This window comes from Juglans regia, chromosome 12, assembly GCF_001411555.2.
Source record: "Juglans regia cultivar Chandler chromosome 12, Walnut 2.0, whole genome shotgun sequence".
Lineage (NCBI taxonomy): Eukaryota > Viridiplantae > Streptophyta > Magnoliopsida > Fagales > Juglandaceae > Juglans > Juglans regia.
This window is the reverse complement of record NC_049912.1, coordinates 8199838-8271926: the sequence shown is the minus strand read 5'-3', so window position 1 is coordinate 8271926 and position 72089 is coordinate 8199838. Positions and strand designations below refer to the sequence as shown.

Here is a 72089-nt window from a genome sequence, read left to right as displayed (position 1 = left end):
TCTTCTTGCAAAAAATTGCCCCATTCCTCTTCGAAGAGGGAAACGGTGTCTCCCCCAAAGGATGGGGTACATAGGGGAGGAAAAGAGAGGCCTTCGCCACTGCCAACCAAGAAGGGATACTTCCCCCCAGAGACTATGACTGGCGGGGGGCTCTGGGGCTGATTGTTTTGCCCCTACCTTGACACGGACTACAGCAAGAGGATGTACACCCAATGGCGCCGCCCTAATTAGTAGCCATAACGCTCAAGTTTTCACGAACATCCCTAGCCGGGGAAGGAATGAGACCGCCTGCCATGGGTGGGCGAACCCCTATGCCTGTGACAACATCCAAGTTAAGAGCAGTCACGAACACAGCATCCAGCTCACCCTCCCACACCTAACCTTCAACATCTGGAAATTCAAATGTAAGGTTGGTTGCTAGTGGGTGTGCCGGCCGAGGGGCTCAACCTGGAAAGTGGCAGCCAAATCGAAAAGAGACATGCTAGCCAAACTTTCAACATCTCATAGGCCAGAAGAACGTGGTTGCGCAGAGGAACCGCAAGGTACTGGAAGTGCGGCAGTAATAGATGGGGTGGGTAGATGAGCCTGATAGCCCTCCGAGGGTGCAACAGTTTCCTCTAACTGTGGCATAGGGAGCACATCGGTGGCTAGCTACATAGGCGTCTGAGTCTGGGCACCTTCCAAGGGCGCCAAAGCTTTCAGAGTGACCTCTTTTTCTTTGACTTTTACCATCATTCTTTTTCTTGCTTCTTACTTCCCTATTCTCTTTACTTTCTTTCTTCTCAGATCTTTTCTTCTCCTTCTTTCCTTGCTCGGACTGGCCATCCTCCTTGTTTTTCTCGGAGGGTTTTCGTAAAGGAGTAGGAATTATATTTGAAATCATTAACGAACGCCCCTGAACATGGGAATGATTGGGGGACATCAGAAACCGGTCAATGTAATTAGGCATCAACAAAAAATCAATCCAAAGATCTTCAGGGTGGGCAGCAGCTCAAGAACGGACAATCTCAATTCGGGCCAGCTCCCTACGTGACAAAGGCGACATGGTTGCCCACAAACACTTATCATTAGGAAGAGGGCACCATATCGCCTTAACTGGAAAATCTCGAAATAGGGCTTCTTGGGCGGGAAAGTCCCAGCCCTAGCCAGTGATAAAGACAAACTTGGTTGTCCAAGCTTTGGCGTTAGAATACCAAGTTTCAAATCGGGCCAAAGTCTGCCCTTTATCTTTCTTGCGAAAGCTGGCAACATTGCCCTTGGTGGTTGGCCTCACGTTGTAGAAAGCCAAAAACTCTTGGGCAGTTAGGTTAGGGTAAAGATTCCCAAGAGGCTCCAAGACCATGTGGAAAACAATGCAGGCACAAAGATAAGCCCTCAATGCAAAAGGATGGAGCTGAGCGAACGCTATATCGAGTAAGTCCAAGATGTCGCGTAGGGGCGACAGAAGGGAAGTCTCAACCCATGGGACATCAGGGACGTGGTCAAAGTAACCTTGCCTGCAAAACCCTCATCATCACAGCACCCCGATGGGGGAACCTCCATCACTGCCTCCTCAGGGATGTGATATTCCTCTTAATCTCGAGAAGATGCTTCTTTTGAAGGGCTGAATGCCACCCATGCTAGTCAAAGGTCGTGCCCTCCGAGACTTGAAAAGGTTGTATAGAGCTGTCACCATGTTCAGCCATGAAAACTGGAAGGGAAAAGAAGCAAGACGACAGAATGGGTAAGAAACAAGAACAAGAAAGGAAGCACGGGCAAGAAAGGCACAAGGAGGAAAAATGAGCAGAGAGAAGGATGAAGAAGACATAGAAGAGGTATTTAAATAAGGGCGAATATGGAATGCCAGCAACCGTAGATATCATGGCCTAACACTGAAGCTAAAGAGTAACCGTCACACGAAAGCCCCCTCCTCTTTCGCCACATTAGTAGGAAATCATGGGAGCTCCTCGATTTTTGAAAAAGTGAAACGGCGCAGGAAGAGGAATATCAAAGACTGGTGGATACTCAATAGTTCATAGATGGGATGGGCTTGTCTCAACAATCATTTGCTTTCCTATGCGCCTTGCGCATACACAAGCCAGTGGTAAGCCATTAAAAGATTTAGGGCTGGAAACAAATAAGGGACCCATAACGAGGTTCACGACACTTATGAGGCAGCAAGATTTATCAACATGACTTCCCTATGCCATGGGGCGAAGAGAATTAGCGGGGTAGCTGGAGGGCCTATTTTAGTTAAGAGCCCATTTTGTGTTAAAAACCCAAATGAAAGAAGCCCAGTATAAAATGTTCTTTGTTAACCGAAGGGAATTAGAGAGTCCAAAGCCCAGCAAAGTCATGCACACACCACACGCCACCTTTCACGGGAAGATAAAGATTTCATGCAGATATGTGATCAGTTCGACTACTGGGTAATGATCCACACCAATAAACTCTGCGACAGATAGGCATCATGTTGGAATCTATATATACCAGGTAACCCTTGATAGTAAAGGATCGATCTCTCTCTTTTGAATTCTGAATTGTTTGTTACACTTACTAACTTAAGCATCAGAGTTTTCCCAGGCGTATCACGCCGAAACTTCTTGTCATCACACAGGTGAACGGTTGTAGCTGGAAATGAGACACGTCCTTTACAGGTAGAGTTCAAACTAATCACCGAAGTATGTTTTATGTTCATACACAACTTATTTGTTATTCTACAAGTTTACTGAGCTATTTCATTTAGACAAAATAGATTATCTATATTGTATCTTTGTAAGTTTAGTTTCATATTTTAACAAACATACATTGCCTATTTGTTAATATTTTGAAAAAAATTGTATGTACATATATCATAAGAGTGTAAGTACCATGTTTAGGAGAAACCAGAAATTTTTTTAGGACAAACTGCTATAAGCTGAATGGTTAGTTTCTCAAGCTATCTCAATGAAACAGATGTGCAAGATTATCAAATCAGATGCAATAACCAGGAAAAATAGAATTACAAAGTGGTCTCGGCCTGCAAATAATATTTTCAAATTGAATGTAGATGGAGCAATTTTTCATGAACAATGTGCAACAGGTGTGGGTTTAGTACTAAGAGATAGGAAGGGAGAGGTTCTTATGGCAGTGTCAAAGAAAGAATTGGTTGTGACAGATTCATATGAAGTAGAATTGTTTGCAGTCCTGAGAGGTATGCAATTTTGTCTTCCTATGGATATTCATGAATTCAGATTGAATGTGACTCAATATTGGTGGTTCAAGATATCCAAGCTCCAACTGATTCTTCATCTTTGATAGGGCATATACTTCAGGATGTTAAACAATTGATGCAAAGAATGTCTAAGTATTATATTCAACATGTATTTCGAGATGCCAATGTGGTGGCTCACAAGTTAACTAAACTAGCTTTGAATGTCCAGGATGTCAATGTTTGATGTGATAATATTCCTATTTCTATTAAACAACCTGTTTGGGTTGATAAATAGTTGTAATGTTTGCTGTTTAAAATGAAAAGTTTGTAATGTTTTCAATAATAAAAAAAAAGAATTAAGTACATAATTTCCACTAATTTCTTAAATAAATACTAGCCATTAACCCATGCAATCCGCAAGCATAATTAAAGTAATTAAAATAATAATAAGATGAGAAAACTAAAAGGGCAAGTAACGATAAATCAATAGCTATAATAAGATTAGGTATGGATAGTGAGTTGAGATGATAGTTGAAAGTTAAATAAAATATTGTTATAATATTATTTTTTAATATTATTATTATTTTAAGATTTAAAAAAGTTGAATTGTTTATTGTATTTTACATAAAAATTTAAAAAAATTATAATGGTGAGATAAAATGAAATAGATTGAGAGTGTTTCTCAATTCAAATTGAGCTTAAGATTAATAATCTTTTTTCTTTATTGAAAAAGTAAGATCAAAATGACTAGTAATGGAAAACTATTGCCCCTATAAGATGCCTACAAAATAGAGACTACTATAGGAAGAAAAAGTTTGTTTTCCCCTCTATTGAATTAGTAATTATAAATAGAAGGAAATCTTTTCGTCTTTAAACCGTTTTCCATCTTAAATTAAAAAAATGAAGCGGATATATTATAATAGTAGGAAAGACAACATAATAAATAAATAAATAAGTAGTGAAAGACTAACAACCCATTCACAACTTGTAAACAATTTTAAATATGATAATATTTTTTTATTAAATTTAAACACATCAAATCAAAAGTAAAAATAAAATAAAATTTAAAATTATTTTATTTTATTTTATTATATAATTGTATACAAATTATTATTTAGTGATAAGTTTATCATTTCTCAAAAAAGAATTTAACTTGGGAAGGATTGAGATAAGTCAATAAAGTAAAATAAAAAATAAAATAAAATGATAAAGTAACTTGATAAAATAGAGGATGCTTAAAAAATTATATAGGTAACAAACTCTTATTATAGATATAAAAATAATAATATAACCGAAATTATTCAAGTTTTTTTTTTGTTGAAGTTATTCGAGTTTATATGAGCCGGACCTAATTTTATAGGCGTTCTATTTTTAATATTCAATTATAATAATGTGTTCATGACCACTTCATCTAGTAAATGAATCGAGTCGAGTCGAATTTGAGTTTGACCAAGCAGATCTCGTGCAATTTGTTGAGTAGTTTTGTTTACTTTCAATCCTAGTTCCCATGGCTTGAGATTCTTTGCCTTTGGTATTGCTTTGCAAGAACCCATTCAGACTGAAAGTAGCGGACACATGCTGCTAGTTTCTCCAAAAGTGGATATCCGTCTGCTACTTTGTCCACAAATGCAATTTCAACACTCGACTCAAAGGCACAGTAGACTATGACCTGCTTGGACAATTAATCAGTGGAGTCAATGAAATAGTGTCCACACATGACAACACGCAGAGAGAGGGAGAGAAAGAGAGAGATTACTACTTCAGGCCATCAGTATATTCTTCACTGGTCCACATTATGTCTTTTAATCCAGACGAGAAACTTTTGTAGAACTGCCATATGACCAGAGCATTGATAACCAAATCAATAAATAGCAAAAACTTAGCTATTCAAATACTTTTTGCAACATTCTTCAATTTAGTTCAGACAGAAGAGAGGAAAAAGGTAATTATAGAAAACTCTTTCACATGCTTGTTTACTATAATTTTCACTTCTTAAAAGTTTAAAAACTCGAGAAAAATTAAGGCAATATCGTATTAGAAAAGTCCGTTTGGATAGTGAGATGAGATGAAATGAGATTAGTTGAGATAGTTTGTGAATAGTAGTGAGATTATTAGTTAAAATCAGATGAGATGAGATGAGGTGTTTCATCTCACCTCTGTATCCAAACGAGCCCGTGCAGCATTTACCATATATTTTTATATGATGAAACTTATCGATTCAAAAATTATTTTTGCTTCCACTGTTTTCCTAACCAAACTAAGCAAAGCTAAAAATATAGAAGTAGAAGAAAAGCTGGCATGCCTTGTGAAACTCCAATGTGTCGCCGCCAGTTTTTCGAAGCTCTACCATGTGCAAGGAAGGAGCTACCTCAAACACCTGAAGTTGAGAATACATCAATTGCACACAGTATTCTGATGTGGTACCATAAAACTTTTAAGCCGAAGAATAACTGCATACCTCAGTTGCAACAGCGAGGTGCCCATCTGGAATTGTTGGAAATTAAGAAACATGTGCATATAGGAATTTCTACAAAAAAAAAAAAGTGCATATAGGAATTTCTAAACAGAACTTACAGTTCAGAATGAAATAACTTGGACACAATACCACCTCAAACAAAGCAAATCCAATCAATATGAGCTTACCCAAAAGAAATTCAATCAATATGTCTAATGTGAGAATTATTACCTTGTAGTTTCTCTTGTGAACATTAAAGCCAAGAGGCTTTGCAGCTTCCTCAATTTTAGACATGATTTCATTTGCAGGATGCTGGGAAGTGAAACGGGTTTCTCGCTTCACAAGACCCTGTAGAGTTAAAATTTATAGAAACATAGTGAGGATCATTAAACATTGATAACAGATATCCATAATACATATAACATGAATCTGTACAGAAAGTGCCATCCACCTGGAAAAATTAAACTACCATGGTTCTGAGTTTCAGGATGATTTTGCCTGTGGTGAGATAAAATAGATTTCCACAATAGGTTTCCAAAAAGACAATGAAAAATCCCAAAGCACCAATATGATGCACCATTGATAATTCACTCTCCCGAAATTTTGAAGGGTGACACATCAATTCCAATGGTAATATGCATGACCAGAAAACAGAGAAATTTTACATACATACATACTGTCTGCTTCTCAAACAAATTTTCAAGACTAAAACCCCAGGACATAGATATAAGCTCAAAGGCATTCATGGATACAGGTCTCTCCTTTCTTTCTGTAACAAGATGTTCCTGCAGAATAAGCATACATAGAACAAAATTCAGGAGGAACTTGGCCTCATATTTATGTTTGCAGATGGACTACTTTGTTAGTTTATAATGCCATGGGAAGAAACCAAAAAACTTCAGTACTGAGATCCGAGCAATGGAACTAGGAAGGTGAACTAATTTTTATTAAAAGCCAGTAACTAGCACATTAACCGGACATCTTCACTTAGATAAATAAATGGAAAACAGGACCAAGAAGTCTTACCTCTGAGTCATTGAATACAGCATCTACATCATCAAGATTTACATTCTGCTGCTCCTCAGAGTATGCTGCCTTGTACCCTTTCTTAAACCATTCATCTTCCAAGATTTCAGGAATTGTTATCCGCTGACATATAGCACCACAATTTTAACAAAAATAATGAATGCTATGAATGCCGTATCTTAAACATTTCATATACCCTTATAAAAAAAAAAAAAACCATTTCATATACCCTTTGCTCACCTAACCTATCTACAATGTAATAAAATTTAAGTTGTGCTACACATAAGCCCCACACCCCTACACACTACTTAAATTCATATAATTTTACTTTTTTATCTTTATATTTCATATTTCAATTCAATATAAATTATGAGGGTAAAAAAGTAAAATTATATATTTTTAAGTGGTGTGCATAGTGTGAGGCTTATGTCTAGAATTTTTCATATAAAATTTAGGAAATGAGGGGATAGAAAGACGGTAAATAAATTTCTCATAAGAAAAGCTGTGGAGCTCACTGTAAGAGGGTTTGGATCAAGAATACGCTTTATCAGTTTCTTTGCACCAGTTGAAAAATATGATGGGAATGTGAAGTCAGCCTTGCAAATCTGAAGTTCAAAAGAATGTGACGATCAGACAAATGAGATTCTCACTGTTCAAACAGGGATACAAAATCTGGAAAGACTTACTTTTCTATACAAAACAGCGAGATTTGGTTCATCAAAAGGCAAGTACCCAGCCATAAGAACAAAGAGAATGACCCCACAAGACCAAATATCAAACGATGTACCATCATAACCTTTATCATTTAGCACCTAATACAACAGCATCACATGTCAGAAATCAAATACAGAGTTTCACTAATTCATTCTATTAGATTCATAAACTTGTAGGTAGATACCTCGGGAGCAACATAATTGGGGGTACCGCAGGTAGTATGAAGCAGCCCATCCTCCTGCAATAAGAGAAATTTAACTAGGGTCTTCATGATGTATAATGCTTATGCCCCCCATAAATCACCCATTCACCTTGGAAAAGTAACACGGTTTTCACTAACAAAAACAAATAAGTGAGCCCTATGTAATCTATACTGAAACATGTATGACTAAAGATAAAACAAATTCAAATTATCCTATATGAAAATATACAGGCTCATGAGAGCTTTCCACATTTTTTTCCACAAAATAACTAAGGAGTGGTCACAATATCGTAAAGAACTCAATACCACCATCCAAAACTCTAAAACTCAACTTGCTCACAGCTCTGGATGCGGCGACGAAATAAGTGATCAATTGACTCGGTAAAAGTAGGAAATATCTGAGCTAATTATGAGCTAATTATGAAAACTCTAAAATCTGTTTTAAAACTTAGCCTCATCACTAGTTTGAATGAGCTAATGAGGATTGAGTTAAAGCAATCCAATCCTTTGACAATGCAATTAAAGGAATATCAAAACCAAGTTGTTAAAGCAGTGCTACTAACATTAAACAGAATTTATCCAAAAGAATTCAAAGAGATCCACAGGTCTTCTTTGCTCTCCTCTGTAATCGAGAAGGCAATGACAGAAGCATATACAGGAAGACTGGCTCTGGAATTTCCTTATAAGCTTGAATTTCAATGCAAGTTCTAGTAAAGACAACGACAAATATTGACAACAGGGGACAACTCTTTTTAAATAAGTAACCAAGTAATTTGATCAAAGAAAGAGAGAGAAGGGTTCAAGAGCATGTATACAAGAAAGAAGGATCACATTTGAGTTCCTTCTATAGGCAAGAATGCAATGGGAGAAGCATATGAATTCAGAGCATAGTAATAGAGTGTGACCTTTAGGGGCACTATCAAGAGTTAAGTTTTTTCTATTCCTTTTCCCATATTTGCTAGCTTCACTAAAAGCAGCTATACAACATCAAAATATGTATCTTTTTCTGGTATTCGCATCCACAAATATTTATGAACTCAACCACACTCCACTTCTCAATCAAACCCAACCAACCCATCAAACGATTCCTCTCTTTTATGAGGAAAATTATTAGGTATTCCTAGAGTATGGATGGCGTGGTACTTATATCATATTACAACATGCCATGTAATTAAAGTTTCGTATGCAAGCATACTCATAAAAAAGAGAATCTTATGCAAGCATCAATTTTAGTTGGCATGCCATCCTATAATAGGATGGAAGTACCACGTGTTGGTACTCCGGGAGTTACTTGCTCCTTTTGCAACATGTTAATGTGACATATTCAAATAGGATCTGGTCCTTTATGATAAAGTTCCTGGTATTCATGAGATGTTCTTCTGTTAGATATCAGAGAACAAGGCTTTGACATGATTCGCCTAAAAGAGTTGGCAATTGCAGCTAAAGTGGAAACCCCCCAAAAGAGGCTAATGCAATGTATACTGCATTATGTCCACTTCTTTCAAAGGAAAAAGGAATGATGTATTAGAGGTTTCACAAAGTACAATGGGAAGAAGGATAGAAATTTTCACTCCAACCATAAGACACCCCTTCTTCCCCAAAAATTGAACCTGTGTTTGCGGGCATTTGTAACCACTTATAGATTAGAAGTGACTTCAAATATCTCAGCAGCTTTACTACAGGAAATAAAGCCTAACCCAAACAGTGAAAGCCAATGGAAAAGAAGTACACCTGTAGAATCTAGGGAATAGTGGAACACCACTTACCCGTACTTGCTGTGAGATCGCACTCAATCCAAAATCTGAAACTTTAAGGACACCATATGAGTCTAGAAGAAGATTTTCAGGCTGCAAATGATGCAGAACACTACATTAATGATCATTCACAACCTACTGAATCAATTACCTAAAAAAGATGAGATCATTTCTGAAAACACCCAGTAAGCATTATGTCGAAGCAGAAAGGTTAGGAAGTTTGTTAAACCTTCAAATCTCTGTGGTACACGCCTCTACTGTGGCAGTAATCCACAGCATTAATGAGCTGTTGGAAATATCTGCTGGCCTCATCCTTTTTAAGTCTCCTATGCTTGGCCTGAATGAGAGAACAAATAAGGGAATCTGTTGCGTAAATAGAAGGATACTAACCACTGGTTGGAACCAGTGATTACACATACACGAACCCAACATGAAACTTGTCAATATGACACCAATGCTAAAATCACGTGGGAGTTTTTCGTGAGCACACTCACATGAACAGTGACCGTGAACTGTGATTTTCCTCCCGTGATTTTAGCGGCTCTCGACCACAAAATATAAATACCATGGGATGCACATATAACATCATTCAATTATATAGTTCAATTTCTTACTATTTGGTCAAAGAGCTCGCCACCACCAACAAATTCAAGAACGATGTAGATCTTTGATTTGCTTGCCATAACCTATGCATGAGAACAGACGACATGAGTTCAAAAATATATGTTGAAACCATCTTCACCACCGTGCAACTCGGAGTGCATTGCACATTGACAACTCTTAGCTTATGATGCCCACAATAGAGTAGATGCATGTGTCTGAGCAATTTGTGTGCATGTGATTTTATATGCAAAAAGGGAAAATTGTGTTCTCCTTCCCAAATTCCCAATGCCTGATCTGTATGTTTAATGACAATGCAGAGAGAGTGTTTAAGCGCATTCTCCATTAATGGGTCAAGCATTAATGGAGAATGTGCTTAAACACTTTCTTAGAACATTCTTAGAACATCTGACCTAAATGCAATCCACATTGATGAAACCCACAACAAAAGTTTTCAGTTAGCCTCAGGTGGTTTTGGGGTGTGGGGGGGTGTTAAATTAAGCTAAAAGTTCCACCCAAGAAACTGCACTTTGCCACTTGATTGACATTTTACTTATAATTCTCCATTGCAAAAAAAAAAAAAAAAGAGAATTTGAGCCCAAGCCACTACATGATGGCTACACCTTAAAGTAAAGGTTAAACCTCAAAGTTCGAATTTCAGAAGTAAACCCATTTAAGAAAATTCTATCTACCAAATACGAACCCATTTATTTAATTAACAAATTCTTATTAAATCAGCAACTGTCCCAAAAAATCAAACTTAAATGAAGATGTGAATTTATTTAGTTAATTAGTACCCCAGCACTCCCTCTCACATGAGTTAGATTTTCTTTTAAGACACTGGCCCAACTTATAGAATATTTTCTTTTAAGGAGTTGAACACTTATTTTTCATCCATATCTTAACAAATGATACACTGCAACTTGTTGTTGGGGAAATCAACACAGCAAAATAAATAAAAGCGAAAATAAAAGAGCACATCCACGCACATAACACCAAGAATTTAACGTGGTTTGGCAACTGCCTATATCCACAGAAAAAAGTTTCACTAATAAATAGTGGAATATAAGAAAATATTACAGAGGAGGAGGATCACACTCCATTCAACTCAACTATCTTATTTTCTCTCAGAGCTCTCCTAGCTCTCTCTCTTTTCTCTTCTTCCTTGGTGTATCTGAGGCTCTCACTGGGAGCCTCAACTTATAGGCGAACATACTATCTCATCACTTGTATGAATGCATTCAACTTGCATTCAATTTGTAACTGCAAATGCAGTTACCTGCTGAGTAGCCATTGTGGACTGCTTGGCATGGACTTCAACAATTCTCCCTCTCCATGCCCATTTACCTAGATGCTATCCATTTCAGCTATGTCTCTGCATAGCTTAAATTTCTCACTTGTAACCACATTCATCAGCATGTCCGCTAGATTCTCTTTTGTATGGATCTTCACAAGGTTCAACAGTTGTTGCTTTGCGTCTCCAATGATAGCGGATATCAATATGCTTGGTGTGGGAATGGTACATTGAATTCTTGCTCAAGTCTAGAGCACTTTGACTATCACAATGTACCTTATAATCTTCTTGACTAACCCCTAGTTTTGGAGAAAACACTTCATCCACAACATCTATTTCCCAACTTCCGCTGTGGCAATGTACTATGCCTCTGTTGTAGATAAAGTAACACTTCTGCAATTTGGACTGCCAAGAGACAGCTCCTCTTGCAAAGGTGAAGATCGAAGTACATTTCCTACTATCCAGATCTCCTGTCAGATCTGAATCAGTATAGCCTTCCAAAACAGGTTTAGCTCCCCCAAAACACAAGCACATCTTCGATGTACATTTTAGGTACCTAAGAATCCACTTGACTGCTTTCCAATGATCATTTCCTGGATTTGAAAGGAATCTGCTCACCATGCCTACATCATGAGCAATATCTGGTCTGGTACAAACCATTGCATACATCAGGCTTCCTACTGCTGAAGAGTAGGGGACTGCTTCCATCTCTTCAATCTCTTTCTTTGAAGAGGGACATGAGCTCTTGCTCAACTTGAAGTGGTTAACTAGTGGAGTATTGACTGGCTTTGCATCTCCTATGTTGAAACGTTTGATTATTCGTTCAACATATTTTTGTTGTGATAGCCACAACCTTTTGGCTTTCCTATCACAAACAATCTTCATGCCCAAAATTTGTTGTGCTAGGTCTAAGTCCTTCATGTCAAAGACTTGGATAGTTCTTTCTTTAGTTTGTTAATCATAGACTTATTCTCACCAATGATTAACATATTATCAATGTAAAGGAGTATGACAAACTTGTCATTTTGGAATCTTCGAACATAGACACACTGATCTGCAACAAGTCTCTTGTAACTATGACTCATCATGAATGAGTCAAACTTCTTGTACCATTGTCTCGGCACTTGCTTGAGGCCATAGAGACTCTTCTTTAGCTTGCAGACTAAGTGATCTTTCCATGGAGCTTCAAACCCTTATAGTTGCTCCATATAGATTTCCTCCAAATCTCCATGGAGAAAGGCTGTCTTCACATCCATCTGTTCGAGTTCCAAATTCAAGCTGGCTACCAATCTGAGTATGACTCAGATTGACATCATCTTCACCATCGAAGAAAATATCTCGTCAAAGTCGTTTCCCTTCTTCTGCTGGAATCCGTTGATAACTAATTTGGCCTTGCGCTTCATTAGCTTTCCTTGGCCATCTTTCTTTAACTTGAACACCTATTTGTTATTTAGGGCTTTCTTTCCTTCAGGAAGTTTCACCAACTCATAGGTATGATTTTTCTACAAATAACTCATTTCTTCTTGCATTGCCTACACCCATAGGCTTCTATCAGCATGAGTTTGAACTTCTTGGAAGCTCTCCGGCTCCTCCTCATCAATAAGCAGAATATAGTCTGATTCTGGATATCTCATTGACGGAATCAGTAGGCGGCCTCTTGCCGATCTTCTTGGTTGAGCTTCATCAACCAAAGGAGGTTCATCACCATCTAACCCTTGTGGTGGTACACCAACTTCTGGTGGAGAGGGTTCTTGCTCCCCCTGCTCTACACCCTGAGCTTCTTCTTCTACTTCTGGATCTTGATCCTGTATATCCTCAAAATCTGTGGCGAATTGTAATGGTGTAGGATCTGGAGTATAGGAACTAGGCTCTACTGACATTGAGGAATCTTCAATTCCTATATTCTGGTTTTCATGGAACACAATGTCCTTACTTCTGACAATTGTCTTTGTCACTGGATCCCATAACTTGTATCCGAATTCTTCATCTCCATATCTAACAAAGATACATGGAGTTGACTTGACATCGAGCTTTTGTCTCAACTCTTTGGATACGTGTGAAAAGGCTTTACACCCAAACACTCTCAGTGAGAGTAAGAGACATCTTTTCCAGACTAAACTTTCTTAGGAACTTCAAATTTCAATGGTGCAGAAGGTGACCTGTTGATCAGATAACAGGCAGCACGAACAGCTTCACCCCAGAATGGCTTTGGCAACTTGGTCATACTGAGCATGCATCTTGTTCTTTCCATGACGGTCCGATTCATTCTTTCGGTTATACCATTGTGCTAAGGGGTATATGAGACTGTCTTCTCATGTCGAATACCGCGATCAGCGCAGTATGCAGCGAACCTTTTGAAAATATATTCTCCTTCATTGTCCGTTTGCAGACACTTCAACTTCTTCCCTGTCTCTCTTTCCACTAGGGTGTGGAAACTCTTGAAGTGCTCAAATGCCTGATCCTTTGATTTCAAAACATATACCCATACCTTTCGTGAAGCATCATCAATGAATGTTACGAAATATCTGTTACCTCTCAATAACTCTTCTTCCATTGGACCACATATATTAGAGTGTACCAGACTCAACAACTCTGATCTTCTCTCTGTAAAGGAATTAAACGAGACTCTATGTTGTTTGCCAAACAAACAGCACTCACAAGAGTTTAACGTTGTTCCTTTGGCAACTTTGATGAGTGTCTTCTTCACAAGCATATCCAACCCTTTCTCACCCATGTGTCCGAGTCTCTTGTGCCACAGATTCAGTGATGCCTCGTCTTCCACTGCATTGAGACTATCAGAACTGATCTTCACATAGGTCTTGTACAACGTACCTCAAATATGTCCTCGGACGACACAACCATGGCACATTGTGACAGATTCCAAGTGTCTTTGCTGAAGTAGCTGTCGTAGCCCTATTGATCAAGGGCTATTTTAGAAATTAGGTTGAGTCGAAGGTCAGGAATGTGTCGAACATTCTTCAATACCATGGTGCAACCAATGTTGGTTTATCTACACTTCGCCAACTCCAACGATCTTTGAGGAACTGGCTTTCCCCATCCTTACCGTACCAAAGTCTCATACTTTGTACGTAGTGAAAAATTCATTATGGGAAGTGGCGTGGTATGATGCTGTTGTGTCTACCACCCACTCAACATCGTGGCTTGCAACATGCAGACACGTCTCGTCATTGGTGGAGAGTATTGCCACATCTCCCTAAAGAGTGACGAGTTTCACCATCTTCTTTCTTCAGCTTACTGTTTTGACCTTGCTCCCTTAAAAACTTGTAGCAGTTTTTCCTCGTGTGGCCTTCTTTGCCACAATGGTAACACTTCATGTTATCTATCTGCTAGTTCCTGCTACTGCTAGACTTTCCATGTGGTTGAGACTTCCCTCTGTTTCTGCCTCCACTTCTCCCTCTATCATTATCTTGAGGCCTTTCTCTACTCTCGATGACAAGGGCATAAGATTGATTCATGTTCATCTCCTTTCGTCTAGCCTCCTCATTGAACAAGGCATCATTAACCATCGTCATGATAAGTTTACCATTTGGAGTAGAGTTACATAGGTAGACCACCAGTGTCTCCCAATTGTCTGGTAATGAACTGAGAATTAGCAGGGCTTGTTCTTCATCACTAAGATTCAACTTGATGGATCCGAGCTGGTTAACTAGGTTTTAAAACTCGATTGTGTACTCGGCAACAGAGGTCGCTCTTCAACTTCAAGTTAACAAGCCGTCTCAACAAGAGGGCCTTGTTTTGAGCAGTCTTAGCTTGATACATATCCTCCAAATTTTTCCAGAGGTTATATGCATCTGTCTCTTGGGCCACGTGGTGAAAGACACTATGGTTGATCCATTGCCTGATCTGACTGATAGTCTTCTTATGAATCTTTTTCCACACTTGATCCGTAAATTCATTTGGCTTCTTCCCTTCATTTTCCAAAGGGTCAGACAGATCTTTACAATTCAAGAGATCCTCCATCCGAGATCTCCAAAGACTGTAGTTTGAGGCAATCAGCTTTATCTTGACGCCTGATGCTAAATCCTCCATGGATTTAGACTGATTCTAAGTACAAAATGCAAGTATAGGATTTTTGAGGTGGAATATCACAAAACGGACAGCACCGTTGTGTCTGGAACGCCTGATTTTGTTGGAAACGAGTCTTGTTTCGTAAAAAAAAGACTCATATAGCACAAGGATGAGCAAAAGAACAAAACAGGAACTATGTCACTCGTGCAGCACGTGGGCGCGAAAAACGCGTAGGCACATGTGTGTCACGTGCTGAAACCTCTCTGGAGCGCGTGGGGCATGTGTATCTCACACAGTCGACTCTCCTTGGGTGCGTGTAGCGCATGCCGAGAGTGGCTCACTCTCCAATCTTCAGGCTGCGTGTGGGGCCAATCTCTGGTTTTCACCGCTTTTCTTGTCTCACTAGGACAAAGATAGTGGTATGCTCAAAATTGCAAACTGAGCAACACATTAAAAACAAGTTTTCCATAAAAACTCATTTTAACAATCACTCTAATACCACTTGTTGGGAAAATCAATACAGCAATACAGCAAAATGAATAAAAGCGAAAATAAAAGAGCACACTCATGCACACAGTGACACCAAGAACTTAACATGGTTCGACAATTGCCGTCCACAGAAAAGAGATTCACTAATAAATAGTAAAACACAAGAAAATATTACAGAGGAGGAGGATCACACTCCACTCAACTCAACTCTCTTATTTTATCTCAGAGCTCTCCTGGCTCTCTCTCTTTTCTCTTCTTCCTTGGTGTATCTAAGGCTCTCGCTGGGAGCCTCAATTTATAGGTGAACACATTATCTTCTCACCTGTATGAATGTATTCAATTTGCATTCAATTTGTAACTACAAATGCTTACCTGCTAAGCAACCATTGTGGACTGCTTGGCATGGACTTTAACACTTATATCTAGCAACAATTTTATTAACACGGTGGCAATATTGCAAAAGGAGTGGTAGTTTGAGGGGGTGAAGTGTAATTTTCCGCATATTTAACATTCTCATAATTATTACACCACAATATAGAATAGGAAAAAAATCAAAATAAGGGAAGAAATACAAGTAACTGCAGGTACCTCAAAAAGTTTAACAACATTTGGATGCTTGATCAGCTTCATTGTCGAAATTTCTCTTTTTAGCTGTGAAAATATGCATCAATGTTAAGATATAAAAATAAATAATAAAATCTACATTTTTCCATCAGATTAAACTTTTACGAGAAGTGGTGATTTCGCATGGTATCAGAGCAGATATCCTAAATTCGAACCCTAACTCTACACTCTACCCTATTTGATTAAATAAAAATGTTATTTGTACTTAAGAAAAACTTACAAAAAACTTATTTTTCCACATGTCAGTTATTGATATGCTGGAAATTATGAAATTTGAAAACAAAACTGACAAGATGAGTCTTGTAAGTAAAAGTGTAAATAAAAATTATAAGTATATATAACATTATTCTTGATTAAATATCCCACGTGTTGGGCTACCTATTGTGGGAGAGTTTAGCCCACATGTGGGGGGAGTGTTAAGATATAAAAATAAATAATAAAATCTATCTTTTTTCATTAATTTAAGTTTTTGGGACAAGTGTTGTTCAACAGTTAAAAATAACATCCTTTGTTCTGGGTTTAACAGTAATTAATCATATATACAATACAAGATTATTTTAACCTTGCGAAGCACGTAGAACATGAAAATAATAAATATTAAACAGGAAATGCCATTTTGCACCACCTTTTACAAGTGGATAATCAGTTGTAGGCTTCAAAAAAAAAAAAAAAAAGATAATCAGTTGTAGACCTTTCAAGAGCAACTATTGCCATCACGCATGCGCAATGTTGGGTTCCATGAGTGAGACGTGGCACTCAGCCGTAGACGCACATTGGCAAGCATGCGTGGTCCCACCATTACAAGACTGGCACGCGGATCACATTTACAACACCCAAATATGTAGTGTAAAGGTGTAAATCTTAACGTCTTGACTAATCATAATTCAATGGAAAATAGATAGAAAACGAACAATAAATTGTAGAAGTTTTTAGAGTAAGATAAAAGCTGTTACATGGTCAACCATCTTGTGACGGAGGACTTGGTTGCAGTCGAGGATTTTGATGGCAACGCAGTCACCAGTGTTGACGCGTGTCCTCGTCGCTGGTTTCTTCTTCAAGCTCATCTTCTCCCCCGCTACTCGATAAAAAAAAATCAACAAAAAACCGAATCTCCAGTGGATATCAAGGGGGAAGCTCCCGCTGGATATAGTTTCAGAACGCAATGCCCGAGGGAGATGTGCGCGTTTTTTAATATGATAAAAATGACACATGGAGAAGCCAGACTGGGACCCGCTGATTAATATGGCATGGCCCCCTGGTGCGGCTCCCCTCCCCACTCGCCTCTCAAAATTTATGCATCTTCCGTGGTCGGGAAATTCTATATTTAGAGTCTGTTTAGATATTAAACTGAATTGAATTGAGATGATAAAATATTATTAGAATATTATTTTATTATTATTATTATTATTTTAAAATTTTAAAAAGTTAAATTATTTATTATATTTTGTATTGAAATTTAAAAAATTTATAATGATAAGTTGATATGAATTTACTTTCCAAACAAAACATAATGTTATAAACAACTTGTTTGAAATATATATCAACGAATATAATTAAATATTACAAAAGCTAAAATAAAAATTAGTATTTTTCAAAATCAAATATTTTTCTTCATCTTATATTTTATTAATTTTAATTAGATTTGTTAATGAAACCACATTTTTAATGATTTATGTATAAAATAACTTAAACTGCATCATATCAAAAAGTGTTATGTTATGTTGCATTTCAAATAACACTACCCAAGTTTAGTATTGTTTTTATCTACTTAATATTATTTTAGATTATTTTTTTAGGAAAATTATACTTTGACACTTAAATTTGACATCTCATTTTGACACTTCCTTTATTTTAATTTTTTTTACTTAATGGTTAAGGAAGTAACTATTAGTGTATTGATATTTTTTTTATATTTTTTAAAAATATTTTAAAATGAAAAAAATATATAAATAAAAAAAATAAAAATGTCAATTTGGCCTAGTGGTCACTACTGCTCATTTTTTTAACTCTACAATTGAGTGCACATAAACTAATGACTTGGATTCAAGATACAAATAATGATAGATACATCATACAAACTCATTTTCACATTCATGTTATAAATGTGGGCAATTTTATAAAATGGTAATACTTTTATAACTATTCTAAAAGTTATTTTATAAAAAAAAATTCTTGATTTAAAATAATATTGTGAAAAGAGACATTCCAATTATGGCCATGATACTACCATAGAAAGTCTCCAACCAAAAAAGAGAAATGAGATTTTAAAGGCCCAAACTCGAATCGCCCTTCTTCAATTCAACCATCCAATGCAACATAAATGAAATAATGTTTGGATAAGAAATGATTCAAATATCAACAATTAAGTAAAGAGTCACACTAATTGTAGGGGTGGGCAAAAATTCTGACCACTCTGACTCCATTCGAGCTCCGACGTCACTCCACATAGCTCCGAGCTCCGACACAATTTAAAAAAAATTTGGTCTAACTAAAAGACGTCGTTCAGTTTGAACAGAACAACGTCGTTTTATTCACAAGGGGGTCCAAAACACAGGACCCCCTTCGTTTCGTTCTCACTTCTTCTCGCATAGGAACTCTCTCTCTCCTCTCAAGTTCTCATTATCCAACTCTTCTCTCCTTGTCTCCCTTCTCTCCCCATCGCCTGTACCGCTGCCAGCCATCTTAGAGGGAACTCCATTCGCCATTCTTTCTCGTAAGCCTTACATCTTATATTTTGTTAAAAGGGTTTAAATTGTTTGTTAATTGAATGATTTGGCTCGGTTTGGATACACATCTAATCTCATCTCATCATTACAATTTTCTCAAACTCCCACACAAAATATAATAAACAATTCAAAATTTTCAAATCTCAAAATATAAATAATATTAAAAATTTATATTTTAACAATATTTTATTCAATTTTCAACAAAACATCTCATCTCATCTAAACTGCATAACCAAACGAGGTTAGAGTTCGAAAATTGTTGAAGTTATTTGTGAAAATTGTTGTTTTTGTTGTTGATTTATTGTTTGAATGGGGGGATTTCTATTTTTAGGATTTTAGTCTTGAGATTTGTGGGGTTTTGTTTGAAAAAAATCGAGTGATGCCGTTCAAACAACGTCCGCTCATTGTTCGATCGAGTGTGGCTTGAACAATCTTCATACAGATTATTCGCTCAAGCGGACGTTCAGTTTTTGTGTTTTATTTCTTTTTAAAACCACAAACATGACTAGACACATATTTTTTTTCCTTTTCAATGTGTTTTCAATGTGTAGATAATTTTCATAACATGTTAAATGACGGTTGTTTGTTAATTATTTTAGATTATTTTCTTAGCAAATTATGGATATTTCACCATCTCGACGCGATTCTCTACAAAAGGATGAAGTACAACCGTTGGCATTATCGACAAGTACTTTGGGCCGTAGACCCCCATCTAGAGCCGTCAAGTGCCAATAGATCTAGAAGATGTTGATATGCTTAATGAGGAGGAGTTGATGAATGTTGAGACCGATCGACCAGCTCGACCTAGTAAAAAAAGGTCGTGGATATGAGAACATTTCACCAAAGTTTTTGGTGATCATGAGAACCTGCAGGCTCGTTGTCATTCCAAGAAGCGAGGCACATCGATATTAATAACACAACTTATGGGCTGCCAACGCTATAAGATACATAAAGGGTTGGAGGCAACTGATCAGGCGAAACTGACTTACAAGACTTCTACGGTCACTGATGTCACGAAGATTAAGAAGCTTTCAATCCTTCAATACAGTGAGAAGATGTTGAGGGATGTTCTTGTAGAGATGATCATCACTGATGAGATGTTTTTTACCACGGTTGACAAGGCAAGCTTCCATAAATTTATGCACACTTTAGACTCACGATTTCTCATACCTTCACGGTATACAGTGATGCGTGATTGTTTGAAGAGGTATGCCAAGAAGAATGCAATGATGAAGGAAATGTTTGTTGTCACTGGCCAGAGAGTGTCATTTATAACTGATACGTGGACCTCCATATAGAATGTGAGCTACATGATTATCACAACTCACTTTATTGACAGTGAGTGGACATCGCAGAAGTGGATTATCGACTTCAAATAAATTGTTAATCAGAAAAGTGCTTTGTATCACAGTTGACAATGCTAGTGTGACTGACACTGTCATTGATTGGTTCAGGCATAATACGACGATTAATGAGGATATCATTCGTGACCATCAGTTTATCCATGTTCTATGTTGTGCTCAAATCATCAATCTCATAGTTTCTAAGTGAAGGAGATTGATGATTCCATTACTAAAGTTCGGAACCTTGTGAGATATATAAGGGCTTCCCCCCAGCGGCTCCGCCAATTTAAAGCAATAGCCAAATAGCTTGAGATCCTATCTTCCAGTATGTTGCAAATGGATGTTTCAACTTAGAGTTAGTTGGGGTGAGAAGGGAGCTTGGTGCGTTGGACATAGTTGATTGGGCCAATGTCAGGTATTTTATTCAAATTTTGAAGTTATTTTATGACATAACTATGAGGATATCTGGGACAAAATATCCTACTGGGAACATGTACTTTGAGGAGCTCTCAGGACTTTTTGACCACTTGCAACAAAGTTGTGCTGACGGTGTGAGTTTGTTTAATTCCATTGCTATGAGGATGAAATATAAATATAATCTATATTGGAGGGATATTGAGAAGATAAATAGATTATTATTTATGGTTGCGATCCTTGACCCCCTGATATAGTTGGTGATTCCAGAATTTTGGATTAGAGACGTCCTCAATGACGAGGATGCTGATCAGTTGATATGAACCAACCCGTGGGAATGAAATCCCTTGAACCCACAATCAATTAAAAAACTCTCCAAGAAAGCCAAAATCAAGTCAATGGATGAAAAATCTAGACCCGATAAGAACTCGTTTCAGGAACTTAGATTATATTAAAATCTAGACACGTTGAAGAACCTATCTTAAGAACCCAGATTACAAAGGAGGAACGCTACGAATGTTGTAATTTACCTTTGATAAGTTCAAAATTTCAATTAAGAATGAGAGGAGTAAAACTCAACTCACAATGAATAAATTCATCAAAATTTCATAAACTATTTAACATGAGGCAACAAAGTGTATTTAAACTAAAACCTAATTAAAACCCTAGTCAAAATAATGCCCCATCTTCCAAAAATACCCCTGAGTGAACAGTGTTGCGGCTACAGTAACTTGGCTATAGTAACCTTTTGAAACCCTAGTTCCTAAAAAGTAACTTTCCAAATAAGCCCTTATCCAAAATACAAGACTTTCCCAAAAAATCCTAATTCATAAGAAATAAGACATAATTTCTGTTGCACTTTTCCATAGCTTGTATCATGTGGATGATTACTGGATCTCCTTCTTTCAAGCTCATCTTGAATATTTGGCTCTTGCTAGACTCGTCCCAATTGGATTGAACCAATCATTGCATTGCTTCCTTGATTTTCTTAGCTCTTAATCTTATAATTAGCCCATATGGAACTTGCAAAAGATCTTTAAGACTAGGCCCACTTTGGTTCTTATCATTCCATCTCTCCTCAAAAGGATTCGACCTTGAATCTCAACCTGGATCAAAGGAAAAAATGTTAGTAATATTGAAAATAGCATAAACATGATATTTACCTAAAAGATCCACTTTATATGCATTTTCATTAATTTTCTCAAGAATTTGAAAATGTTCATCCAAGCTACTCCTATCATCAACAAGCAAAAGCATCAAAGGTGCAGGATTAAGTGGATTAAAACCATAAACAATTTCAAACAGAGAATAAGATATAGTAGTATGCAAGGTTTTATATTCACACTCTAATAAGGGCAAATGATACTCCCGCAAACGTCATGTAATAATTCAATGAATGGCAAATGATACTCCCACAAATGTTCATGAAACACACTTAAATATTTCCTTACACCAAAATGACCACTCCAATTATATGCAAACTCAATGAATGACAAGTAATACTTCCACAAATGTTCATGCAACACATTAATGAATAACAAATTATGCTTCCACAAACGTTCATGCAATACGTCAATGAATGGCAAATGGTACTCCCACAAACGTTCATCCAACACATTGAAAGTCTTCCTTACACCAAAGGTATCCAACAAACCACCATGTCTATCACACACAAGCAACTTATGCATAAAGCTAGTAGGCATACAAAATCTATTACAAGTACCAATCTAGTTTATAGAACTTACCAAACTATGCTTTCTCACTTGTTCCATACACACTAGAAAAGTCATCATCGTTAGCATGCAATTATTTATCATATTCAAGTCTTAACAATTTTACATTTAAAATAAAGACAAAAACATACATTCCTGCTAAAGCATCAACCACAAAATTTTCCATACCTTGTGTGTATTTGAATACATGAGGAAATGTCTCAATGAATTGCACCCACTTGGCGTGCATTCTATTCAACTTACCTTATCCATTTAAGTGCGTTAATGACTCATGTTTTTCAAAGAAATATCGATTAGGAATTGTCGCACCTGATACAAAATCAAAGTAGTGCTCTATCTCCCTAATAGGTGGCAATCTACTAAACACACTGCTAGGAATCTTGACTTCATATCCCTACAACAAATAAACAACAACACTAGGAAAAGAGTCGTTAAATTCATTAATATAAAAGCTTGCCTTAGCATAAAGTCTCACTTTTGTTTTTCTGTTTCTCTTTGCAATCTCTCTTTCTTTTTCCTCTTGTGGCTCAACACTTTTTTCTTGACTCTCAGCCACTTCTCTATTTTCTTTTTCACTCTCCCTTTTTCTTAATGTTTCGGTCTCATTCTCTTTTTTTCTCTCACTCTTTTTTTCTTCATCTTTTTTTTTTGTATTCTCGATCTCACAATTAGTTTTCAACTCATTCTCTCTTTTTCTTGAGGTCTCAGTCTCAGTCTCTTCTTTTTTTTCTCTCATTTTTCTCTCTTTCTTCATTTCGGTCTCACTATTTTTTTTCCTCAATCTCACATTTACTCTTGTTTTTCAGCTCAATCTCACATTCACTCTTGCTTTTCAGCTCAATCTCACTTTTACTCTTGCTTTTTAGCTCAATCTCATTTTCACTTTTTCTTTTTTGATTACTCTCACTTTTACTCTTTATTTTTTTATCACTCTCATTTTCACTATTTATTTTTTGAGCAACTTCACTTTTCAGTTTCAATTGGTCCCCATGGACCAATGTTGGAGTTAAATGAGCAAGTTTGATTATTTTTCCATCATTTTCAAAACTATACATGTTCCTTAGCCCATCATGGATCACCTTCCTATCAATCTGCCACAGTTTTCCCAACAAAATATAGTCAGCATGCATAGGCACTACATCACAAAGGACCATATCCTGATATTTCCTAATTGAAAACGAAACTAGCACTTGCTTATTTACCCTTATCTCCCTACAATCACTCAACCACTGCAACATGTATGGTCTAGGGTGTTTCAAGCTAGGTAACTTCAATTTCTTAACTAAAGTGGTGCTAGCCAAATTAATACAACTCCTCAAATCAATGATCATACTACATACATTGTTGTTGATGTGGCATCTAGTATGAAAAATGTTCTCGCTCTATTGCTCTATATCATCCATCTTAACTTGTGTATTGAGTGCACGCTAACAAGAGAATTATTATACTTTTCTTTCTCATACCCATTTTCAACACTAGACTCATGTCGCCTCCAATCTCTCTTACCCTGTAGATTTCTAATTTCCGCATCTTGATGATCCATCATATCCCTTACTTCACCCAACACCAAGTTCAACCTCTCAAACTATTGTTGCATGGATTGCAATACAAATGAGGACTTATCTACCATTCCCTTAGGTGAATAGCCCCTCCGATGAGACATTGTAAAGAGTTGCACAAAAGAATGTTAATGGAAAACCTCACACACTCCCTTACATGTTTACACTCGAATAATGGCACTTTACTCGTGTTTCACTCTTAATTGACTTTTTTTCGATATTAGTCTCACACTCTCTTGTCTTTTACCTTAATAGTTTCCTCGCTCAAGTTCTTTAACAACTAGTTGAACTAAAATCAAGACAATACAACCTTGTATTATTCCAACTAGTAATAAAGATCTAAGAAACAAGAAACAAGGAATAAAATGACACGAGACTCAATAAATTTATACGAGAGAAAGAGTAATTATAAAACAAGATACCAACTAGAAAGATGTATTCAACCCATTTGATGATAAAGCTCAATCAATAAATGTATTTCTTTCTCTTTGTTGTAACTATGTAGCAACCTTTGAGTATGCTACATTTTCTTATCTTCCTCTTCTTTTTTTTTTTTTTGAATTTTCTTTTCTTTTTTCTTTTCTTCTCTCTAATTAAATCACAAACAACAATACTTAATTGTGAAAATCATGCAATTGAGTTCAAGCACACAAGAACTGACAATTAAATAGAAGAGAATCAATGGAACGACACTCCAAATAATTGACAAACTTAGAGATGCAGGAAACCCTAGAATTTTGAAACCCTAGGTGATGGAAACCCTAGGTGATGCCAATTTCAACAAAAGCCAAAAACCCTAATAATTTAAGCAGCCTACTTTTTATTTTTGTTTTTTGCAACCCTAGAACAAAGAAGCCCTAGAATTAAATTTAAAGATATAAGAATTAAAAGATAGAATTATACCTGATTGGAAACCTTATTTTGAATACCAAATGATATGAACTCGTGAGAATGAAATCCCTTAAATCCACAATCAATTTGAAAACTCCCCAAGAAAGCCAAAATCAAGTCAATGGATGGAGAATCTAGACCCGATGAGAACTCGTTTCAAGAACCTAGATTATATTAAAATCTAAACCCATTGAATAACTTGTCTCAAGAACCCAGATTACAAATGAGGAACGCCACGAAGGTTGTGATTTACCTTTGATAAGTTCAAAAGTTCAATTAAAAACAATAAGAGTAAAACTCAACTCACAATGAATAAATTCATCAAAATTTCATCAACTTCTTAACATGAGGCAACAAAATGTATTTAAACTAAAACCTAATTAAAACCCTAGCCAAAATAATGCCCCATCTTCCAAAAATACCCCTAAGTGAACAGTGCCGCGACTACAGTACGACGTTACAGTAACTCAGCTACAGTACCCTCTTGAAACCCTAGTTCCTAAAAAGTAACTTTCCAAATAAGCTATTGGCCAAAATACAAGGTCTTCCCAAAAACCCTAGTTCATAAGAAATAAGTCATAATTTCTGTTGCACTTTTTATAGCTTGTATAATGTGGATGATCACTGTATCTCCTTCTTTCAACCTCATCTTGAATATTTGGCTCTTGCTAGACTCGTCCCAATTGGATTGAACCAATCATTGCATTGCTTCCTTGATCTTCTTAGCTCTTGATCTTATAATTAGCTCATATGGAAGATGTCAAGGTACCTAGTGAAACATTTATGATATTAACTTGGTGAAATGTGAATTTTAGCAAGTTTCCAGTCCTTTCATAAATAGCCAGGAATATACTAGTCATTACTATCACTACGGTTGCCTTTGGTCGGCATTTAGCACCGGTGGTCGTGTCTTGGATGCTTATCAGAGTTCATGGTGTCTAGGGGTGTAAATTTAAACCGGGAAACCGGAAAACCGGTCCGGACCGGACCGAACCGGACCGGTTGGTCCGGTTTTGAACCGGTTCGGTCCGGAACCGGTTCCTATTTTATGAAAACCGGCCGGTTCCGGTCCGGTTCCGGTTCCGTAGTTTTTGGGACCGGACCGGACCGAACCGGACCGGTTGGAAAAAAAAAATATAAAAATTAATTTATATATTATACAAAATATTTATATATATAATATATAATTATATGTTAAATTTTTATATATAATATATATAATTATATATCATATATGAAAAAATTTTATATTATAATTTATAAATAATAACATAAAATGTTAATCTTAAATATGAACATTTGTAATTTATTTGATCATATGTTATTAATATAATTATATATAAGATAATGTTGTTATAATTTATAAAATAAAAGTTTAATCTTAAAGATAAAAATTTAATTGATCATATGCTTTAAGCATAATATATATATTAAATTTTTAATAACATTTTATAATAAGAATTAACACTTTATTATATGTTTTTTACATTTAAAAAAAACCGGAAAACCGGACCGGACCGGACCGGAAACCGGTAAAACCGGAAGTACCGGTTTAGGAGGGTAATCGGGGCGTAATCGGTTTTGAAAAATACAAAACCGGTACATACCGGTTCGGTCCTAGATTTTGTCCAAAACCGGACCGGACCGGACCGGTTACACCCCTAATGGTGTCCAACCACGGTAGAGGCCCTCGTTTGCACACAAAACTTGTTAAGTTCAATGCTCATTGGAGTAGATACTGTTAATGCCGAGAGCTATAGGCTTGAATGTGGTAACTTTATAGTTTTAAATAATTATTTATATAATTTTAATGTTTTCATTATTTAATTTATAATTTATATGATTTTGTAGACCTAGCTATGAACTCCAGACTAATTATGGATGACTGAGACAGATGCAATGTGGGATGGAGAATTGTCGCCCCTTTATTGTGAGAAATTCAATATCATGATTACCATAATGCAAAACTCGTCAAAGTTACATTATTTTATCTTTTTGTTTTTAATATTTTTTAACATGGATATTTGGGAACACAGAGAAAAAACACATCTAGAAAGTGATTATCTTATTAGCAAAGCAGAGTTGGATATTTGGGAACACAGAGAAGAAATACATCTGTCCCAATTGGCCAAGAAAAAGTGGTTGAAGGCAGGTGATCAAAATACTAGTTTTTTCCATGCTAGTGTTAATCAAAAGAGGAAAAAAGTTCTTTCCCAGATGATACTAGAAGATGGCAGTGTCTTGGGGACGCTGGAGCTTATACATGAGGGTGCGACCAATTATTTCTGGAATTTCCTCTCGATGCCGAATGTGGTGGAGTAGGGGAATTTATCATCGTTGATTGCAACAGAGATTTCCCAAGAGGAAAATATGGATCTTGTTCGGGCACCTTCTTGTGAGGAGTTGGCAACAACTTTAGCAACAATTCCAAAGGAAACTACACCTGGGCCAGACGGTTTTGGCTCTGCCTTTTACACTCATAGTTGGGAATTTGTCAAGGAGGACATTGTAGAGGCTGCGGAAGAATTTTTCTCAGGTAATCCTTTACCTCATTTTTATACTGCTTCTTATATTGTGCTGATTCCCAAGGTTGAGGAGTCGAAAAGTTTTGATAAATTCAGACCAATAAGCATTTGCTCGGTGGCTTACAAAATTTTCTCCAAAATTTTGGTCAAATGGTTGACTCGTTTTCTTCCTTGCTTGATTTCATTCAAACAAGGGGCCTTTATTTCAAGTATGAGTATTTTTGAGAATATCACTTCGGCACAGGAACTAGTGCACTCTTTGAACAAGAAAGTGAAAGGTGGGAATGTTATGCTAAAGATTGATATGACCAAGGTATATGACCGAGTTGATTGGTCCTTTTTAGAGAGTGTTCTAGACAGCTTTGTCTTTTCCTCTTCCGTTTGTAGGTTGGTGATGAATTGTGTGAGGTCACCCTAGTTCTCCATAGTGATGAATGAGACTTACAAGTGATTCTTCCAATCTGTTCGGGGCTTAAGGCAAGGGGATCCCCTGTTGTCGTATTTATTTATTATATAATGGAAGAGGTCCTATCTCAATTGTTACAAAAGGATTTTGTGGATGGAAGGATACGTTGTTTCTCTCTCTCATCTTGTGGGTTTACCATTGGTGTCACACCTTCTTTATGCAAATGATTTATTGATTTTTACAAATGGTGAGAGGAGATCAATGTGTCGTTTGGTCCAAACTTTGGAAATATATGCAAAGTGGTCAGGTCAGCTTATTAATAAAGAAAAGTCAGCTTTTTTCTTTTCGAAGCATATTATAATGTTAAGGCAAAGGAGTTTGATAAGGCTTACTGGTTTTGTTGAGGGGAATTTCCCCGTTACATATTTAGGCATTCCCCTTGTATCTGGTCAGTTAACCTCGAGAGATTTAGAGCCTCTTGTTCGGAAAATAAAAAATAAAATGGCAGGTTGAAAGATGAGATTACTCTCTCAAGGTGCTCGGCTTGTACTACTCATGCATGTTCTCACTTGCATGGCAACACATTTCTTAGCAGCTCTTCAGGTGCCAATGGTGGTTCTAAAAAAATTAAATTCTCACTTATCTACATTTCTTTGAGAAGAATTTAATGGTAAACCAAAAAAGAAATGGTGTGCTTGGGATCAGTTATGCAAACCTGTCTAGGAAGGTGGATTGGGCCTAAGAAATTTTTCAGAGGTACAGAGATCTCTACATATGAAATTTGTCTGGCGTCTATTAATTGCAGACACAATTTGGACAAAGTTCTTCCGAGCGAAATACTTAAGAATCAAACATGTGATGCCAGCCTAAGCGCGTCCCATAGCCTCCCATTTTTTGGAGGTCCATTGTCAGTGTAATTCCTGAAGTGGTTGAGAATATGGAAGTGAAAGTGAGGAATGAAGGTTCTTCCTTCTGGTTTGATAAATGGCTGGTTGATGGTCCTCTGTGTAGTAGGTATGAGGTTATCACTGAGGGGATTAAAATCCAGGATGTATGGATTAATGGATTGTGGGATGAAGATAATCTAGTGGAACTCATTGGTTTAGAATGTTCTGGCGAGATTACAAGAAAAATTATGGCTGGGCGAGAGAGGTCGGACGTCATGATCTGGAAACCTGTGGTAGATGGTTGTTTTTTGACGAGAAGTGCGTGGGATTTAATTCGGGTAAGGGGTGTCGAACGTCCAGAATTGGACTGGGTTTGGCATCCATTGCTGTCGAAAAAAATCTCGATGTGTATGTGGAAAGCAAGGTTTGGAGCATTACCGGTTGATGTTTGAATTCAAGCTCTAGCTATTCCCATGGTTTCACGTTGCGACAGTTGTGAGTTGGGTGAGGTGGAAACAATTGATCACGTGTTGCGATCGGGTAGTATTTCCAATCAAGTTTGGAACAAGACATCTATAGCTCGGGCATCAATTGTATGGAGGGTCACTCTTGGTGGGAAACAGTTCAGGGGTGGTTTGGTTATGCCAAAAAATCTAGCCATAGAGGCACACTCCTTGGCCTGTTACTGTCTATCATCACTTGGAGACTATGGTTTAGGAGGTGTAAAGTAAGGATGGAGGTGGTGCAGGGGTCGGACGTCTTAATCTAGAAACCTGTGGTAGATGGATGTTTCTCGACGAGAAGTGCATGGGATTTACTTCAGGTGAGGGGTGTCGAACGTCCGGAATTGGACTGGGTTTGGCATTAATTGTTGCCGGAAAAAATCTCGATGTGTATGTGGAAAGCAAGGTTTGGAGCATTACCGGTTGATGTTTGAATTCAGGATCTAGTCATTCCCATGGTTTCACGTTGCGACTGTTGTGAGTTGGGTGAGGTGGAAACAATTGATCACGTGTTGCGATCGGGTAGTATTGCCAATCAAGTTTGGAACAGGTCATCTGTAGCTCTGAACATCAGTTGTATGGAGGGTCGCTCTTGGTGGGAAACGGTTCCGGGGTGGTTTGGTTTTGCCAAAAAATCTAGCCATAGAGGCACACTCCTTGGTCTGTTACCATCTATCATCACTTGGAGACTATGGTTTAGGAGGTGTAAAGCAAGGATGGAGGTGGTGCAGGAGTCGACACAAGAGGTGTGGATTGCTATAAAGGTATTGCTTCGGAATTTATCTTCACTTTTGGTTCAACAATGGGAGATTTTCGTCACTAACCATGCCATTCTAATGGCTCTCGAGGTGCCTTTTATTAATTCACCAAGAAGGCCTCCGCGGTTAATTAGCTGGAAGAAACTGGCAAATGGATGGGTAAAATTGAACATTGATGGTAGTTGTTGTGAAAACTTGGGAAATTGTGGTGGAGGGGGTCTCATACGGGACCCGAATGAGAATTTTATATCGGCCTTCTCTTCTCATTTCGGTCATGGGACCAACAATGAAGCAGAACTACGTACCTTAATTGTGGGCATGGTTGTTTGTAAGGAAATGGGCTTTATGCATGTAGCGTTAGAATGCGATTCCAATTTGGTGGTTAATTGGTTAAAATGTCAAAGGTGTTTAGTTTGGTATTTATGAGACTTTTGGGAAGAGTTGTTAAATATTTTACGAGGACTACAAGTTACTATCGAGCATCAATCCAGAGAAGGTAATTCTCCGGCAGACGCCCTGGCCCATTTAGGCAAGTAGGGCCTTAACATGAGATTTAATTCTTTTGGATCTCTACCTAGGCAATTAAAAGGCATGATTCTGGTAGACAAGGTAGGTCTACCAAACATCCCTATCTAGTTCTTTTTTGGTTTTTTTTCTTAGGCCTGTTTAGTTTCGTTATGTTTACTTCTCTAGGCATGTTTAGATTTTGGTTCTTTTGGCATTTTTGTTAGTTTGATGCTTAAGTCGGGTAAAGCCCTGATGTCCTGGTTGTTATCACGATATTCTTTTGCCATAAGTGAGAGTTTATTAATAAATTTCGGACGGGACCGCTCGGCTTTTCAAGAAAAAAAAAAAAAGATGAGATGAAGACTTGGTTTGGAAAGTCCTCCCAACTAATCTCATCTCAATATCTAGATACTACAAATACAAATACTTTTCAATTTCAAATTATTAACTTTTTCATTTAATTATTACTTAATTATTATAATTTTTTCTAAGTTCTAAATAAAATATAAAAAACAAATCAATTTCTTCAATTTTAAAACAAAAATAATATTATAATAATATTTAATTTTATAATATTTTTATTCAATTTTTTTCCCTCAAAATCTATAAAACATATTAATTTAAAGTATTTTATTACTATTTACAAATTATTTTATTACTATTTACAGATTATTTGGCCTAGTTTAGAGTCATCTTATTTTATCTAATCAATACAACTTATCTAAACTTTAAAATAAAATATAATAAATAATTTAATTTTTTAAATCTCAAAATAAAAATAATATTAAAAAATAATATTATAATAATATTTTATTAACTTTCAACTCTTATCTTATCTTATCTAATCTCAACTCAATTTACTATCCAAATCTTTTTTAATTTTATCTTGTTATCTAAATGAGGTTAAAATGGGATGAGATGATTTAAAAAGGTTTGTCAAACCAAACATGATCTACAATAAAAATTAAGGTGCGATATGGATAATAAGATAAGATTAAATAATTTTAGATGAAAGTTAAAATTTAAATAAAATATTATTTTAAAATTTATAAAATTAAAATAATTATTATATTTTATTTAAAAATTTAAAAAAATTAAAAATATTATAACAATGAAATGAAATAAAAAAATACATTGTCCAATGAAGACCTAAGAGCATTCACATTGGCTTCTTCAAATAACATTTCATCTCTAAATTTAAATAACTTTATCAATAGTTGGCCCACATTGAATTAGCCAAACACTTTTCATCCTAAATATCAGCTACAGTAAATTCATCTTTTTTTCAAATATGAAAAGTACTATTTCACCTCCAAATACATTGTTTATTAATATTGGCTCTCTCTCCCGCATCTCATTTCTCTTTCTTATTCACTCTTCCTCTCCCGAGTATTGAAGATCGTTGGAATTGTTTTGATAATATTGATATCAATTTTGTTTATTGGATTGTGAAAATGAAAATGAATATAATTGTTAAAAATTATAGATGATTATAAGAGGTTATGAAAATATAATTAATTAAAAAATATATAAATAATAAATAATAATATTTTATTTATATAAAGTGTGTGATGACTAATTTAATGTAGATTTTAAATTTTGAATGATTAACTAAAAATGAAAAAATTACATATTAATTAAAATTTGAAGAGTAAAATAGCCAATCTAATGCCAATGCTATAAGAATAAGAATAGAGACAAAATGGAAAGAGACAAAATGGAGCGACCCTGTCGAGAAAAACTGAAAAACCCTCGTCCGACTCCAAAACATCTGCCTTTTCCTAATGCAAACACCTTACAGACACTGACCTGCTGACAAAAGGTACTCTTATGAATCTCTCTTTGGCTCCGATTTTTGAATATGGTAGTTCTGGGCGTCATTGATTTGGGTTTTTTATTTTTTTGGGTGGATTTACGATTGGGTTTGGGTTTTAGTTTCAAGATAAGAAAAAGGAACATAAAGATGCAGCAGCCACAGCAGATGATTCCTATGATGCCTTCATTCCCACCCACAAACATCACCACCGAGCAGATTCAAAAGGTGCTCTTGTCTACTTGCTTTGCTCTTTCGCTTGCGCCCTTTACGCTTAGAGACCTATTCGTGGTTTTTTTTTCTTTTTTTTTTTTTGGGTGGTTTGCATTTGATAGTTTTTATTTTCTCCCAATAGTGGGTTTTATGTGTTTTATTTTGAAAGGTTTTATGCTTTAGGTAGATGAGGTTTTGTCGCATTCTTAAGCTTAATTTTGTAGGAAAAGAATTTTATAGAGACAATAAATGTCAAAAGGATAGGTTTTTCTTTTGAATTAACCGGTTGATTGTAGCGTGCCATTTGTACCCTTTTTAATAGCTAAGATCTTCTGTGCATAACATATTTCGAGATTGAGTGCCTGATTCACATTAAGGAATTTAACTTTTAAGCTTACACTTCACTACATTTTTGGCAAATTCATTTCAATCGGAGGACACATAAGACTGGCAGGTTAGTATTAGTTTTTATCTTTGATAAGGAGAAGGGCACAAAAAGCCAGTACTTCTGAAGGGAAGGTACCTAGGGAATGAGTTATTTGTGTGGTTAGTCGCCAAAGGTTGTAATTGTTAATTTAATCTATCATTGTCAAACACTTATGATTCTTGGGACATATTTGTAGCAATCATCCCATTGCATTTAGTTTTATTGCCATGCCCCCTGTCATATGGTAAATGCAGCGTATTTTGTATCATGTGAATATAGTTTGGAAATTAAGCTTTTAATTTGAAAATGCTGAATATAGTTTTATTTATTTCTTAAAAGCTTTTTGTTTTAATGGTTTTATTTGATCACTTAGAACCCAATTGGTGCGCTTTTGCATTCTTTTTCCTATATCCTGTATGTTTAGGAGGCTTAGCGTTTCTTCTACTCTTGAAACTTCAATATATTGCTGTCTATTTTATTCAAATTCTATTTTTCACTACTTGTTCTCATCCAAATTGGAGTCGTATGTTGTAGTTTCTATGACTTCTAGATAAGTCTTTGTTAGATGGCTATCATAGGTCTTTCTTCTGTCCTTTTGTCAATATAAATCATGGATATATATATTTTTTTGATAAGTAATAATATTATATATATATATCAATAGGAGTAACCAAGTATACTAGACGTATACAAGAAAAACACCTAGCCCATACAAAAAAGCCCCTAATGACCCAAAAGCCCAAGAAAACCTACCCAAAATACACCAAGCCTGAATTGGAAAACTATTGATACACCTCCTCGACCCCATCCCCTACATCCCACTACGAGAACGTCTTCACAAAGCCCTCCCTTTAACTTTCCCTCGTCTTGAGCTAGCTCCCTTAGTATCGTAGTTGATTGCCCAATAAAGATTCTTTAACTCCCTGCTTTTCTTAAACTTAGATTTAGTTTCAAGCATGTGGCTCGCCTCGATTGCAGTGAGTAGTGCTTTAAATTAGTCTTCATATTCTCCCTGCTCTCCATATGAAAGTCCCAGGGTTTGTAGAAGCCCATTATCTTTATTCAAAATCCAATTCGCTGTTGAACCCGCTATATTGTTAATCGGAGGAAGAGAAACCAGGGGAACGACATTATCCCCAGCCAGAGTACTCGACTGCACTCCCGACTCTAAATCTTCTCCCACACGAGGCACCAATGACAAATCGATAATTTCCTTCTTGCCAAATGGTTGCTCGACAGGTATATGGTTGTTTTCCCCTCCTGTTACCATTATAGGTTCCTCCCCTCCATCAACATTTTGTGTATATGCTCCACCCCTCGACGATCCTTGCCGTGCCACTTTGTCTGACCCTACTGCTTCCTCAAGAGGGGAAGCACTACCTTTTGTTACCTCGTTTGCATCTTCTAAAAGAGGCTTGACTGTTTCTTCCAAAATACTCGAGAACTTGGAAGGACCTCCATCTTTAACTACAAATGAAACCCTGGACAGAAGGACCAACTACATCTATAACTGGTGCATGAGACCCTATAGCTCCCCCAGAAGGCATGGTGACACTGGCATGAACAAAGATGCCAGCGTCCAACGACCCTATTGTTGACACACCCTTTGCCTGCACACTTTTCGGCACACTTGCTGGCACACTTGTACCCACAACTAGGTCCAACCCCTTATCCACTTTAATCATTATATCTCTTAAATAATCCATAACTCCCTTCAATTGAGATTTGACATCCCACAAGACCCTTTCCAACTCTCCCAAAGTCACTTGAGGTCTTTTGTCTCCTACAAGTGCCTTGCCCTTTCTTTCTACCGTTGAGCTGGTCTCTGCCTGACTACCCGCCAGTGACTTCAACACTGCTGCGTACAAAGCACCTTTGATTGAGGAAGACCTTCCCACTATTTTCCCATCAACAAACTCTCCACTTCGAGAAGTGGCTTTGGATTCTGTGACACTTAGAATGGACTGCAGAAAGCCTTTCCATCCAATGCCATTTGTGCCCTCTGAAATTACCAACAAACCTTTCCTCCTTCCATTACGGAATTCGGATAGTTGCAAAAAACTGCCCCTTGCATTAACATGATGTCGAATGCTAAAAACTCCATTACCCATCCTTAGCTCTTTGAAGAAGAAACCTTCATGGTAGTTAAGGTCTAACCAATCCCCAATCCCCAAGCCCCTTAGCCAACCACGAAGCTGTCGTCCACCCTAGACACATGAACTTAGCTATCCTTTTGCTACGTTCTGAAATACGAAAGATATTTCCTCCCTTTTTTGTAAAAACAAAAGTTTTTGATTCCACTTTCAACCACCTCTCACCTTCCAACTAGGACAAAACCGCATCATGCTTTGTCGTCATTGTCAAATCCCACTGCAAATCTGTTCCTAGTGCTCCATACTGCTCCCACTTCATCCTAAGGTAAAACACATATCTGTTGGAGGCCCTGAGTTCACGGATTTTCTTGCAAAAAATCATTGAGATAATGGAGAACTTCCAATCACCGTAGGATGACGTCGGATGCCCACAATGTGGTTGCTAGAGTCCGTCGAAACAGTCGGAGGCCCCACAACGGAGACGACTGGGTCTGTCGATCAGTTCTATGATGGATTCAAAGTGCATAGCGACCGACGCCGACAAAAAAAAAAAAAAAAGTGTCCTTCGGCGAGGAACCAGTGCTGACGGCCCTCATTGAGGACGTCGAGGGCCGTCGGCCTCGTCTGTGACTATGGTGCCCCTCTCCAATCGATGGTGGGTGGGGGTGGCGGCGGGATAGGAAGGTTAGGGTTTCTCATGAATCACATCATGGATATTGTTTGTACATGACTTCTGATAGCTGGTTTTGGAACTGGGAGAATAGAAAGGTACAAGTGATTTGATGTGTTAGAAGTGACAAGAAATAAAATACACGTATTTGGTAGTGGATTGTTAACTAGAAAGTTGAAACCCAGTTAGGATATAGAAAGCCCAATTTGTTATGAATAGTCTTTATTTCTTGAATCTATTTCATCTAGCACCTAGTATTTTGTTAGGGTTGGTCTATACTTTTGAAGCTTGACTTATTGTGTTGCTTATTGCTTTTGAAGCAAGCCACTCTTGTTAGGGTTGGTCTATACTTTCAATTAAGGTGTCAAAGTGAATACCTAAATTGCCTTCTTGGAATGCCAGAGGTTTGAACGATGTTAACAAGCATCTCACAATTAAAAATCTCATTAAAGAAATTTAGGAAAATATCATTTCTTTTCAAGAGACTAAGCTGGATTTTATTTCTAGAAGTGTGCTCAAAAGTGGATTACTGTCGACATCTAGTGGGGCTTCTAGTGGAGTCTTGCTCATGGGACAAAAGGGTGGTGGAGTGTGTGGGGTAATATACAATGGCATGTTTTCGAGAATGTTGAAAATGGTTTTATTGGTCCTCTATGGTGTTTATGGGCATTATTGTGATCGCAAAGAAGTTTTTTGTGGGAGGAATTGGTTGGTTTGAGTGGTTTGTGGGAAGAATCATGGTGTATTTAGATGTCATTTCGGCATTATCTGTTTCCCTAATGAAAGATCAGGTGAAGCTCATTCCTATCTCGTATGGAGGCTTCCTCTAACTTTATTTTTGATCAAGCCTTTTGGATATTCCCTCAGGCGGAGGCATGGTCTAACAATTGGGATTCACCTTCTTGGTCTAGATCAATAGATTTTGTCTCCTCGGAGTGGGAAGCACATTTTCCAGATCCAAGTCAAAATAGGCTGCTCCTCTGACTTTTCTCTAATCATTTTCCAATTCTTTTTCTTGATTGTGGTGGTAATAGTACTTTAAGTTCGAGAATATGTGGTCAAAGGTTGGAGGCTTTGTTGATAGGGTTAATTAGTTTGGTCTTCCTACCATTTTCACTGTCCTCAAAGCGTCATTTTGGCTGGTAAACTTGAAGGTGGATGCCTTACTAGGTTCTTTAACCTATTGTATTCACCTAGTTTGAGACAAAGAGGTTAAAACAAGCTTCTTTGGGCCCATGTTCAACGTTTGTTCTTTCTACATGGCCCTATTCCTCATGATAAGAACCCCTTTGAGAGCTGCCTTTTTTGCTTGGACGGCTTCTTTCGGAAATATTCTCACCATGGATAATCCAAAGAAAAAAAAAGACATTGTTGTGATTGATTAGTGCATGTGTAAGATTGGGGAATCTGTTGATCATCTTTTACTCATTCCGAGATTTTTAGTGCTTTGTGTAGTGAGTTTTTGGTAGAGTTGGTTTGGCTTGGGCCATGCCCAAAAGAATAGCAGACCTTTTTGACTCTTGGAGTAGGTTAGGTGGCAGCACATAAGTTGCAACGGTGTAAAAGATGGTTCGTACTTACCTCATATGGTGTATTCGGAGAGAAAAGAATGATTTCTATATCTATTTCTCCTTTTAAATGACTGTTTCTCTTGTATATCCAATATACTTGGATTGGGCATTTTGTGTTGTTTAAGGAGGTTTTATTACTTATCAAAAGTTAACATTGATGGTGTAGATAACTGTTTACTGTGAAGATTTTAACATATTACCAGTTTTGAGTCATTACTAAAAGTAGCAGATGTGGTACTTGTAATTATATAGTATAGATAATTTGCTGGCAACATTGATAGATATCTTAAGGCTCTCTCAATTGTTCTTTTTTATTTATTTATTTATTTTTATTTTTTATTTTTAATTTTATAATTAAAATGAAAATTTTATTGATACGAATGAAGTAGGCTAAGCCCGTGTACACCGGAAGTATACGAAAGAACACCTAAATAAATTCTGCGAACCAGAAATTATAGATAGAAAATCATGAACACTAGTTCCATTAAGCATAGTGAAAGGTGATGTTTTGCAGGTCTTTAGTGAATTTTGCTCTTTTCAAAAGTTTGAAAATTCCCTTAAAGTGACGTTCATTGCTCTCATTCCCAAGAAGCATGGGGCTTCGATTATTGAGGATTTACGCCCTATAAGTCTGGTTAGTAGTGTGTACAAGATTATTTCGAAGGTGCTTGCTAACTGGTTAAGCCTTGTGTTGGAACATATCATTTCCAAGCCTTAGAACGCTTTTATTTGTGGGAGGCAAATTCTTGACTCGGTGCTTATTGCAAATGAGTATTTGGACCATAGATTGAGGGAGAGAGGTTTAGGTATTTTTGGCAAGCTTGACATGGAGAAGGCCTATGACCACGTAAACTGAGAATTTCTCTTATACCTGCTTGGGAGGTGTGGCTTTGGTGATAGATGGATTTCCTTGATACGTCATTGTATTTCTACTGCCCAGTTCTCAGTTCTAGTTAACGGTATACCTGCTAGTTTTTTTTATAGTTCTCGGGGCTTGTGGCAAAGAGATCCTTTTATCTCTTTTTTTGTCTGTTATAGTTATGGAGGCTCTTAGCCAAATGGTACAGGCCGCTGTTGGTGAAGGTTTCTTATTTGGTTTTTAGGTGGGTAATGGCATTGGTGGTTCTATTATCATCTCACACCTTTTATTTGCAGATGATACTCTACTCTTTTGTGAAGCGGATAGTAGCCAGATCCAAACTCTACGAGCACTGTTACTTTGCTTTGAAGTAGTGTCAGGGCTCAAGGTGAATCTTGGTAAGTCCGAGATCGTTCCAGTGGGTGCAGTCTCAAATATTCTCAAGCTAGCAAGCCTTTTGGATTGTAAGGTGTCTTCTTTGCCAATGAAATGCCTGGGCTTTCCATTGGGGGCAACCATTAAGGCTAGAGTCATATGGGGTGGTGGAGAAGATAGAGACAAGGTTGGCTGGTTGGAAACGAATGTATTTATCGAAAGGGGGTCACCTCACTCTTATTAAGTGCACCCTTACTAACCTTCCCACATATTTGTTATCTCTGTTTCCTATGCCTGCAGGGGTAGTGAACAAGATTGAGAAACTCTTTAGGGCGTTCTTATGGGGGGGCATGCGGAGGAGAAGAAATTCCATCTGGTTAGATGGAAGATAGTTTGTGCTCCAGTTGTGTATGGGGGGTTGGAAGTGTGTAACTTGAGAACTTTTAATAAAGCTTTACTGGGGAGCATGGGGACCGAATTTAAATTCCACTTTGTCAATTGGAGTAAGGTATGTTCCCCACTTCCCATGGGAGGGTTGGGTATTAGAAACCTAAAGATTTTCAATAGGGCATTACTTGGAAAATGGTTGTGGCGCTATAACACGGAATTGGAAGCCCTATGGAAATCAGTTAATTGACCACAAATATGGAAGCGTGTTGGGGGGGGGGGGGGGGGTTGGTGTAGTAGAGAGGTAAATGGGCCCCACAGATTGGGGACTTGGAAGTACATCAGTAGGGGACGGGAGGTGTTTGTTCGTCACACTAGAGTAGTGCTAGGAGATGGTTCTAGAATAAAATTCTGGAGTGATATATGGTGTGGAAACAATAGACTAAAAGATTTATTCCCCTCAGTTTTCAGGATTGCATGTTTGAAAGAAGCTCTAGTGGCGGACTTTATGGTGTTAACTGGAGATCTAGTACAATGGAACATTGTTCTTAGTAGGGCGGTTCAAGACTGGGAAGTTGGTAGCATTGAAGAGTTCTTTCAATTGTTGTATTCCGTGAAACCGAGCATCCAAAGAAATGACAAGTTGTGGTGGGTATCGACTGGTAAAGGCATATTTTCAGTTCGCTCATTCTTTAAGTCTCACATAGGCCCATAACATTCAGTTTCCATGGAAAATGATTTGGTGGAATAAGGCGCCTCCCAAAGCAACCTTTTTTGCATGGACAACTTAATTGGGAAAAATCTTGACAACGGATAATTTGCGAAGACGTGGGGTGATCATACTAGATTGGTGCTGCATGTGTAAGAAGAGTGGTGAAATGGTGGATCATCTTCTATTGCATTGTGATGTTGCTAGAGTGTTATGGGCTGGGGTGTTCAACATGGTAGAGATAGCTTGGGTTATGCCCACCACAGTGGAGGCACTCCTGGTTTGCTGGACCACTATAGGAGGTTTATCACAAATCAAAGCAGTGTGGAAAATGGTACCTATTTGTATTCCATGGTGCTTATGGCAAGAACGAAATAACAGGACGTTCAAAGACAATGAGAGATCTTTTGAGGATCTTAGATCTTTTTTTGTTAGAATGTTATTTGTATGGTCCATAGCTATAGACTTTAATGGCTTAAAGTTGGCTGAATTTCTTGTTTCCTCTTCTTCTTCTTCCTAGATAGGTGTTTTATCTTTGTATACCATCTTGTCTACTTTGGGCTATGCCTATTCTTTAATACAATCATTTATAAAAATAAATAAATAAATAAATAAATAAAGCTTTACTGGGGAAATGGCTATGGAGATATCATTTGGAGGGGGGATCATTATGGAAAGAAATTATTGACGCTAGATATGGAGTTGCTTGGGGTGGTTGGTGCTCCAACGAAGTGAGAGGGGGGGGGTATGGGGTGGAAGTTTATAAGGAGGGGGTGGCCTTGTTTTGAAAAATACATTCGATTTGTAGCCGGAGAGGGCAATCGAATCAATTTTTGGTGGGACGTGTGGTGTGGAGAACATCATTGGAAATGGCTTTTCCAGCGCTCTATCATATTGCAGCTGATAGGGAGGCTTCAGTGGCGGATATGCGGCTATTTTCTGATGGCGCTCATAAGTGGAATATACTTTTTAATAAGGATTTTCATGATTGGGAGTTATGTAGCGTATCAGATTTTTTCAGCCTACTATACTCCATAGGGACTCCTATGGCATAGTGTTATAGATTGAAGTGGAGGTCTAATAACCACAAGAAATGTACAGTTAAAGCGTTCTATAAAATTTTGTCAACACAGGATCATACTCCGTTCCCTTGGAAGAATATTTGGAGGTCTCGTGTGCCTTTTAAAATAGCCTTTTTTTTGTGTGGAATGCTGCTCTTGGGAAGATCTTGACCACGGACAATCTGAGGAAGAGGGGATGTATCGTGATGGATTGGTGTTATATGTATAAAAATAATGGAGAATCTGTGGATTATCTCTTACTGCATTGTAAGGTAACAAGGGTGTTGTGGGATGAGATCTTTCAAAGGGTTGATTTTGCTTGGGTTATGCCTTTGAGGGTGGTGGATTTGTTGGGTTGTTGGAGGAAGATGCAAGGTTGTCATCAAGTGGCAGCCGTGTGGAAGATGATCCCATTTTGTATCATGTGGTGTATTAGGTTGGAAAGGAATGCATGTTGCTTTGAAGACAAGGAACACACAATGGCGGAGCTGAAGAATTTTTTCTTCCACACTTTACTGCTTTGGTTTTCCGCCATTGTACTAAATGGGGACAATGTCCATGATTTCGTTTTTAATTTATCGCTCTTAGAATGTATTTAGGTGTTTTTCTGTATACTTCCTATGTATACGGGCTATGCCTACTTCATTCATATCAATAATATTTATCTCTTATAAAAAAAAAAAAAAAACTTTAGGATGGTTTCATCAAATAGGCATTAGAATGTTTGTTCTCATATGGGAACTTGTGTTTAACTTGTGTGTTGATTGAACTGCAATGTTAATTTGAGTACATTTTAAATTCCTACTTTGGGAAATCATATCATGGACACATGCTGATATACACAACAAGATTTTTATTTATCCAATAAAATTCTTTTAATGCTTTGTGCAGTACCTTGATGAGAACAAAAAATTGATTCTGGCAATATTGGACTATCAAAACCTTGGAAAACTTGCTGAATGTGCACAGTAAGTGACCCCCCTCTCTCTGTCTGATTGTGTGTTTATGCTATTACTAGGGATTCAATTGTTTTGTATTTCAGATTAAACTCCAGTTTTGGATTGTTTGAATTACCATTTTATCTAGTCTTCAGTTTCTTAGTTTTGAGCATTTTTCCATTGCTTTGTTGACAACTTAATTCTGACACTGTCAAGGGCTTCATGGAAGGCTTTTCTCCCATTTTATGTAATTATAAGATGGTCATACCTACTGCGGTAAAGTCTGGAAATAGAATCTGCTTTCGCATAGCAAAGTTATAAGGGTAAAAAATCTATTCTTCCCTTGGACGTGATAATTAGTTATATACTGTTTATACTGATGTTGATTGCATCAGGTGTTTTCACTCCAGGTGGAATATAATATTTATTGGAGCCTGAGCCCTTGAGTCATAAGAATGGTTTCACCTTAGCCACCAGTTGCTAAGGCCTTGTTTGGATACCAAAAATGTTTGTAATTGAGAATTTTGGGAATTTGTTTGAGATTAGGTTTTGAATAAAAGCATTTTTAAAAATAATCGTTGCATTGGAGTTTGTGGAATTCGATAAATAAAGTTGAAAAGTTGTTTGAATATTATTTTTCAAGATTATTTTTGTTTTGGACTTTGTAAAAGTTGTATTGATTTTTGTGTTTGAGTATTGATTAGGTAATATGATTAGATGAAAAGTTGAAAATTTGAAATAGAAAAGTTTTTGTGTTTGAGTAATGTTTGGGAATGCAGTCATAAAAAAAGTAGAGAAATCTTGAAATTTTTTTGAGAATTCTAAGGTTGCCAAACATGGATCTCCACCACACCACCAAATCCAGATAGACCTGCCAATCTCACTTCCATCTCAAGCTGAATCCGTTCAATTTCAGCCACTGCCACTACAAAAGTACTTTCAGCACCACTGTTACCACCCTGTGTCGAGGCATTCTTCAAAATGTTATACCTTTTTTTTTTTTCTCTGATGTATAAAATCTATTGAAAATCAGTTGTTTCCACTTGAAGTACAAAAAGTTTAGGTTGATTTGAAATGGAGTAGAGTTCTCTACATGAAAGGACAAGTTATCCTCTATTTAATGTGCTTTCTGTACTAAAACCTGTGATGGTTTTTGAGTTGTGGTTCTAATGCTGCTTACACTTATATGGAGCATGATTTGAAATGGTTGGCACCGATGCTACATATATTTTCTGATTATCAAAATCAAGTGCATGTGTTTCTGGATTGAGACTGAGGATCTGAATCCTTGAAGTCGGAGAAGAGGTTTTTTGCCTAGAGCCATAGCCCGACCAAAAGAAAAGCTACATGCCAAAGAAGAGGTCTTTTACCTGTCAATCCTGCATAAATGCTGGATTATAGCTGCCACAGCTCATGGCTTTTTGTTCATAAATTTGGGGAAAAAAATTGTTGGAATGTGGCAATTCTTTTACATTGTATGTGGAGGGGGGGTGCGATATACATTAAAATTTTGATGATTTAGGTACCAAGCTCAGCTTCAAAAGAATTTGATGTATTTAGCTGCAATTGCTGATGCACAACCACAAGCACCAGCAATGCCTCCCCAGGTGACTGTAGGCATGATTTTTATTTTATCAGTTCACCTAGCTGTGTCTTGCTCATAAGTATAGTAAACAATTGCAGATGTCCCCACACCCTGCAATGCAACAAGGGTATTACATGCAACACTCTCAAGCAGCCGCAATGGCTCAGCAGCCAGGTATTTTCCCCCCAAAGCTGCCATTACAATTTAATAACCCACATCAGATCCAGGATCCACAGCAGCAGCTACACCAGCAGCACCAACAGGCCATCCAAGGAATGGGTCTCAGAGCTGGAGGGGCCAACAATGGCTTGCATGCCATGCACAATGAGACTACCCATGGAGGTGGCAGCAGTGGTGGTCCACCTGTTGCAGGCCCAAATGACGTAAGGGGAGGAAGCAAGCAAGATGGCTCTGAGGCTGGGACAGCTGGAGCTGATGGCCATGGAAGCTCAACGGCTGGGCATGGCAGTGGTAATGGAGAATCTTCTTACTTAAAGGGGTTGGAGGAAGGGAAGTAACGTGTTCTTATTGGCCATCCCACATGAATACATGTGGCTGTTGATAGTAGGTCTCTTAGAGTAGAAGTGGTATGCTCTGATAATCTTTGTTAGGTAGAGTGAAGTGCAGGAAGTTTCACTTGTTCTAGTTTTGAATAGATTAGGTTGGTGAAATTGTAGGGTAAGAGCCCTGTCATGGATGAATTCTGCCCACAAATGAAACATGTGGTTAGACAAGACAATCTTAGTCAGAAACGGAAGATAGGTTGAAGCATGTAGCCTCGCATACCTATCTCCTTGTAATAACTTACAATATATGCAGGATTTTCCAGACTTCTGATCTCATACAAGTTTTATTTCTACTATTTTTCTCGTTATATTGGATCTGTAGAAAACACACAAGGTACTGACTTACAGATGCGCGGGGATTGTTTCGGAAGTACGATTGCATCATATTTAATGTTCTTGCTCGGTTGCTCTCTGGTTTTATTTATGATTGGGGTTGGCTCAAGTGGTAAGGGTCTTGGTTTTGGTGGTTTGCTACTTCTAGGTTAAGACTCAAATCCTTGGGTGCAAACAATTATTGGTGAAAAGCTAATAGTTAATTGATTTGTGTGATGGAACTCATTGCACGGGTTTGGACTTTAACTTGGTAAAAGATATATTGTGCTTGCAGTCTTTGGGATTACTCATAAAAATTTGACAACTAGGGCGTAGAATCTTCAAATTCCATGAGGTGTAGTATTAAAGTTGGCGATTAACTGGTTAGGGATGTGTTTGCTCAAGGCCGGGAATTGACATAGGAGGCAAATGGGGGAGAATCTTAGAGACAAAGTGTGACGTCTCCAACCTCCGCTTGGGATTGAATGAAGACGCGTCGGGATATGTAATACAAAGTTACATACTCCCGTACATGACAATTAGTATGCAACACAGTCTATAGGTGCAACTAGCATAATGCAATATTCGCAGCGGATTAAGAGTGAAAATATATGCCAAAATAATTAAAAACATCCCAATTCATTAATGATCATCATAAGTTTAAACCAAATAGCAGCATAATCTTAGTACAACTTATCATCATAAAAGGTCTCCATAGCTAGATCAACTGCTTCATGTGCTCTAGAGCATGAAGGATTAGTGCTATAAATATAAGGATAATGTCTAGTCTTTTCTTGTGGTCTGTCTCCTCCTCATTAGTTGGATCTATGCTTCCATACAGTCCGTCCTCCTCGAGTCCTGACACAATTTTTATAATTCTGAGTGGAATGATAGTGGGTCCACAAGGGATGAGATTTACTTGAAATCTCAATAAGTTAAACAACCAATGTGCACAAAGATAAATTATGAATGAAGAATGATAAATATAAAATGCATGAAATGCGAAAAATTAGTGTTTGTCACTCATCATCCAGATTCCTCAATATTTTCAGAAAAACTAAGACATTTTCGTACAGAGAACATTTTTCACTTTACTGGCAAAAATAATCATAACGTTTCATCATTATTAGCAATTTATATTTAATTATAATATCACAACGTGTGGTATCATTATAGTTCTCCATATGCACTGTGAGTACTTGTTGGTGACCGTAATACAATTCACATTGAAACTGTGTTGTCTGCAGACTCGTTCTCAACGCATTGATAATATAACATAACATTATAACATGTATACCCACCAGCCTTAGGTGTCATAACATTTGACTTCGCTCCGGCGTTTTTTAAAAAGAACTCATTCGAAATCCGTTGACTGTTATTCGTCAACCTAGGGGTTACTATATTCTTAAACAAACCAGAGTGGACAGAAGAGTTCCACTAAGATAATTCTTCATCTTAGTCTTGGGGGTTGTGATAAAAATTATTTTTATGCAATGCTTGAACAAAATGTATTTCATGACGTGCATATGTAGTAAGCTTCAGGAAAAAATGACATTTATATATAATATGCTAAAAATGGTAAAAATTTCACATGTTATGTAAATATGTACTCAATGACCAATGTATCATATAACATGATATTTTATGCTCAAAATGACAATTATAACATGAATGTGATATTTATCAATAAATCATAAATAACTTATCAAGGTGCAAGTTAGGCCAACTTATGAACTTGCTGAGTTTGAAAGGTCGTAGCGGCTGAAATCAAATTCATATTAAGTTAGGATTTATTCCACTATGGAAGATGTTCATATCAAAGGCTTAAAAAATGAATATTTACAAAAATACCCCTAAACTCTAAAAAATTGTCCCTAAGGCTCAAAATTTTTCACTATTTGCAAATAAACCTCAAATTTAACGAAAATTCATGGACCTCATATTTTTTTTATATTTTAAAACCATCTGTACTCTTAGAATTGTAAAATTCAAAATGGAACTAGCTCAAACATTCCCAACGCGTGGCATGCACTCTAGTTGATGCCTTAGTATGATTTCAACTATTGATTCCTATGAATACATGCTTATGCAAATTTTCTTTAGTCACAAACAATCACTATAGTCCTTAATGATATGATAAAGGCCAATTCTTGGATGAGCAAGTTCATCCCAACACTTAATCATGGCTAAAAACCTTAATCTTCATTAATTCTCCATTAATCAAGTTAGATATTCCTAGTGTAAATCACCAAGGCAAGCTTTCAAAACTCACACAAAACATGTATTTTCATTCTTATCCCAATCAAAAGGTTTTCTAAATGCTTAATCACCAAGCCTTGGTGGAATAAATCAAATTTCATGCCTTAATCACAAACTTACTTAAAACCCATGCATGTTTTGATGATCAACACATGATAGAATTAAAACCTATCATTTCATGCTTTTAATCGGAAATCAAACCTTCCATTATCATTCTAAGACAATAATAAATCATATCAAAATATGCTAAGACATGCCATAGCTAAGATTTTCACTTAAAACAATTTAAACACTTAAACCATTCTTTATGAACCTAGTTTTGAATTAAGCATGGTACCCTCTTCTAAATTCATTCAAAAATCACTCCAACACTTAAAATCACAACTTGACATGTAAACTAAGATCTAGGGCAAGATGAATTACAAGTTTCGTAGCCCACTCAAGCTCCTAGCACAAGAACTCACAAGAACTTCAACAACACTCAAGCGCGCGCGCGCGCACACACACACACACACACACACACCTTTCAGTTTCTCTCAAAACTAAGGGGTAAGATGGCTCTCAATGTTCAAGGGGAGCTAGAGATGAGGTGTGGAGGAAGAGAGGGGGTGGAGGGGCTTTTTATAGGTGGCCAATGGGGTGGAGATGTTGGCCTAAGTCCATGGGGATTGGGTGATATGGGCGGTGGTGTAAGGAGCTGAATTTTCAACTTGCATTTCATCATCTTGTGTCACTTATTGTAGAGTGAATAGTGCCCTAAATCACCATGACTTCATCACTTCAGGTGTTACATTGATCCTAAGGGCGCTGGTCAGGTCGTGGTGCAGAAGGAAGAGAAGAAAAACCAACAAAAACCAAACATGAGGATGATGGGTTTAAGGTGGTTTTCTTGGGCAGTTTTGATCATAGCCTTGACTCAGCCTCTTGTCTGATCTTCATGGCTACTTTGTGCAGGTCATAAGCCATTCTTGGAAGGCTTTGCAGGTGAGGGAATGTTTTTGGTTGGCTGCCAAGTGATCATGAAGTGGTAACTCAAATGAAAGGGGTGAAGGGAAATGGTTGCCAAAATGGAGGTGGCTTGGATGCCTTCGGTTTGGTACCTTCTTTGGGTGGGAAAAATTCGTCAAAAGCTCATGATGACCATGAGGGCCTCTTGGGGATTGGGTGGTGATGGAGGTGGCATGGGGTGGGGTGGTGGCTCAGCCATGGGCAAAAGGGGAGTTGAAACTCAACCAACTCGGTTCCCATCCAACTAGTGTCCAAGGTGAATTCGGTTTTGGTGTTTTGAAACCAATTTCGTCCAAGGCTTGGTTTGGGTCTAAAGAGATCATATGAGGTGTTTAAAGAACATAGTGCCCTCGAAAAAAAGGCACAAAAAGATTGGGCTTAAGGGCAAAACAATCCATTGCACACAAAGGACACACACGTGTGTCGATTGGTGTAGTTTGGGATTTTGATGTCTTTTCTTTTAATGAAATTTGTGAGGGTTTACCTAGGGTCCTAATATAATCTAAGAATGATGTGATTGAATAATGAAACAAGAAAGTTTCGGATCAAAAAGGCTAAAAAGATTAAGAAAGAAAATTAAGCTCCAAAACGTGGTTTAAAGATCACTAATCATGGGTATGTTGATTAATGGTCTTAACCCAATTTCAAAACATAATTTGGGTACTTAGGGTATGTCATGGGCTTGAGGAAACTCATGGTATGGTGTATTGAGCTTCAAATTGAAGAGTGAATAGAGGCAAAACAAGGGTTTGGGCCTTGTGGGGCTTAAAAGGGCCATGAGTGTGGGTTCATGGGCTTTGGGTTTGAGTGGATTGGAGACCTTGTTTCCAGATTTTGCGGGATTAAGAGAGGCCTCAAGATCCACAAAAATGGGGCTTGAAAGGCTTATCTTGACATAATTGGGCCATGGGTTAAACCTATACAATGCTGGGCCCAAAAGGCCTTATGTCTTCCTCATACTTGGGCCAAGGCTATCCTACCAAGACTTGTACTCTTATGAGGCTTGGTTTTGCTTGGCCCATAAATGTCCTAAAGTTCTAAAGGCCCTAATAGGATTACCAATGAGCTTGCTTTTCTAATCCTTCATGCTTAATAATTAATGACACTAAGTACCATGGTCTAAATAAATCTAACTATCTCCATTGAAATAAATAAATAAAATAAACAAACAAAATAATATAATAATAATAGCAATAAAAATAAAATATATTTGAAGTCCCAAATCATAAACTTAATCTAAAGGCGTTTAAAGATTAATCTTAATGGTTAATTAGACGGGGCGTTACATCAATCCCCCTTAAAAAAAGATTTGGTCCTCAAAATATGGGTCAAAGTAAGACATGCATTAAAGAAAGGTTAAGTGTGACTCACCAACTATGCTATAGCTCAGGGCTTGATGGGGGTCTCTCATCACCATCCTCTAACATCTCATCCTGAGTGTGGTAATAAAACTCATCCTCCTCTGAATCATAGAATGTATTGACTCTCTCCTCATGAAGTCTACACTGCCTAAATTCCTCGTCCTCAAGTTAGGGGTCTCCCTCCTCATGGACACGAACGCGACTCAAGGAAGAGTCAGAAAGATCTGATGTGTCGAAGGGAGTGGGGTCAGGAATAAGAACTCCCGCTCGACCTGATGCTGCTTGGTTGCCTAGCTCGACTCTGGTTGAGCTGGCGTAACTGAGAGAGTCGATCTCATATAGCGTCTAAGCCATCTAATCCTAGTCTCTCACATCCATTGGACGGGGAAATAAGGTTGATGCTCCTCATGTGGCAGTGCTCTCCTTAAACGGATGTTCCCTCTCCTATCATGGTCGAGGATGTGAGTCCTATGGTATTCCAGCCTCTCTTGCTAAGTCCAAAATGTGTCGACCATAAGGTCTAGCCGTCTCCGTCGCTGCTCAGCTCTCAGTCTCCGAAGCCAACTGGAGGTCATATAAGTCTGACTGGCAATCCTACCATTACCGACCATGGTGCAACTGGAAATGACAGGAAAGAATGCGGGTCACATGGCGAAATAAAAATGGATGACATGCATGTACGAATGAAAGTGAATGCCATGGTGTGATGTCAAGCAATTCACAAGCCAAACCAATAGGGGTATTTGTTTCTCATATCGGTTTCCTTTTCCCACGTAGCTTCCTCAATATCATGATTCTGCCACAGAATCTTAACCAGAGGAATTTTTCGATTTCGAAGTTCCTTATCCTTCCAATCTGTGATCTAAATAGGAACTTCTTCATAAGTTAAGGTCGAGTTGGAGCGAAATATCCCTCGTATCTATAAACTGTTGGTATCTTCTTCTCGAAGCTCTTCTTAAGGGAAGATACATGGAAGACATTGTGAATTCCTTGGAAGTCAGTGGGAAGATCCAGCCTATAAGTGACTGCTCCTACTCTTTCCAGTATCTCATAGGGTCCTACATATCTTGGACTTAATTTTCCCTTCTTTCTAAACCGAAAGACTCTTTTCATGGGCGATACTTTAAGGTAAACCCAATTACCAACTTCAAACTCGAGGTTCCTTCTTCGACATTCGTCATAACTCTTTTGTCTATCTTGGGCAGCCTCCATCCTTTCCTTTATTAATTGAATTTGATCCTTCATTTCTTGAAGAATCTCAGTATAAAAGAGACCTGCATTTCCTTCCGTACAAAGCTTCGTATGATGCCATCTAAATGGTGGCCTGAAGCTATTATTGTAAGCAAACTCAATTAATGGCAAGGGTCTCTCCCAATCGTCCTTTTCTTGCAAAACACATGCCCTCAGCATGTCTTCCAAAGTCTGAATTATCTGCTTAGTTTGCCCATCAGTTTGAGGGTGATTGACACTACTGAATTTCAACTTGGTGCCTAGAGTGTCCTGAAGGCCTTGCCAGAAACGAGAGGTGAAACGCGTATCCCTATTTGATACAATCATTTTTGGAACTCTATGTAGTCGCACTATTTTTGATACAAATGGCTGAGTTAACTAGTCCATATGGTCAGTATTTTTCATTGACAAAAAGTGAGCACTTTTCGTTATGTGATTGACCACGACCCAAATAGACTTATTTCCTTTCGAAGTTCTTGCTAGTCCAATTACAAAGTCCATGGATATATCCTCCCATTTCCATTCTAGGATTGGAAGTGGCTGTAATTCACCAGCGGGTCTTTGATGCTCTGCCTTGATTGTTATACATCCTTGTGCTTCCTGGGTGAACCGTGTATGGAGTCTGATGTGCTTCTCTTAATATCTTATCCCTGATCTCCTGATCAGCTGGAATAACCTTTCGGTTTTGGTAGTGCAAAAATCCATCATCTCTGAGGGTGAATCCTTCTGGTCCTTCTTTCTTTTCTACCTTCTGCCTGATTTATGCCCATTTGGGATTCTCTATCTACTGCCTTTTCACCTCTTTCCATTCCATAGGCACAATTTCTTGTACTGTGGTTAGGGATGCCTTAGCAGGAGGATCCTTAATCAATAAACTTCTCATACTGTGTAGAAGGGGCTCTACTTCCAAGGCAGGGCCTGTGGGACCATCCTTTTGCGTCTTCCAACTCAGCGCATCAGCTACCACGTTAGCCTTGCCAAGGTGATACTTGATTTCACACTAGTAGTCACTAATAGTTTCCAACCACCTTCTCTGCCTCATATTTAAATTCTGCTAACTGAACAAGTACTTGATGCTCTTGTGATCAGTGCAGATTTCACATTTTGCACCATACAAGTAATGCCTCCAAATCTTTAAAATGAAAACTACGACTGCTAGTTCCAAGTCATGGGTGGGGTAGTTTTGTTCATGGTTCTTTAGTTGTTGTGAGGCATAGGCATCAACCCGCTCTTCTTGCATGAGTATGCATCCAAGTTCTGATTTGGATGCATCATTAAATATTATGTAAGGCTTATGGGGCTCAGGCAGGGCTAGTACTGGCATAGTTGTGAGCCTTTCCTTGAGTTCCACGAAACTCCACTCACACTTCTCTGTCCAAATATACTTAGCATTTTTCTTGGTTAGGGTAGTAAGGGGTCCTGACAGCTTGGAGAATCCTTTCACGAATTGCCGATAATAACTAGCTAATTCCAGGAAACTCCAAATCTTGTGCACATTAGTCAGACGCTCCCAATTCACCACAACTTCGACCTTACTAGGATCAACTGATACTCCTTGACTTGAGATTACGTGCCCTAAAAATTTTATCTCCTTGAGCCAAAACTCACATTCGCTGAATTTGGCGAAGAACCTTTATTTTTTCAGCCTTTCCAGTTCCATATGGAGACGCTGCTTGTGGTCTTCTTCACTCTACGAGTATATCAATATGTCATGGATGAATACAACAACAAAGTTATCTAGGTAGGGTCTGAATACTTTGTTCATCATATCCATGAATACGGCGAGGGCATTGGTTAGACCGAAAGGACATCACTAAGAATTCATAATGACCGTATCTAGTTCGAAACGCCGTTTAAGGGATATCCTTCTCCCTAATCTTGAGCTGATGGTAACCAGACCTTAAGTCTATCTTTGAAAATACTGATGCTCCTTGTAATTAATCTAACAGGTCATCAATACGTGGTAACAGGTACTTGTTCTTAACTGTTACTTTGTTCAATTCCCTATAATTAATGCACATCCCTAACGATCCATCCTTCTTCTTAACGAACAGAACTGGCGCACTCCAAGGTGATGAACTAGGTCGAATAAAGCCCATTTTTCAGAAGTTCTTTTATTTGCTCCTTCAATTCTTTTAGTTGTAACGATAATGGGCTTTATGGACAGGGGTTGCAGCAAGCTCTAGCTCTATAGTGAATTCTGTTTCTCTATCGAGGGGTAATCCTGGCAGATTGTCAGTGAAAAACTCAGGATATTCCTAAACTATAAGTATCCCTTGAATCTCCTTATTACAACCATAATCTTCCACTATGAATGCTAAGTAGGCCGTGACACCACTAGCGATGCACTCCTTGCTTGCAAGGTTGAAATTAGAGAGGGGGTAGCCTTCACATTCCCTCCTGTATGATAGATTTGCCCATCTAGGGCTGAATCGAAGATAATCTCCTTGTTCCAAAAATCTATCCTAGCACAGTGTTTGGATAACCAATCCATTCCTAGTATAATGTCGAACCCTAGTTGGTCGAAGATGATGAAGTCGACTTCCATCAATCTCTCTCTCAGGATTAATGGGCAGTTTTTCAACATGCAGGTACAGGTGATCATGCTCCCATCAGGAAGTGACACTACCATAGCTTGATGTAACATCTGGGTCGGTAGGTTTCATGTGCGTGCAAACGCCGCAGACACAAAAAACCTTGTAGTGCTGGAGTCAAACAAAGCACAAGCCGTGTATTCGTATAACGTGATTTTACCTAAGGTGTAATCAACTACTAAGTACTAAGGGCTTAAGAGGTGCCGTGGAGGGGCACAGTGGCGATGGAGTGATGGCACAGTGGCTGGAGACGGCAAATCTGGCCGTGAGGTAGAGGAACACCTGTGAGAGAGTGAAAGAGCATGGGAGAGTTATGTGGCTCGGCTGGGCATGGGGATGCCTAGGGGAGGTTGTCGGTGAGGGAGGAGGCTCCTGGTGGTGATGCGGTGGCCGTGGGAGGGGGAGCTCGGCCGTGGGTATTGAGAACCCGTGCGTTGGAGGAGCTGCGTGCGTGTGAGGGAGGGATATCGGCTTTGGTCAAGGGGAAGGTCAGGGGATGCTCGTGGTGGTGCTCAATGGCCACGTACGGTTGTGCAAGGGGGAGAGAAATGAATGAAACCCATTTTGGTTGGGTTACCGCAGGAGGAGAGAGGGAGAGAGAGCTGTGCGTGGGGGAGCTTGGTGGTGGCTAGCTTGGTTGCCGGCGTGAGGGGGAGTCACCGGTGGTGGCGGTTAGGCTGGGCGGCCACGACGGCGCCAAGCTGGAGGAGAAGAGAATTGAGTGAGAGGGAGAGGGGACGTGTGGCGTAAGTTGAGGGAGAGGGAGGACAGAGAGGGAAAAGGGAAAGTGAGGGAGAAAGAGAGAGGGGCCTAGGTTTTAATACTAACCTTTTACCTTGGGAACTTCAAAACGATCTAATGGTGAGGAATTAAAACACTGATTTAAAATGTGTAAACATTAACTTAACTAAAAGCACTGAGATGAATTAAGATATAATATTATTTAAACTAAACTTTAGTTTATAAAATAATATTCCTTCATTATTAATAAAATGATAAAGTCTTATTTAATATCTTTAAGAGGATAAAACTATCTAATTAATTAGAGTTTTCAACATAATTTAAATCTCATAATATTTTAAATAACTAAAATTTCCTACAATTATGATATTTTTGGAGCTCTTAAAAAATATTATAATTGTCTTACTTAAAATCAAGCTTAGTCAAATAACACTGGGAACATCCCATTTAAATACTCATGGTTTTAAAACACTAGGCTTACTTTAGAAATCACTTAATATCTTTAAAACACAGCCATCGAGATTCGACTTGCATAACGAGACTTGTAATCGAATTTGCTTACGCCTGAAAGAATGAGCGGGGTGTTACATGTCTGCACCTTGGTTACCATAGCCAAGGTATAACAACCTCTCAAACCATATCATTTCTTGGTCCCTTAGTTTGGCCAAGAACAAGAATCATGGGAATAGTTGAGGTCCAACTTGTTAGGTACAAATTATTTCTTTGATGTTTTATCTTCTTCAATATTGTCTTAGTTGCAATAGGATTATTTTGGGAATTCTCACCCCTCCTTTTGTACTCGGTTTCCTTTTAATAATACATTGCTCACTTAGAATGAGGAAAACTAGTTAGTTCATTCATTTGTCTCAACTTTAGATTTTGGAAAAATATAAGATTGAAACATATAAGAAATCAATAGAAATAGTCTTCTTAGTGTCATACTCAGTTGAGCCAATGTCTCGATGACAGACTCATAGTGCATGCACGCTTTTTTTTTAAAATGCAAATCACCCTTAAACTCCAGCTCAATTTACATCATCCATCAAACATTTGATTTTAACAAACCTCCTTTCAAACTACCAAACGACTTTTATCTACTCCACAAAATAACTTCACATAAATACCCTTGATAAAATAACTGCGCACTCATCTCCAGCTTTGTTTCTAGGTGTTAATTTCATATATCATTCCTGAATGCCATACCTCTTATTTCATTTTGCTCTACTTCCAATTTTTCTCTTCATTTTTCTATGTTTTCTTGCTTTTATAAACATCCTTTACCAGACTACGGCGTTAGGGCTTCAGTTATGGAGAACCCTTACTTGAACCCTAACCCCGAAATCTCAAAACACATGGAGCTGCCCGAATCATCCTCAAAATCATATGCGGCCATAGTTGGAGACTCCAATCACCTAGAGCTATCCTCAATCCCAACTGCACATATCTTGTTGCTGATTAAACAACCACACCTAAGAAAGGCAATCCAACAATCCATTTTACTCCTCTAGAGGTACAAAAGTTAGAAGCTCCTATTCAATATGCCCTAGTTGCTAGATTTTTTAAAGGGAGGCCTAAAAAGGATGCAATAAAACATCATATTCTTTGAAATGGAATCTTGAGCATACTGTGACTATTGGATTGATTGGCAGACGATTTGGCGAGAGCATGGATCAGGCTCTCATGTCAAGGAAGGCACCCTTCAAATGGACTAGGGTTTTCTCCCCTGAAAGGGAACCCTAATTGCTCTAGTTTGGATAAAATTCTTGTAACCCTCCCAACTTCCGCTTGGGATTTGAGGTGATTGAAGGGTCGGGACATACAAAACTGGATTACATACCCCTCATTTATGACAATTAACATGCAATGCACCTAACATATTTCTAGCAATATGAATAAGTCACATAAAAAAAAGCCTAAGTAAATCATCGTACCAAAAAAACTATTTATCCAAAAGTAATCATGTCTTCTAGAGTACCATACATTCATTTGGGTTTCAAACTTAACCCATCATCCAAAATCACAAAAGACCATTATAATGTATCATACTTTAAAGTTACAATTGTATTCATCTTCATCAAGCATTCCATAATATATGCCATCAGTAGTAGAATGAGTTCTACGTAGAGAATGATCAGATCTATACTGTTATCAAAAGTGAGTTCATCTTCAACTATCTTCAACCAAAAGGGCTTACGCTTTCCCATCCTGCTCAACCTCTTCCTACCTTGCTACAATTTTTACGATTCTAGGGTAGAAATAATAGTGGGGTTACCACAGTGAGATTCCTTGAAATCTTAGTAAGTTATATTACAAACATACATAGAGATAACATAAATATGATTAAGGTAAATATGATCATGTATGCATGGACATGGACTTATGTTTCATGAAAATGTATTTGTCTCCTATCTAGAATCTTTTGCGTCATTCATAGAGCTTTGGAACATCATAACATACATGAACGTCTTGCATCTTTGTTTAAACATACATGTGGTACCTCACGGCTCCCATAAACCACGTGTACCTACTGCTTGTCTTCACCACATGACGGTTGATGCCTTATGTGGCTTCGTCTTAAGAGACACTCAGGCTTCACAAAACTTTCTTCACCGTGAGTACTCTAGCGCACCCACCTGTGAAAGTGCTCATAGCTTTGCATTTGGACCCTTGCGATTCCACTCGAAGTCATTGTTTGCTCTTCGTAACATTCTTTTATTTTCTTCCTTTCTTTATGCATGGCAATGCATGGACATGTGACAATGATTGATAAGTGTTATTTTTATATGATTTTTATCACTCTTTTATTTATCAAAAGTGTAATTTTCCTTTCAATTCTATTGATGTTATTTTATTTCGACATATTTTTTTTCTATATTTTCTTAGATTTGAAGGAATGAGAAGATTTAGTGCAAAATGAGAGCATCTTAGTACAAAAGAAGAGACTATGGATCTAGACCGATGAAAGGTAGCGAGATCTGAAGAGAGCCGATGAGATTTGGGCGAGGAGTCTTGTCCCGTGGGCAGCAAAGAGATTTCTCGCACCCAAAGGCGAGAAGTCTTACCTCTCGATAGGTAAGGAAACTCGCGACCAGAAGGAGCGAAGATTTGGTGACAAGGCTCTAGGCGGTTAGATTGGGCGACTAGTCTAAACGATCAACTTAAAAGATCAACCTAAACGACATCGTGGGCAACAACTAGAAAAGGCGAGAGAATCTTTCATCTCGGTCGGGAGTCTTTCCACTTGATAGGCGAGGATAGGGTCATGTGGTCTTTGTGACCTCCACGCCAGTTATATTCAGCGCATACGGCATCTACCCGGTGGGATAATTCGTCCTGATCGGGATCAATCGATTGTTGACCACCAAATCTGAGTCCCACAATCAATCTACTGGCAACAAAATCCTCTCGAACTCCACAATTCAAGCCACATATCACTAAATCTTCCATTTCAGATCATCCCGTTATTCTTGGGGTAATTATTTTTGTTAACATTTATCTTTAGAAACAAATTTGTAGATCTTTAGGCAAGATTGTAGCCGCAGTTATCTTGTTTCCATATTCGAATTTCAACATCTATTTAATCTCGACTTGTGGGATGAATAGAAGGGAGTTCTGAATTGGAGTAGAGAGTTTTATGTTTTAGAGTATGAGCCTGAGTTTAGATTCCATAATTTATTCTTAAAGTGTTCTTTCGAGAAGGCGGAACTGGAGGGCAGAGGCGAGAGCCGCATGCTCCATCAACTGACTTCAATGAAGAATACCAGTTTTATTCTTTTTTTTTTTTTTTTTTAATTTCATTATGAACTAATTATATTTTCTAGAGCTTTGATGTAGCCTAGCATTGAACACACAATTTATATTCCATGTTATTTTATTTTCAATATTTTCATGATTGAATGTTTATTCCTTGTTCTTAATGCTTATAATTTTCTAGCTAACTATTGTTCGATCTTTTGGATTGTAATGAGACCGAGAGGTGATTTGTAATTAAAGCTGTAGGATTAAACACCATTAGTTGAGCGAAAGCAGAGATGCTTTACCGTGACTAGTGTGATTTTCAAGAAAAATCCAAAGAACTTAATGAGTCTCCAATTAGTTAAATTCACATAGAGATATTGAGTTATTAATTGGAGATATTTTTAATATTGTTCGATAGAAAATATTGAATAGTTAAGGGATTTTTATCATCAATTTGGGATAATTGGGATTTTATAAAAATGAAGAATAAATTGTGTGGGATTTGTTAGGTGAAGTCAAATGCTCTAGATCTATTCTTATTATTTTTAAAATCTTAATTTTAATATTCTTTTCTTCAGTTTAATTTAGATAAACCATTCTTCAAATTTCAGTTTTTCAAATAGTAATTAATTTAGTCAATTTCAATACTCAATAGCATAATATTCCCTGTGGCTTCAATATCCGTTTTCTTTAAAACACTTTACTATTTATTACGATTCTGTGCACTTGCAGATATATTTTTATGTGAACAAGTTTTTAGCGTTGTTGCTAGGGAATTGTTATTTGTTATTGATATTGATACCAGCTAGATTTTTACTACTTTAGATTTTATTTTATTTATTTATTTTTATTTTAAAAAAGAACAAGGCATACAATAAAGAGAAGAAGAAAGAGGTCACTGCCTCCAAATTTAATATGGCCGACCAGGAGTATAAGGCGTTCAGAGATTATGTTATTACCACATTGGTGGCGCAGATGGCAAATCTATCACAACAAATAGGTAAGATGAACGTTAATGCTATCCAAACTAATGTTGTTTGTGATCATTGCGCAGGAAATCATTCAAGAGTAGATTGCCAAGTGGGGAATCCTATTGCCCAACCGAGTTACAAACAAGCCCATTACGTGTCCAATTTTCAACATCAAAATAATCCTTATTCAAACACGTTCAATCCCGGATGGAGAAATCACCCTAATTTTTCATGGAACAATAACCAAGTGCTGGCTAGACCACTTCAACAGTTTCCATAGCAAGAGAAGAAGCCGACACTTGAAGATATGATCATGCAGTATATGCAAAAGACTGATATGGTGATTCAAAACAGCTCGGCTTCAATCTGAGATCTTGAGGCACAAATTGCTCAGCTCTCAAACATGCTTACCGAGAGGACAACAGGAACTTTACCGAGCAACACTGTGACCAATCCGAAGGAACATGTCAAAGCCATAACATTGAAAAGTGGGCGGACATATGACTAGTCGGTAAATACCGAGCGAGATGTAGAAGCTGTCGAAAATGTGGAGTCCGAGAAGAAGAAAACCGAGTACGAGGTGAAAGAAGCAGATCGGGATGCGACCGTCTAACAAGATGAGAAGACTAAAGAGAATAAAGAGGGTGCAAAACCCAAGAAATCCAGGGAGTTTATTTCTGAAACTTATCCTCATTTAATTTATGATCCACCAATTCCTTTCCCGCAGAGATTAAGAAAAAATGAGATTGATAATCAGTTCTGTCTACAGTTGGCGACCGAGGAGAGCAGTGCAATTGTACAAAAGAAGTTGCCGCCTAAGGAACTAGGTATTAGAGAAGCAAAGCCGACCACCATCTCTCTACAGTTGGCAACCGAGGAGAGCAGTGCAATTGTACAAAAGAAGTTGCCACCTAAGGAACTAGGTTTTGGAGAAGTAAAGCCGACCACTATCTCTCTACAGTTGGTGGACAAATCCATTAAATACCCAAGAGGACTCATTGAGGATGTACTGGTGAAAGTTGATAAGTTCATCTTCCCGACCGACTTCATTGTACTTGATATGGAGGAGAACAAGGAGATCCATTTGATATTGGGCTGACCTTTCATTGCGATGGGGAGAACTTTAATTGATGTCCAGAAAGAGAAACTCATTTGGAGGGTCGATGAGGAGCAGGTCACTTATGATGTATTTAAATTTATGGAATTCCCTTTCGAGGTACATTATTGTTTTCAAATAAGCGGCTGAGACGTGATCATGGTCGACGAGACTTATGGAGTTGAATTCCCAAAGCTACCACGTAAGGAACCCCCAAATCTTGAACTTAACCCATTTTCAAATTTAAGGAACAAAGAGGCTGAGGACATCTCCAAGGGGTACACGGCTGCATCTTCAAGGAAAATATTCAATTGGAAGACCAAAAAAAAAAAATCAAGGGAGCTTCTCTTACCTTCTCTCATTCTTTACTTTAGTTTTTCTTCCTTTCTTCCCATTGATGACAATGCGATATTTAAGTTTGGGGGGAAAAGATATTATTTTATTTAAAATAATAATAATAATAATGATGATGATGATGATGATGATGATGATGATGATGATGATGATAGTATGGTTTGATGAATAATAAAAAGCCTATGCTAAGAATATAATTGAAATTGATAATAATTTTTAGGAAAAATTCTCATTACTTAAGTTTAGTTGTTAATTCTTTACTTGATCTTACTTAATTTGATATTCTCTATGTTTGAACGTAGGGTTTGAGAGCAACATAGGGTTTGCTGTATGGTGAACCCAACGGCGTTGTCGTCTTCCTCGGCGGTCCAGTCGTTTGTTGTTGCTAGGAATGTGAAGGAGTATGGAGCCATACAAGAGCCTATAAATTGCGTTGCTAGAGGTGGTTTACAAAAGGGATATGCAGGCATCATGGTTAATAGACCACAACCATTGCCGGCTATGGGAATTCCAGTTCGTGAGCCTAGATTTGTTGAGGGAGAGATGTTCTTTACGTTTTCTCAATCAGAAATCTTGAAATCGGCGGAACCATTTCAGTTTGCGATTGTTTTGAAATTCCACCGCCGTCGGCCTTCTCTTGATCATATTGGAGGTTTTATAAAAAATAGATGGGGTATTAAATCCATGCCAGTGGTTGGCCAATTACGTAATCCCTGTACTATACTGGTTCGATTGATAAATGAAGAAGATTTTGTGGCTGTTATGGCTAGGCAAAATTCTGATGTTGTTGGAGTTCCATATAAAGTTTTCCATTGGAACTTTGGGTTTAATGAAGATAATGAGTCTCCTTTGGTCCCTGTATGGATCATGTTACCAGGACTTCCTCTGAATTATTTTTAGTACTCCATGTTAAAAAGTTTTGGGGATGGTTTGGGACGTTTTCTAAAGTGTGATAATGCAACAATTTGTGTCACGAGACCGGAAGCAGCAAGAATTTGTGTGGAGATGGATGTATCGGTGCCTTTGAAATCTCACTTTTGGCTTGGTCCACCTGGGCTAGAGGCTAGTCATTACCAAGAAGTGATTTTTGAACATGTTCTGACATATTGCAATTGGTGTCGAAAGCAGGGCCATGTGGAAAACCAGTGCAAATCCAAGGAAAAGCATGTCATGAAGGGGAAGAAGAAAGTGGTAAAGGAAGAGAAAGGAAAAGGTGTGGAGAAAAAGGTGTGGAAATTGGTGGGTGAGAAAAAAGTGGAGGAGAAAATTCAGAATGCTGTAAAGGAAGTGGACGATAAATCAAAAGCAAGAAGGGTGGAAATTATGGAACGTATTCGGAACAAAAATAACTCGTAGAGTCAAGATTCTATGGAGGTGTTATTTGTTGATTCTAATGGTGATATAGCTTCAAAGAATCAGATTATTTTAGAAGATAATCCTATGGATCTTCTAGTGAGACAGTTGAATAATGATGGTGAGAAAGAAAAATGTGATGAAGGCATCCGTGACAATTTGATAGCACCGACTTCCAAATTGACTTGGTTTGAGTAGACTGAGAATATGGAGGATAATGATGGCACTGATAATTTTCTAGGAGAATGTTGTTCTCCCAGAAGTTCTTTAAAATTGATTGATAAAGCATTAGAATGTGAAGTATGCTACAACATTAAAGGGAAGGATGAGATGGGCGATGTTTGTTTGGATCATTCGATGAAGGTTCATTCGTTGTCAGATAAAGAAGATGAAGATGAGATTGAAGAGCTGGCAGCCAAATGTTATGATTCGGACAGTGAGATTGATGTCCCGAATAAACAATTTCGACGTGGAAAAAAGAAGAAACCTATTGTTGCTTTTGAACAAACAACACGTTCCAATAAACATTATTAATTGATGAATATTCTTGTATGGAATATTAGAGGGATTTGTTTGTTGAAGCCAAGTTTATGGCGTATTATTAAGAAATACCATCCATTGGTTGTTGCAGTGTTAGAACCTTTTGTTTCAGTTAATAAGTGTGCTCGTTGGGCACGTTCGTTACATCTTCCTAGTTTTTGTCATAATATGGAAGCTGGTGGAAAAGTTTGGCTATTATGGGTAGATGAAATTGATTTTCAATTACATTCGGTTATGGCACAAGCTTTATCGGGTTGGTTTTCCCATGGTAATTCTTGAGTTTTTGCTTCTTTTATTTATGCAAGTTGTTTCCAACAGCAACGACGCACCCTTTGGAATTATCTCAAGGATATTAATATTGTTGGTTTTCCTTGGTTTCTTGGCGAAGATTTTAATATTATTCATTTTGAAGGTGAGAAAATAGGCAGTATTTGCCGTTCATCCCGAGATCGTGATGAATTCAATAATTGTATTCAAGCTTGTAGTTTGGTTGATATTCTGTATTCGGGTAATCGGCTTTCTTGGTGTAATGGGAGGTTCGGGGGTGGAAGAATTTGGGCTCGCCTTGATAAAGTTATGGTGAACACAGTTTTTTGTCGACATTTTCTAATGGTTGAATGGAGTATCTTCCTCGTACGTCGTCTGATCATTGTCCCATGATTACTAATTTATTGCATGAGAGGCATGTTGGTCCTAAGCCATTTCATTTTCAAAAAACGTGGTGTTATCATGATGATTTTTTACCTGTGGTGCGTGATTGCTAGAGCCAAGATATTCAAGGATGTTCGATGGTGCAATTTAGTGGCAAGCTAAAAAAATTGAAACAAGTGTTGAAGAAGTGGAATATGGAGGTTTTCAGTAGAGTGGATGCTGATCTCAAGGTCATTGAAGAGGAACTAATGGTTCTTGAAAATAATGTTCAGTAGCATTATTCACAGGATATGGAATTTGAGCTTTTGAGATGCAAGCAAAAGCACATACAATATATGCATAGAGAAGAGATTATGGGTTGTAAAAAATCAAGAATAAAGTGGATTTGTGAAGGAAATGAAAACACGGCTTTCTTCCATGCTTCTCTTAGATGCAAAAAGAAATTTAAAGCATTGGAAAATATGGTTCTTGATGACGGTGGAGTGCTTGAATCAAGTGAAAATGCTCAGTATGCAAAGAACATATACCAATGTGTAAACATAAACGTTTTCAGAATTCAGAATGCAAAAAAAAATGTTTACCTTCAGAATGCATAAACAGAAACATTTACTTTCTGAATGCAAATATCAAAACATGTTACAAAAATATCAGAATGAAACTTTCAGAAAAACATTCTTATTAAAAAATCATTTGGCATATCAAAATCTGAAACCTCATCTTTATCAATCAGAACATTACATCGGAATAGATACCATGTTTAACTCCCGTGGTAAGGTTATAAATAAACCACCATTATAACTAGTGGAAGGGCCGTATCCACTATTATAACCCGTGGTTGGGCCATATACCATGTTTAACCCATCGTGGTAGGGTTATAAACCACAATTATAACCCGTGGATGTATCCACTATTATAACATGCGGTTGGGCCGTATTCACTATTATCACCCGTGGTTGGGCCGTATGCCACTATTATTACCTATGGCTGGGCCGTATCTACTATTATCACCCATGGTTGGGCCGTATACCATGTTTAACCCTTGTGGTAGGGTTATAAACCACAATTATAGCCCGTGGAAGGACTGTATCCACAATGATAACCCATGGTTGGGCCTTATCAAAACATAACAGAACCATCATAATCAAACTTTAATCAGAATACAAAATTAGAATCTCATGCCAAGGTTTTCTGATGCCACGTTATATCAAAAACCAAATACTGAACAGTTTCAGATAATTCCACATGTTCGAAATAAACAGAATCAAAAGATCTTCATTTATTCACAGCAAAACTTTTAGATCTCATGCATCAGAACATCTTTATTTCATCAAGACAAAACTTTCAAAAAGAAAGACTCATATTCGCTCTTTTTCAAATAAAAAACAGAATGCACAAAAATTAGCTCATGTCTACACCAATCATGAAAAAAATACTATTCTCTTTGTTACGGATCTCATAAGTAATGCAAAGCAAATAACTGAGGTTATTTTCACATTTATTTAAAAAATATATATATATATATATCATGCACATTTTCAAAAATCAACCTCAGTTCATTTTCTTTTTATGCAAAATCTAACATAGGAACCCCACTTACCTGGACTTCTTACTTTGTCTGAATTTTTCCACAATAGTGTCGAACGAATATCAATCGTCGCCTATAAAATAATCACGTAATTTTCATAAGTTTTTCGTTGAACACGTATTTCAATAGTTAACCTAAAATGCTAAAATAACCTATTTTAATTCCTCAAAACCTAAAATTCTCATAACCCTAAAATACCATCACTTCCCAAGTTCCTCAACATCCACTTAATTTCTCCATCTAATACCTTAAACTCTAAATGATTTTCTTACAAAAATAAAATAAAATACATATCTAAATATTTATTCAATTAAACTAAGATCCTTAAAAAAATGCATTTACACTTAATAATCACTTACCAAAAAATTCCCACTCAATGGCAAGTCCATTTATATATAAAAAAAAACCCGGCTTATGATATATGTTCCAATTTTAAAAAATTGAGGTAATGATGTCAAAACAAGTATTCTTCAAAGTTTACCTACTAAGGCAATATTGTTAAAAACATTTATACGTGTTTGAGGTACTTTACGTATAGTCACCCTAAAGGCTTGATGGCATTTTCTGTACATAAAGTTGACTCTTTGGTTATACTCAAAGACACCCATATTTGTGAAGAAACAGATGACTTATCAAAATCTGAAGTTGTGCAACATAGGGTCTTACTCACCAGAGAGTAAATAGCCAATCAGAGTGGCACTAGGATGAAGACGGCTTCCAGTTGATCGTGGCCTCTGTTGCTTGGTGGTAGGGCTATGAGGTGTGAACGAGAGAGAGTTAACGTGAGGGAAAAAGTGGTAGAGAGAAAAAGAGTAGGGGAAAAGGCTCTTCGTGGGCTTACCGAGAGGGACACGACGGACCTAGGTGCATGACCAGCATCTTCTGGAGGTTCCCACTTGAGGCTGAGCAGCTGGGCAGCGGCACTGTGGTTCACTATGGAGGAAAGCAGATACTCTGCTTTCAGTGGTGCAAAATAGAGGCTTGTGTGTGGCGTTTCCTGGACGTGGAGGTAGTGGCTGTTCCACGGTGGTCCCGTGGTTGATGCTAGGAGAAGTGGCTGCTGAGCTTCACGCGGTGGTGAGGACGGGCACTGAAGTTGGACGGTGGGAGGGGCATGCAATGCAATGCTGTGGTTGCTATCTCTATGGAAGTGCACGTGCTTCGTGGTTTAGGAGGGTAGAGGTTGATGGTTGTTTTGCTGTGGCGTCTTGTGTTTAGGAGGAAGAGAAAGTATGCAGGACATGTTGAAGGCGCATATATATAGAAACCAAAACTGATAAAAACCCTTGACAAACAAATGGGAGAGACGTGCATTAGTGCATGAGCATGAAGACGTGCATCGCATGGAGTCCAATCCTTGGTCCGATGGGCTTGGGCTTCTTGGGCCCATTTTAAAATCTTTGGCCCATGTCTCGGATATTGTATGAGTTAAAATAATTGAGCTGGTTAGATCAATCCAAAAATCTCTTTGGTTTGTTCGTAATACTTCTCATAGGTCGAGTATATTATAAATACTATTGGGCCTTCAACTCACATTCCAAACTAGCCTAACTCGTTCCAAATAAAATAAATTCTAGTTGATCCATAACAAAATATTAACCGAAAATAATCTAAATATCAAACCCAATAAAAGTCCATATTTGATCAAAATAAATATAGGGCCCATAACCTATTTCCAAAAATACTCGCTAGGCTTTTCCTCAATAAAAAAAAAAAGGAAAAATCAAACATGAGTTTTGCATTGAACCCGGGTGTTACGTATAACATGCTATGAATTTTCATCAATTTTCATATAAACATATTAAATACACTACGTAAAAGAGTCAGACCAAGATCTTTCCAGTAGTTTACCGCTCAGAATGCCTTTTCTACATTAAAACAACTTGTGAGCAACCAAATGACCATGAAAGTCAACACAAAAGATATTTGCAGAAACTAGACTCAAAGAGAAACAACTTTTGTGAAGGGAACATCGTGAAAAAATACTTACAAAAGCTTAAAAAAGGGTGAGCAATGTGACTCAGAAAAATTGTCTAAGATAACCTTTAGGTTTCTCTCCAAGAAAAGTGTTGGAAATGGATGAAATGAAAGGGAACTTAGACGCCTTCTTAGAAAAATGAGGGGTGATAAGAGGGAGAGAAAGCTAGACCTCAGTGCAGAGGGAGAGGTTGAGAGGAAGTGATCGAGAGGTTGAGGTTGTGAAAGAGGTGTTGACAGCAGCAGATATGAGCAGGGGAGCACGACGCTGCTTCACTTTCAAGTGGCTAGGCTAGGCTTCCTTGGGTAGTGATTCAGCTCACGGAGGGAGCCATGGATATGCATAGCGCACGTCATGGACAAGGGGCTCTCGATCGGTGGCAAATGTGAAGCTTGGGGCTTCGCTCGGTGCCATGGCAGACGTGCTATGATTGGAGAGATTAACGATGGTCCTCCACCATGGAGAAGATTAGAGAGAGAGAGAGAGAGACAGAGAGAGAGAGGGGGGGCTTTAGTGGGTTAAGACTTGCGGTGGTTGTTGGCCATGATGGCTAGCGGTCAGTAATGGCAGACAGTAGCAAGGAACTGGTAGAGGTGGCCTAGCTTCTATGTGTTGCGATGAGCTCATGGTGAGTGTGGGCAGTGATGTTGGGTCACAGTTGCAGAGGGAGAGAGATGGGGGATCAGGGGTGTAGCAGCGTGCTAGTGAAGAGGAGGGGGAGAGAGAAGGAAGAAGAAAAGGCTAGGGTGTTTTAATCACTCTGTCCCTAAATGACGTCGTACAAGTAAGGGATTTGGGCCTATTTGTTTCACAGCTTCGGCTCTATACGGGCCAAGCTCACAATAACAAGAGATAAAAGGAATGGGCTTGGGTCTTTAGGGCTGGGCGTCACACAAAATATGCAATGTCTGATCTTATAACATACTCACTCACATTTATCTCACATTATCAGTATGGTCTTATAAGCTAACCTACCTGAACGATATTTCTATCACTACATGTAACACCCAAGCCCCAGGTCCACGCCCATGCCCATGCCCACGCCCAAGCCAACAAAGAGACCCAACCCGTTGTGGAAAAAAATGACATCATTTGTTGGGGTTCGTTTCCTTCTCTTTTCCCTCTTCCTTCTCCTTATTTTTCCTCTTCCCGTTCTCCCCAAATCCCCCACATGTTTTTGTTTCCACTCTAAACTCTCTCTCTCTCTCTCTCTCTCTCTCTCTCTCACACACACACACACACACACACACACACGAGTCCCTTCCTCGACCTTTTTCTCGTTATTGTGTTGAATAGGTTTGTTGCTGCTCATCGCCGTCTCTACTTCGTGGGCCTATTACAAACGAATCCCAGGGTCTAAGCTCAATGGTGTAAGAGATTCTACCATCCATCTCACTCTTTCTATCTCTTCGTGTCCCCCTTACAAATTCTCTCTCTTGCAAATCATCCCCTCCCTTTGTCCTATAATGTATCCCCACTATCAAGGAGCCATCATCGATTGCCCTCACCATGCCGGTAAGCTTTGTTTGTCCCTCCATCTCTCTCTTCTCTATACAACAATATCTTGTAATTGTTCCTTAATGTGCATAGAGTGTCAACGATCACCCCTACACACACTGCCACTACCAAGTCGTCGCCACCACCAAGACACTACTGTTAGTAAGCTCTTAGTTGTTCTCTCTATGTACGTATCTCCCAATAATTTATTTCCTACTTTGACTTATTTTATTTGTTATGTGTATTTTTCCATAGCAAGACCCTTGGGTTTTCCTACCACAGAAGCACTCTCTTTCTGTCTATAGATTTTAAGCCATGACGAACTTAGGCCATTGGAGTTAACATACGTCTCTCATTCCTGAGGTAAATTCTCGCATGTGTTGTCTAAGTCCTTTTGTTCCCTTTGCCGTGAAATACCCTACCATAAAAATTCAGTTGATGTTTTTGGGTAAGTTACATACTCGTAACTGCACCATTATTGTGTGATTTGTATGTTGGTGTCTATTGGAAAGCTGTACTATCTTTGATTGTGAATACATAGTGGGTGGTGTGTGTAGGTTCTTTTGAATGTAATGTTGTAAATGTGGGCGGTTTGATTGTTCAATATGTCAATTTGTGGGCTAATTGATTTCTTGATATGTTGGTTTGGGGGATGCTTGGTTGTATGACATGTAGGGAGTCTTGGGTTAGTAGTTATGGGTTGAGAAGACTTAATAGTGGTTGTTTGGTTATTAGGCATGTCAGTTCAACATGTCGAGGATAAATATGGATGTTTATTTGTTTGAAAAGTCAAGTGTAAGTTGCCTTTGAATATGTGGATTGTTTGTATAACATGTCGGGAATGAGTTTGTGAACAATAGTGAGCTTATGGTAAATGGTTAAGCAAATATGAGGAGGATGGGCCGATTTTCTAGAAGTGAATTTCTTTGAATGTTTTGATGGATTTTTGCATGCTGAATCTGTAGTTCGAGTTATGAATTCTCGTTAATAAAGTTAGTTTTGTGCTTGTTTGAGTTATCAACACTTTAGTGAATGTTTCCTAGTTTAGATTGTGATATTGTTAGAAGTTGGACCCAAGGCTTAGATAATACAATGCAAGAGTCAGGTAAGTGGTGCTCCTATGCTAGACTTTACCTAAACGGACTGAGGTTGGTTTTATGAAAAATGTGCATATTTTGTTATGAAATATTTGAATACAACTCGGCCAATTTTCTATATAACTCACTATATCTGAATAAGAGAAAAAAGATATTGTTCTATCATGATTGGTGTAGATGTGAGCATTTTTGTTACATGGTTCTCAACTGTACAAAAAAAAAATGAATATGAAATATGAATTTTTTGTATATGATATGTGATCTGCTTTTTTTTTCAACACTTTGATTTGATATGAAATGTTGCATCTAAAAACCTCTGGCCTGACTTTCTGTTTCTACTTCTGTCCTGACCTTATCATGGGTGTCAAGCTGTAGCCACTATTATAATGTTTGGTACAAACATCTCTTTTCTTGTGTGCACACTTGGGGCTCCGAGAATAATCAAGGGAAGATTTCACATTTTGTTTCTGCCCAGTTGGCCATCGGGATTTGCACAACTCTACCATGGGGGTTAAACATGGAATACATTATGTTATGATGATGTTCAATTATGTTTATGCCAAAGGATTTTGTATGTCTTATTGCTGTAAATAAATGTTTTGTGATGTTCGCTCTGATAATTTAATAATATGTTTTGTTCTGCATTATGTGTTGGCTCATGTTTATATATTGATATATGTTCACTGGTTACTGAGATATTGATAACTCACCCAATCACCTTCAATATTTTCATATGATCTTGATGGTTCCGCTAGGGATCAAGAATAAAATGTGTTGGGGGAGACTAGTTGTGTGCAATTGGATAAGTACAATAGAGTATTGGAGAGTCTTATTTGAGAACTTTGTCATTTTTCTTATGTTGGTATTGTTAGAACCTTGCTGATTTTATTAGACTATATGGGATCTTCATTATTATTAAATGTGTTGGAGGAATTCATTGATGTTATTCTTATGGAAGTATGTATAATTTTATTGAAGGAGTTTTACAAGTTGTGGAGTCATTTTCTTGGTGATTTTTTTGAAGAATATAGATGTACTATTGGATGTAATTTTAGGTGACAGGAAATAACTGCCTAACCCTTCGAGTACGGGGCATTACACTACGGTTGCGTTAGCATCACTTCCACCATCGAATACCTTGAAGCCACTTGTTTTCTGAAAGACTCTAACTGCAAGGAAGATCAAATGCTTTACGATCTCAAAAGTGAGAATTTGTCTCTTGTCCAATGTCTTTTATATGGTGGGACCGTCAAGTGTCCTTCTGACTACTGACATACTAGAATTTGAGACATTTGATCTTGGTCATCCATTTGCCCTATGGACTTCAAAAATTGTAGAGGCTAAGTGACTGATGGGACAAGGCACTCACGTTCCTATGGCTTGCCTTGGGTCCAATCCCACAGTCATTTCCCTAATAAAGATCTCCCATGTGGTGCTGGAGTATGGGCCTCTACATACGACACCTGCTACCTCTGAGCTTCTCTTTGTTGTCTTGGAGAGCTATTACGTCTGTATTGGTCTTATCCTAAACCATTACTCGCCCTTGTACAATGAGCCATCCTTTTTCAAAATTGTCAGCCTCTTTAGCTCTTTGTTCTCACCTTCGTACAGTTAGCACAGTACTTGCCTTACTCTTCGTTTCACCGCAAGCTATCCATCTAGTTGCCTTTACTTCATCTAGTGTTGAACAAACCATCCTTGGTCACGCAGTGTTGAACCGTGTTTACCAGGTTTTTTACACATTGCCGCTTGCCCTTCCTTTGGACTAGCTGCACTCTGCTTATCTCGCTTCCTCATCTTCCATAGCACCTTGACTGCAAGAACGGATCTCTTGCCTTTCTTTGACGCAGTCCTCATTAGTTGTCAGATCCAGCTGGTGAGGAAGCTACTACCATAGGCCTAAGTGGACATGCCAATTATGGAAGGCAGGGTTGGGAAGTAGATCGACATGGCCATCTTGTGGGGAAGTGATAGTAGAGGGAGGAGCATAAATGCTTCCATCAACGTAACCAAAGAGGTGAGTGCGTTTGAGGTAGGGAACAACTTCTGCTTTCCAAAGCAAGTAGTTATCTCAAGCAAGCTTAATGGTGACGAAGGGATGAGGAGTAAGAGGAGACATGCTTTGGGAGCAGAGGTCATAGAGGAAGAGACCATAGGAAAGTGTTGACGTGTAATTCAATAGCTGGCTGATATGATGTAGATTTTTTTATTAGTACATGTTCTAGCTTACCTCAGTTGAGTATAAGATATTGTATTTCTAGATAACATTGCAGTCAAAGCTTTATAGAGAATTAGCTACACCCAAGTTTGAAATACAAATTTGAAAAACATCATAGAATGATTTGTTGGGGTGTATGTGAAGACTGGCTTTGGAGTTGAAAATTGAGAAACAGAGTGTTTGTTTGATGTGCACTCGACGTACACTCGAGTAAAGTGCACTCGATGTGCGCTAGACAGTGGGCTCAAGGGAAGCTCAACTCGTGAGTTTACTCGACAATGGGCTCAACTGAAGCTCAACCCGTGAGTTCACTTGAGTCCTGCTCGACCCCCAGCTCGAGCCACTGTTGATTTGGCTGTTCGCTCAAGGCGTGCTCGACACGCTGCTCGAGCGAAGAACGCAGATTTTGACAATTAGGGTTTCCAGCACCGTTTGCTATATATTTGTCATATTTGCCTTGTGTTGGACGACTTTCAGCATATTTTGAAATATAACAATTGTCTAGTGAGTACATATTTGTGAGAGAGCAAAAAAGCCCTAAAGAGTGTGAGTTCAGATTGAGGGATTGTAATCTTCTCTAGTTAATAAGATTTATGCAGTTTTGTGGACATAGGTAGTTTGCCGAATCACGTATATGGTGCGTCATGTACTTGATTATGATTAATTTTACTTTATTTGCCATCGTTGGTGTGTGTGTTTTGCACAACAATTCACAACAGCTGGTATTAGAAAGCCAAGGTCGGATCTGAAGGAGAATGATTTCTGGAGATAAAGTGAATGCATCCGAGATCAAGAAGTTCGACGATACTGATTTTGGGTACTGGAAGATGCAGATCGATGATTATCTCTATGGGAAGAAGCTCCACCTTTCATTGTTGGGAAAGAAGCCGGAGATCATGGATGATGTTGAGTGGACTCTGGTAGATCGATAGGTTCTAGGGCTTGTTCGGCTGACCTTGTCTAGAACAGTGACACACAATGTCAGTAATGAGAGAACCACGTTAGATCTCATGACGACTTTATCAGGTATGTATGAAAATCCATCAGTGAACAATAAAGTGCACTTGATGAAGAAATTGTTCAATCTGAAGATGTTGGAATGTATGTCTGTAGCCCAACACCTGAATGAATTCAATACGATCACAAATCAACTTTCTTCTGTAGATATTGAGTTTGATGATGAGATCAGAACGTCGATTCTATTGGCATTGTTGCCAAATAGTTGGGAGGCCATGAGGATGGCTATAAGTAGTTCAGCCTACAAGACAAAGCTGAACTACGATGACATACATGACATGGTCCATGTTGAAGATGTATGTATGAGAGACTTGGGTGAGTTCTTGGGTTTAGGATCTGCCCTGAATGTTGGCAATAGGGACAGAGAACATGACAGGTCAAGCTCCAAGAGCAGGGGGATGAGCAAGACAAGATCTGAGCAGCAGGTCACGTGCTGGAGTTGTGGCAAGCCGGACCACATAAAGAGAAATTACAGGAATCAAGAAAGTGCTGAAGATGATGCTGTGAACGTAGTGGCAGAAGAAATTCATGATGCCTTACTTCTTGTAGTGCATAGTCCGATTGACGATTGGGTGTTGGATTCAGGGGCTTCGTTCCATAGCTCCTCACAT

General features: G+C 38.0%; 3 protein-coding genes across 3 annotated transcripts; 2 read left to right on the top strand and 1 right to left on the bottom strand.

Moving 5' to 3' along the window:
- Positions 1-4927: 4927 nt before the first annotated feature.
- Positions 4928-17423, bottom strand: LOC108999298 (CBL-interacting serine/threonine-protein kinase 9-like). Its single transcript, XM_035683736.1, has 14 exons — positions 17313-17423; positions 16324-16386; positions 9938-10009; positions 9553-9660; positions 9336-9416; positions 7552-7605; positions 7340-7465; positions 7169-7258; positions 6654-6776; positions 6305-6412; positions 5836-5975; positions 5631-5664; positions 5475-5549; positions 4928-5002 (listed from the first exon to the last, which is right to left on the bottom strand). The coding sequence occupies exons 1-14, from the start codon at positions 17421-17423 to the stop codon at positions 4928-4930; spliced, it is 1260 nt and encodes a 419-aa protein (XP_035539629.1).
- Positions 17424-32321: 14898 nt separating this feature from the next.
- Positions 32322-44169, top strand: LOC108999310 (GRF1-interacting factor 3-like). Its single transcript, XM_018976197.2, has 5 exons — positions 32322-32433; positions 32547-32652; positions 41681-41757; positions 43250-43334; positions 43411-44169. The coding sequence occupies exons 2-5, from the start codon at positions 32575-32577 to the stop codon at positions 43828-43830; spliced, it is 660 nt and encodes a 219-aa protein (XP_018831742.1). The 5' UTR covers positions 32322-32433; positions 32547-32574; the 3' UTR covers positions 43831-44169.
- Positions 44170-58036: 13867 nt separating this feature from the next.
- LOC108999302 lies at positions 58037-59191 on the top strand. Its single transcript, XM_018976185.1, has 2 exons — positions 58037-58099; positions 58862-59191. Exons 1-2 carry the CDS (start codon positions 58037-58039, stop codon positions 59189-59191), a joined length of 393 nt encoding a protein of 130 aa, XP_018831730.1.
- Positions 59192-72089: the final 12898 nt, after the last annotated feature.

What these genes read in the sequence shown, in the direction of transcription:
- LOC108999298 (XM_035683736.1), bottom strand. Translation starts at nt 17,423, where the DNA reads ATGAGCTTGAAGAAGAAACCAGCGACGAGGACACGCGTCAACACTGGT. An exon ending in CCAATTATGTTGCTCCCGAG is followed by an intron (nt 7,466 to 7,551) that starts GTATCTACCTAC and finishes CTGTTGTATTAG; the next exon opens with GTGCTAAATGATAAAGGTTA. An exon ending in TTGATCCAAACCCTCTTACA is followed by an intron (nt 6,777 to 7,168) that starts GTGAGCTCCACA and finishes GCTATATGTCAG; the next exon opens with CGGATAACAATTCCTGAAAT.
- LOC108999310 (XM_018976197.2), top strand. Translation starts at nt 32,575, where the DNA reads ATGCAGCAGCCACAGCAGATGATTCCTATGATGCCTTCATTCCCACCC. An exon ending in AAACTTGCTGAATGTGCACA is followed by an intron (nt 41,758 to 43,249) that starts GTAAGTGACCCC and finishes TTGATGATTTAG; the next exon opens with GTACCAAGCTCAGCTTCAAA. An exon ending in CACCAGCAATGCCTCCCCAG is followed by an intron (nt 43,335 to 43,410) that starts GTGACTGTAGGC and finishes AAACAATTGCAG; the next exon opens with ATGTCCCCACACCCTGCAAT.
- LOC108999302 (XM_018976185.1), top strand. Translation starts at nt 58,037, where the DNA reads ATGGCCGACCAGGAGTATAAGGCGTTCAGAGATTATGTTATTACCACA. An exon ending in CCACATTGGTGGCGCAGATG is followed by an intron (nt 58,100 to 58,861) that starts GCAAATCTATCA and finishes TTCTGTCTACAG; the next exon opens with TTGGCGACCGAGGAGAGCAG.